The 72,089-nt window shown below is 40.4% G+C and overlaps 5 protein-coding genes across 6 annotated transcripts in view; 3 read left to right on the top strand and 2 right to left on the bottom strand.

Annotated features, from left to right (window-relative positions):
• Positions 1 to 4,460: 4,460 nt before the first annotated feature.
• Positions 4,461 to 6,599, top strand: LOC310963992 (uncharacterized protein; the record flags this gene model as incomplete). The annotated part of the gene is made up of 4 exons (XM_083936949.1): positions 4,461 to 4,493; positions 4,628 to 5,329; positions 5,448 to 5,573; positions 6,595 to 6,599. Exons 1-4 carry the CDS (start codon positions 4,490 to 4,492, stop codon positions 6,597 to 6,599), a joined length of 837 nt encoding a protein of 278 aa, XP_083793075.1. The 5' UTR covers positions 4,461 to 4,489.
• A 3,481-nt stretch (positions 6,600 to 10,080) lies between these two features.
• On the top strand, positions 10,081 to 10,973 carry LOC310963993 (Ig heavy chain Mem5-like; the record flags this gene model as incomplete). Its single annotated transcript, XM_083936950.1, has 2 exons — positions 10,081 to 10,135; positions 10,267 to 10,973. 2 exons carry the CDS (start codon positions 10,081 to 10,083, stop codon positions 10,971 to 10,973), a joined length of 762 nt encoding a protein of 253 aa, XP_083793076.1.
• A 3,643-nt stretch (positions 10,974 to 14,616) lies between these two features.
• LOC310963994 (signal-regulatory protein beta-2-like) lies at positions 14,617 to 40,837 on the top strand (the record flags this gene model as incomplete). Its single annotated transcript, XM_083936951.1, has 7 exons — positions 14,617 to 14,650; positions 14,850 to 15,182; positions 15,271 to 15,606; positions 17,327 to 17,458; positions 33,568 to 33,765; positions 40,244 to 40,420; positions 40,824 to 40,837. 7 exons carry the CDS (start codon positions 14,617 to 14,619, stop codon positions 40,835 to 40,837), a joined length of 1,224 nt encoding a protein of 407 aa, XP_083793077.1.
• A 16,435-nt stretch (positions 40,838 to 57,272) lies between these two features.
• Positions 57,273 to 65,847, bottom strand: LOC310964283 (interleukin-13 receptor subunit alpha-1-like). The gene is made up of 10 exons (XM_083937352.1): positions 65,736 to 65,847; positions 64,113 to 64,243; positions 63,355 to 63,520; positions 63,150 to 63,243; positions 61,727 to 61,896; positions 61,497 to 61,633; positions 61,244 to 61,391; positions 60,300 to 60,399; positions 59,407 to 59,491; positions 57,273 to 59,315 (listed from the first exon to the last, which is right to left on the bottom strand). Exons 1-10 carry the CDS (start codon positions 65,806 to 65,808, stop codon positions 59,217 to 59,219), a joined length of 1,203 nt encoding a protein of 400 aa, XP_083793478.1. The 5' UTR covers positions 65,809 to 65,847; the 3' UTR covers positions 57,273 to 59,216.
• Positions 65,848 to 71,695: 5,848 nt separating this feature from the next.
• dock11 (dedicator of cytokinesis 11) overlaps positions 71,696 to 72,089 on the bottom strand; it is a 64,549-nt gene continuing 64,155 nt past the window's right edge. For both annotated transcript variants that reach the window (XM_083937124.1, XM_083937123.1), the window contains one exon: positions 71,696 to 72,089. This exon is cut by the window's right edge and continues 1,090 nt beyond it. The gene's annotated coding sequence lies outside the window, so the exon portion shown is untranslated.

Raw genomic sequence — 72,089 nt, forward strand, 5'->3', positions numbered from 1 at the left:
TAACTTTATAATCTCCTTTATGGTTATGTTCCAATAAAAAAATGTTTAACCAGGGATAACATTTGAAAGCTCTTTCTGATGTCCGTCTCTTTACAGCTGAGGTGGACTCTCTTGGCTTGGTGTATTTTTTGAGTGGAGCTTTAGCATTCACCACCATCACCAGTGTTTTACTGGCTTTCTCAGTGTGCAAGATGATCAGAAGAAACAACTGCAATTCAACAGGTAACTTGTACTGCTTGTTCATGATAGCTTATGTTCACTAAATATAACTTTTTAAATAAAGTAAATCTATCTTTCACAACCAGAGTGCAAGGCACGATTATCCGCTCCCTCCACAGCCGATCAAGAGGTGAAATGTGGTTTAATATCCCACTTCTTCAAATCGAACAATTTTTTGTTGATATTATTATTGCGATATCCTAATCCACTTTTACATATTTTGTTATCAGGGTTACAGAAACGCAGAAAACCTTCATTATGCTGCTATAAGTGTCCACCTGCCCAACAGATCAAGAAGACAGAGGAACAACACCAACGATGAATGTGTGTACTCCAGTGTAAAGCAGTAGAAGTGCGCGTTCATTTCTGCTTTTTCAATAAAGATGGATTTCTTTGTATTTCAACTGTGATGTAAAATCAGTGGTGATTGCTCTAAGTCTGCAAGGGAAGCTCAGCTTACCCTAAAATGTCTTCCAAAAAAAGAAAAAAAAAGTGGCGAAATATGTACTGCTGTGTGAACATTTCATTGACTAAATACGCAATAGAAAGCCTTCATCTTTTGTTCAGAATCAGCTACTTATCACAGGTAACCGGCGCTCGACTTCTACTGACTTCAATGGGGAAGCCTAGAGCGGGTTGTTCCACTGAAGAGAAACTAGACGCTCATTGGATAAATGATAGGCTTTGTCCCGCCCATCGGACACAGGGCAGTGGGCTTGCTGGAGGCTTGGCTTTTGCATGATGATTGGATGAGCTGTCTGAGGCGGAATCCTTTTTTGATTGACAGCTAAACGAGCAAATCAGCATTTTCCAAATTTTTCCTTCTGTTGTTCTGAACTGATCCGGAGACTTTACCGATCCCCAGTGACTTTGTCTTTGTTAAAAACGACTAGCGTTGTTTGGTGACTCTGTTCCGTCACTCTGCGGTTTCTTTTCCGAGCGAGCAGTGGCAGCTGCAGAGCTTCTCCCCCCCGTCACCATCACTCACACTAACAGGCGGTCAAACTTCACAGTAGCCTGGCGCAGCAGCTCCAGCTGGGCCAAGCAGCCTAGCTCTGCTGCCATTCAGAGGACACTGGTCAAGTCCTTGGAAAAGATGCCTAGTTGGTACGACAAGGTCACAGATCATTTTTTGGAAATGGAACAAAGGGTAGAATTTACATATAAATAAACAAACACATTTATGATGTTTCTGGAAAACATAGCTTCCCTTCCTTGAAAGACCAGCAGACTGATAGACTGATTTAGATGTAAATTGTAGTTGCTCAAATTTAAACCATCAGCTGTATGCCATTATTCAATACCAATGATGGAAGATGTTTGCACTTTATGTCATGAGGTAGGAAGTATGGTTGGGGTGGTGGCTGTGTGTACATGATCTTTCCTTTTTATTAATCATAGTCATAGTCAAATCATAGTGTTCATGCATATATATTGTTGACAGCAATATTTTTAAAACATTGCCATTGGATTTAACAATGTTATCTGGAGTCATGGAATTAGAGGATAAACTATGTTAAATTCAACCAAACCAAATCATGTATGGTATATGTTTTTGTATTTCCATTCGGGTCATTAATCATTAAATAAAGCTTTTATATGTATGGGACACTTTGATGTTTAGACAATCCATTTCCAAAATTCATACATACATATACAGTATGAACCAGTGTCAAGGACAAAATGTCAGGAGAATCCGGTCTAAGTTATAGTCGGAGTTTCTTTTTCACAGTTTTGGCAAATGCAATGGAGGGAATAAATGATGCAGATTACACTGCAAAGACTTAGATAGTTCACAGTTTCGTCCTAAAGAACCCAGTCTCTTGCTGTTCATGAATTTTTCCGATGACTCGGGCATCGCACCTCACAGACAGACATTTTTGAATGTTGTAATCTCTCTTGCCCTCTTTGTGTAAATGACTGTAGAGATTTTAAACATGGAGTGTTTATTTTTGTCACATTATAATTAATATGCTTTCACTGTGCTTGTATAGAAGTTAAATAAATATGATTTAGCGCTTCAAATTATTATCAATTTAACACAGAGGGCATAATTAAATGATGTTACAGATAAGCTCCAGGTTAAAAATAGGTGCTTTAAGATGAGAGGGGTCAGCCCCCGGAGTGGAAAATTACAGAGTAGGGAGTGTTCTTTCTACAGGAACTGGCTGTTCATTGGAGGAACCGTGTGCCCAGGGGGTGGAGGATTCACCTCCTGAACAAATGAGAGCTTGTCTGGGAGTGATGGATAGTCCAAAGTCTGGACCAGGGGCTGACTCAGCAACATTCTGAACCAATCACAACAACCCAATGAACTTTATTGCTGTACAATTATTTTGTGTAAGGGGGGCTCTGGGCTTTTTCTGGCTCATTGGTTGCAGCAACAGCTTGGCTGATTGCCAGGATGACTGCGATTGCTGACCCAAGAGCGACCCCTTGGCAAAGCAGATAGTTCTTTGCTGTTTATATAATAAAAGTTTTACCTTAAGTAGTATGGCTTTCCTTATAATAAAAAAAAGAACACATTATGACCCTTCTTCTTCACCCGGTGAGGTTTGTTTTTCTTCAGCTCTTTACTGCCGCAGCGTGATAGAAACATCATCAACACACCCATTTGCTCTCCATGAATACATCCGAGAATCAGCGGCTCTAATCAAATGCACACACACACACACATGATTAAACAGTCTTTGCTGGGGGAGTAAACGCTGTTTGATGTCCAGGGTGACAGAATCCAACAGTTGCGTTCTCGCATACAGCCCTATCGGGTAATGTCTAGATAATTTCAAGTTTGCAGTGCATGAGTCTAAGGCTTATGTGCATGTGTGTTCACTACCTGTTAGCAATCCCTCTGGCCTATTCATCCCTGAGTAGCAACAACAATGAGTGATTTAGTGGTGAACGTCAACTGTTTTGGCATTAGAGTAAAATGGCACAGGGACATGGTAGAACCAAAATAAGCTTTCCAGTGCTTGGTGGCTTGTTTGCACACACCGATCAGGTCTTAGAGGGCGTCTTGTTGAACTGATTATGTTACAGAGCAGGCTGAAGGGATCTCTCACAACTTTACAAGAGTGTAAACTTTCTTGTTCAACCGGTCGTAGGAAAGGACCCACGTGTGATTTATGAAACATTCGTATCGAACCTATCTCAGTGTACGAATGAGCGGGCCTTGATAAATGCTGCGGCTGAATTCAATCGTCATTAACATGTTACGCCCTTAAATATTCCTGGTTCGGAGGCCTCGCCCACTGAGGTCAAACACGGAGATGAGGAACGCAGGTTAGAAAAGAAACTTTTCCAAGGATGGTGAAAAGCTGAGGTTTTTTAATTATTTTTCAGCCAGGTTTTGCTGTGCTGCACCGCAAATACACAGGCTGAAATGTGCGTACACGATCTCAGACCAGATGTGAGATTTGATCGTAGCTCTCGCTCACGTCCAAATTGATAAATGCTGAAGTTTGCCAGGAAATGGTCGTACGCATGTTTTTCTGCCGTACATTTGTTTGATAAATAAGGGCCATTGTGAAACAATCATTATGCATGCTAAAAGGTTTTTTCCACTATAAACTATACTACTCTGTCAACATGCATAGAAAAAATGTTGACTCCCCATACTTTTTTTATGTATCTCTTTCAGTGTTTGTTCATTTTGTGGTTTTCAGCAGGATGTCAGGGTGTTTGTACTCTCGAAGGGATATCATTAAAATGACTTAAGCAGAGGTGTCCGGTGGCTTAGTGGTAAGAGCAGGCGTGCCATATACAGAGGCTAACGGGCTTCTCTGCTCCACAGCTGTACTATGAAAATAAAGCCATGAAAGGGCAAAACCAAATAGAAGTGGTTTTATTTGACTTGTGCTACTAGTCCAGTATAATGAGGTTAATGGAGTTGCATCAAATACTAGAAAAAAGATTAGAAAAAAAGCCAAAAATTACCTTTTTTACCTGTTTATATTGGATAAGAAGATCAGTTTTTTTGTTGGTTTCTAAATCTAAGGCCAAGGTGGGGGTATGTTATGTCCTTCATATGTCTCTTACATCACGTTAACCTTAAACTTAAAATTACCCAACAACTTGAGACACTGAGTGGCAGTGAACATGTGATGTTTCCTGAGTATGACACAGCATCACTTCAGGTTGGCCAATCAAACGCAGTCTCGTCTCTAAAAAGTGTAGAAAGGCTCGATGTTCTTTCCTTTCACGCAGCAAATTAAACATGATGACATCGTCAGTGCTTGCTCTTTTTCTCACATGTCATTTTTTATGGGAAATGGGTAAGTTGTTCTTTTGTTACTTGTATCTTTCAGTGAAGGATAACTCCTTATTCAAATGTTTTGAATATTTTTCGCATACTGATTACTCTGAATTGTGTCACTCTACATTTGCTCTGTCTCTTATTTCACTTCAGCTCAAACGGCTGATCTGTCCTCATCTGTTCATCAGGACAGTGGTTTTGTATCAGCTAAACCAATGGAGGACTTGACTTTGCAATGTTTCTATGAAGGTGCTGTTTCTGCAAGGCTCTACTGGTATAAACAAACTCTGGGGCAGAAACCAATACTCATCTCGTCTTTCTATATGTATGATAAAAAGTTTTATTTCTATGGAGAGTTTAAGAACAATTCACGCTTCACACTAGCTATTGACAAAGGTAAAAATCACTTGACCATCACAGATTTGCGAATTTCAGACTCAGCTACTTACTTCTGCATAAGTTGCTATCTATACACAATCGAAATTTCCGAGAGCATTTTAGTCCATGTAAAGGGTTCAGATTTAAACGTCCCAGCTTTGGTCCACCAGTCAGCATCTGAGAGCGTCCAGCCAGGAGGCTCAGTGACTCTGAACTGTACAGTACACACTGGGACCTGTGATGGAGAACACAGTGTTTACTGGTTCAAAACCTCTGAAGAATCTCAGCCAGGACTCATTTACACCCATGGAGGCAGGAATGATCAGTGTGAGAACAAACCCAACACACAAACACACACCTGTGACTACAACCTGCCAATGAAGAGCCTGGATCTTTCTCATGCTGGGACCTACTACTGTGCTGTTGCCTCATGTGGACACATACTGTTTGGAGACGGGACCAAGCTGGAGTTTGAAGGTTAGTTACTTTTCTAGCAAAGGTTGTTGCATCTGAGAAGTCTTCCTTGGTACTTTCTAGACAAACTTGGGATAAAAACCTGCTCAAAACTATGTGTCTGAAGTCGAGCTCTCTACAGATGAGGTGGACTCCCTCGTGTTGGTGGATTTCTGGCGTGGGGCTTCGACAGTCACCTCCATCCTGTGTGTTTTACTGGCGTTCTCAGTGTGTATGATGAACAAGACATACTGCTGCCAATATACAGGTAACTGGCACGGTTTGTATCTGACAGCTTGTATTCACTTCACATGGCTTTTGGATGAAATAGCTTTTTTCTATTTCACCAGCAGAGTCTCAAAGAAGATTTCCAGCACCCTCCTCTGTAGATGCAAAGGTGAATACAATTTGTTTACCGTAAATGGACAGCTGCAATAACACCTTTGTATTGCACAATAAATTGTTACCTAGATATTTTCATTTTTTATTTTCTGTCAAGGAAGAAAATAATAATCAACTGATGTATGTTTTGTTACCAGGATTACAAACACAGAGAAAACCTCTATTATGCTGCTTTAAGTGTCAACCTGCCCAACAGATCAAGGAGACAGACGGATCAGACCTGGAGTGAATGTGTTTACTGTGGAGTAAATCACATAACACATATGTAGTGGTATGTAGATTTATATCCAAGTTTGAAATGAATATGCTTTTATAGATTCTTTGTGGGGCGGCAGGGTGATGTGGTGTTTAGCACTGTCGCCTCACAGCAAGAGGGTTCCTGGTTTGAATCCCTGCTCTTTGGATTCCTCCCAACAATCCAAAGACATGCAGGTGTTAGGTTAATTGATGCCCATAGGTGTGAAGGGTTGTCTTTCTCTGTTTGTCTCTATGTGTCCTGTGATAGACTGGCGTCCTATCCGGCTGGATCCCGCCTCACGCCCGATGTCAGCTGGGATCAGCTCCAGTCTCCCTGTGACCCTGATAGGGACAAGCGGTTGAAGATGGATAGAGATTCTTTGTGATTTGCAACCGTTATTAAATCTTCTTTTTTTTCTGTGTGGTCTAAAGCAGGATATATCAACAATGCTCTTGTAAATAAATACAATTATAATTAATTTTTTATACATATAAATAAATGTTTTTTATGACCTATCCAGTACATTTAGAAGGTTCATTGATGCTGTAAAAATACATTCTCACTCCCAACTCATCATATACAGCCACTTGGTCAAAACCCCCTGGGGTGTCTTTTTAGTGCTCTTGGTACCACGCTTCTCAACTTGCAGGGTAGGGTTAAGAAATGTGGTTTGGGTTCAACTTAGTATGTGTGTTTCATGACTTACAAACGTGGGTCAAAGTCCTGTGTTTGTTTGACCCATCCATTCACCCCGACCTACTTCAAATGTGGACTTTGTTGCTCTTTATACTAAGTCATCTCACAGTGCCATGGTTGACCAGTTGAAAGCCCAGTGCGTCACAGACGCTGAAGGGTGTCTTGTGTGTCAGTTTCAGACGCTGAGGTCCCCCGACCAAGCTGCTGTAGCTGATGAGTTGAGAGTGAGAACGGGTTGATAAAAGTCATTCACATGCTTTTACAGGAATAAGTTCACCTTGAACTTTTTGTGTTTATCGTCATTGTTTTTTTTTAACCAAATCATGTGTTTTTTGTATGTTAAACTGATGTTGATAATAAAATAAACAATAAAAATTTTAAGCACTTCCAGCGTGTGCGTGTGTGCGTGCAGAATGCACAGAGTACAGAGTGCCGTATCTTGGTCTTAAAAATCATCTTTGGCTAAGTTCACATACGGTGGAGTCGACTCATATTTATTGGTTAACAATAAATGTTAATGCCGCACATACAACCTAAAACATGAGAGGCCTGATAACAGCTTTTATCCTATCCCTTGATTTAATGGGGGACACTCGGTGCATAAAGTTTAGTGAAATGACATTGTATATGTCATGGAGGTGTCACAGTGATATGCTCAGGTTCAAACCCCAAACATAAAATACATAAAAACAGCCAGTATTCTCACACCTGATGCCTTTTACCATCACACTTTTGGTGTTGCAATCGCTCTCAGTGTCACAGCTTTTTGTGGTTTTCAGCAGGATGTAAGGTGTTTGCACTCTCACACAAATGGCCCTTAATCCAAAGACCACTTGCAGTAAACATCCACTACAATAGAGTATTCATTAGGTCACATTTAACTATATGGCAACAACTAATACTAGGTTTTATAGTGAAGGTCAGAATACTTTAAAATTGGAATATTACTGACAACAATAGATAAATGTGACTCATATGTCTTTTCATATTTTTACCTCAATTGCTGTGCAAAGCTGACTGTTCGTGTATCCATGTAACATTGGATCATATGTGTGAAGGCGATGAGTAGCGTTTGTCCAGAGCCATATCTTTTGCTCACAATAGTTATTAAGGTAATAAGATTTTGCCTCTTTTTAAACGTTGCCATATTTTTTCATTAGTAGGAGGTGCTAAATATACTATGCTGTGACAGTATCAAAACACTCGATCTACAGAAATGCACACAGCCCGTATTCAGAACCTGTGCCTTCAAACTAACCGTTAGGACCTTTGTACTGTTGTGAAAGGGCCACTACAACTGCTGTTAGAGTCATTTCCTGTCTGCAATAACGGTGCAGAGCCCCCAAGAGCACAGATGCAAAAGATCAGGAGACGCTAACCAATCATTGACAGGACATCAGGTGGCACTTATGGATGCAGAATATATCTGTGGCCGATATTTATTTGGCTTATAAGTAAGACAGTTATTAGTTATTATTAATATTATAGTCAATTACAATTAATGAATCACAGAGGTGATCTGCTAACTCTCTAAACAGTGGAGTCAAAAAGCATTAGGTATATAAATTAGTCCAACAGTATGTAAAGTTATTTTGATATATTTATGTATTTCCTCTTCATGTTTTTTTCGCATTTGTACAGTTAGTAATATCAGTTACACTGTTTTGCAGAACTGGAGGTGATAACATTTATTTGATTATCACCCTTTTTAGATTTCCTGCAAAATATTTTTGTTGTTCCTTGTTTAATTTCCCTGCATTTTACTCTGCTGTTTAGACTTCTTCCTGTACACAGTCTGCCATGGAGTAACAAACACTTGCAGCTCAAGGTCACACAGAGGTCGGAATCAAGACTGTGATCTTATATCAATGAATAGTGCAAAGAAATGCCTCTTCACTATAGCATCCAGACAGTGGTGTCTCTGTTGTTTACACTAACCTGTGTATATATGCCATCAAGAGCATGCCAAACCTGTAGGTGGCAGTGTACAGAGAAGCTCAAGCCCACGTTAGCCAATGATCCATGCTCACCAGAGTCAAATAGAAATGTAAACATACTGTAGTTCGCACCTGTGATGCAGGCGCAAGTTCTGGCGCATACTGTGACATCAGCTGCCAGAAGGGTATTCTGAAATATTGTTATTTTTTTACTGTTCATAATTTGATAGAATATCCGCTGAGACTATACATCTGCTGTACTAGCATGTTTTTTTTAAAATAACCAATGTCAGGATCCCATCCTGGCACTCATTCCCGTTTCCTGTTGTTCTTGTGTTCGTCTCCCTCTGTCTGTGTTTCCCTGTATATGCCTCCCCTCTCAGTGTTTTTCTGTGTGAGACGGGAGGCGTGGTTTTCCAGACAAGCTGTTTCCAATTCCACTAATAAGCCTGTGAATGTTCTCATTTGTCCAGGTCGTCGTTATCCCCAAAGCAATTTCCGTCAAAAGCAACTGGACTTGGTTATTTGTCTAGGAAGACGTTTCACCTCTCATCCAAGAGGCTTCATCAGTTCATGTAGGCATCTGACTATTGCTTTGAGAATTCCACTAATCACCTCCTCACCAGTATAAGAAGCCGGATGTGAGACGCATTCGGTGCTAGATCGTTATATCATCTATGTGGTATCGTGTTTTGATGGTTGGCTCCCCTTTGTTCTTTGAGATTGCTACTCCGTTCCGTGTTTCGATGTTTATTTTTTCTTTGTTTCTTTTTGCTTTAGTTACCCGGGATCCTGTTCCCCTGTTTGCCTCCCAGTCTGCCTGCCTACCACCCACTTGTGTTTTTCCCGTAATCGTCTCGCTGTTGTTTGCTACCTCACCTACACTGGACACGCTCAGGAGAGCAGCATCTTCACTTGGTCCTCACTCCTTTTTCCCTTGCACACTGGACGCTGTCCCAGTTCTCCGTGTTTTTCCAGTTCCGTTCATAACAACCAAGGCACTACAACAAAACATTTTGTGAATAAAAAACAGTGAGCAAAATGAGAGAACAGTAACCATTGTGTCAGAAGAGAAGATTTCAACAATTTTTTTCTTCTCTAGGATTCAAAAATGAATAGGAAGTGTAGAGGCCATAGCTTTGAATGACTTCAGCACATCTGCGCCCACAGGACATCACTAGTTTCTCACACTGCTCTGGTTTGATCTGCGTCCATTTTTCTTCAGTCTCTTCCACAGTTCGGTAACTGTAGAGGGTTTCTAAGCCATTACTTTGTTGCCAAGGATTTTCCAGAAATTCTCTTCAAGGTTTATTCATTTCAATTCAGAGCCCACACCGTGAATGCTGAAAAATGTTTTTCTACAGAGGACAGTGGGCATGTGATCATGTTTCCTAAATAGGACTACAGTGTCACTTCTGGTTGGCCAATCAAACACAGTCTTGTCTCTAAAGAGTGGAGAAAGGATTGAGGTTCTTTTCATTCAGCATGACAATTCGATCACGATGACAACTCCAAAGTCGGTCTTCTATCTCACATGCTTGTTCTTCGGAAATGTTGGTGAGTTGTTTTTTTTTGTGACTGCTAGTTTTTCTTTTTAAGTAGCCACGACTCACAAAACGGCTTGTGATATTTCTTTATGTTTTTGATGTGTTCATTCAGTGCAGTTTCTTTGTCTCCTATCACTTCAGCTCAGTTGATTCGGAAGTCATCTGTTCGTCAAGAGAGTGGTTTTCTATCAGCTGAAACTGGAAACAACGTCACTCTACATTGTTTCTGTGAAGGTGAAGTTGCTACAAGATTTTACTGGTATAAGCAATCTCTGGGGCAAAGACCAAGACTCATCTCTAGCCTCTACAAGTTTGATACACATGGAATATTTTACAATGAATTCAGCAAGAATTCACGCTTCACATTGGATACTGAAAATAGTACATTTCACTTGAAGATAACAGATCTGGAGATTTCAGACTCAGCTACTTATTACTGCGCATATATCTATTTATACAACTTTGAATTTTTCGAGGGCACCACAGTCCATGTAAAGGGTCCAGGTGTCAACGTCCCAGCTTTGGTCCACCAGTCGGCATCTGAGAGCATCCAGCGAGGAGGCTCGGTGACTCTGAACTGTACAGTACACACTGGGACCTGTGATGGAGAACACAGTGTTTACTGGTTCAAAACCTCTGAAGAATCTCAGCCAGGACTCATTTACACCCATGGAGGCAGGAATGATCAGTGTGAGAGAAGACCCAACACACAAACACACACCTGTGTCTACAACCTGCCAATGAAGAGCCTGGATCTTTCTCATGCTGGGACCTACTACTGTGCTGTTGCCTCATGTGGACACATACTGTTTGGAGACGGGACCAAGCTGGACTTTAAAGGTAACTAACTTTATAATCTCCTTTATGGTTATGTTCCAATAAAAAATGTTTAACCAGGGATAACATTTGAAAGCTCTTTCTGATGTCTGTCTCTTTACAGCTGAGGTGGACTCTCTTGTCTTGGTGTATTTCTTGAGTGGAGCCTTAACATTCACTACCATCACCAGTCTTTTACTGGCTTTCTTAGTGCATAATATAAGTAAGAGAAGCAACTGCCACTGTAGAGGTAACTGTTGAATCTTTGGCTGTTTGTATTTACACTGTGTTGTTATTGAACATGCCATTATAGAGACGCAGCTTTACGTTCTTTTTCAGAATCGCATGCAAGATTTTCAGCTTCTTCGACAGTGAATGCAGAGGTATTGTCTGTCTATTATATCATCATGTTCAAACAGATTAACAACAGTATGAAATTTGCTAACAATGTCTGTTTGATTTGGTGTTCATTTCATTGCTAGGGTAACAGCAATGACGATTATCTCCATTATGCTGCTTTAAGGGTGAACACAGCCAGCAGATCAAGAGAGAGAGACGACACAGAGGATGGATGTTTGTACTCTAGTGTGAAGCAATGAGCTCATTATATAGAGTGTAATTTTTAATTTGGCTTAAAAGGAGCAAGTTGTCTACATTATTTCACCTTCATTTGTTGTATTGTAAAGCTTTAACTTGTAATAAACAAATTAACTAAAGGCGTTCTACAAATGACATGAAGTGCAATGATTCCCAGTATCTCTGTGAATGTGAATGACCCTAAATATTTGGATTCCAGCGCTTTTAGCTACTCACTCCCTATTAAGGGGGAATTAAGTTTTGAGTTTGTGATGATCTGAGTTCAATATTCACAGTGTATAAGTGCAACAGAGCATGCCATGTACTGCAGTGGAGGGCATGTAAAAAAATCACTGTGACTTTGCACTGTTGACTTATCAGTAATGTAGAGTTATGTCTGTGCTGAGGAAAAATGGACAGGCAATATATATCCATTCTATCTAAGAAAACTTTTCATGGGTCAAATGAAGCAGAAAAACAATGTTACAGTTTTGATTCATCCACACCCTGGACCTTGGCATTTCCATACTGTGAATTTTCAAAAAAGATTAATGAAATGGCTTACTAATTGAATATTTGTGTATACACCGGTGAACATTTGTTTAGCAGCGGTTAAGTGGGTACAAGTTCAACTAAGTAATTCTGAGAAAATGAAGGTACTTATTTATTATGAGAAGGATACCATTAACTGATGCCAGCAGCATATTCCTTTCTTCAAATACAACACATCCGACTTGTGTTACACTATGTTAATTACATGTACACCTTTAAGGAAGTGATTGCTCCAATATATTAGTTTCAGAATTAGTCTTTGAATTAGACTCATAGACCATCACCAGGGAACAAGAACAGTCAGAATACGAATCAGAAATACTTAAATAATCCCAGGGGGAAATTACATGACCAACACTGGATTATTGATCAGCTGTTGAAGTAATGTATTGAATGGGAATTTGCTATAGGACTCTATACTACTCATGTCTCTTATTTTCTTATGTGTGAGGGTGAACCCACAAACCACAATGGTTATTTTCCAGTGTGGTGAGGAAAGTATGAACCAATAAACAAGTAAGAGTGCCTCAGATCATTCTCAGAAAGCTTTTCAAAGTAAGTAACATTTTTCAGAGGCTTTTTGCAGAGGCCAGTGGCCGTATTCACAAAACATCCTAAGGCTAAGAGTAGGTCCTAACTTGCTGATTCCTAATTAAAGGACTCCTTACTGAAGATGAGTGTGATTCACAAAGCATTTTAGCGCTAAAAGTAGCTCCTAAGTCTATAAAAACATACGAGTCCTCTCGAGGTCACTAAGAGTAAATCAGCAAGGACTTATCACGGCTGCTGCAGTCAACATTTCGGAGAGATTAATTAAGATAGTGAGCTTTTAAAAAGATATGGCCTTAATGGAGATGGCATTATGAATGTGGTAGAGTTGGTCAGGGATACCATCACATCACAAACCAATAAAAAACACCCTATATCACCGCAGATTAAAGTTGGTACAACACTCCACTATTTGACCACGGGGAAAATGCAGCTGTTTGCTCAGACGATCTTGGCGTCTCTCAGCTGTTGTCAGGAGGATTTTGCTCTAGACGATAAATGTCCTATCCAGACCCCACATAGTGCTGCAGTTCAGTCACTTCCCCATTGAAGTGTTTCTGTCATAAATTCATTCTTAGGGACTCATTCCCTCTCAGCCAATCACTGCGGGCATAGAAGGTGTGAAGATGATGTTATCCATAGCAAGAAGGTTTAACCCTGCTCCTAGTCTTATCTCAGGAGTCCCTCCCAATCCTTAGTAAAAGTTGGTCTCAAAGACTTTGGGAATAGGTTTGAAGTCTCTTAACTAAGAACTTTTAGTGCTCCTTAGAATAACTCTTAGCACTAACAAAAAATGTCTGAAATTGTTGCCCCAGAAGTAATATAATAACTAATTGTGAAAATTGTGACACTAACTAATTCATTAACACTAAGTTAATGAGAATAACCCACTCACTCTGAACAGTTTTCAGTGAAACCCATTTCTACTGCCTGACAAAATACTTTTTTTTAGATTTATCAAGTGTGATGAAGTCACTGCTTCTTTACAGAGATGTTGTTTCTTTTAGCAGACTGGCTTCACAGTGTTTCATCAATGAATTGCATGATCTCGACTCACTCTCTTTTCAAAAGTGGAGATTAGTGCACTGTACCTTGTGCTGTACTTGTTTTGGTACCACCTCAGTCGAGGTTCCAAGTGAACTGAGCAGATAGAAATGTAGTTTTTATAACGGAGGTTCAGGAACAGGACCACACCCCTCCTCACCACTAATTCTACCACACACGCCTCAGAAAGCAAACCATCTGAATCTCATCAACATAATCACCTGTGCAACATATATAAATCCTCCCGTTCGCCTCAGCCTAACACAATCCAAAAAAACCTGTTCATCCACATCCCCCCCGACCCCCCTCATCCCTTCCCCTCGACCCCCCTCATCCCTCATACCTTCACCTCGACCCCTTCATCCCTCATCCCTCCCCCTCGACCCCCCTCATCCCTCATCCCTTCCCCTCAATCCCCTTCATCCCTCATCCCTCCCCCTCGACCTCCTTCATCCCTCATCCCTACCCTTCGACCCCATCAACCCCCCCCCCCCCCCCCTTTCCTGCATCCCTTAGTCATTTCAGTTCTACTACTGTACCATGGTGTGGTCTTGTTAGTGAAAGTGGAGTTAAAACACAGCAGAACACTAATTGGTCAGAAAAAAACTACCACCAGCACAACACAGGACATCCAGTAAATAGCAAAGCTACCTTCAGTAGGGACAACTTCTGCCATTTGGCTCACCTCAGCTGTTGATGCTGTTACATAGATATTTTCTGTCCCTTTGATAGTTCAACAAAAATCTACATCAAAGTATCAAGTATGCATCTAAACAGTAGTTTCCATTTTGCCAGCCTCATTGTGGTTTACATTTGGGTTGCCATTTAAAAAAAGAGGTACTGACTTATTGTTTCTATACACAAAGCAAGTACGACAACAAATCTTCAAACTATTTGAAACTCTGCTGTCACTGAAGTCAAAACAGGCCATGAAGATTCATGTTCTGTAAGGGAATGAATATATCAGACCTGACGGAAGTGGCTAAATGTAGGACAAGTGGAGAGACAAGTGTTTCTTCAGTAAGTTAGAAGTGTAGCAGAGAAGAAGCCCGACCAGTGAAGTAGACAAGATGATGTTGTACTTTTTGAATGCTGTCGTGCTCTGGTCTTCGTGTAAGTAACTAAAAATCCACTTTTGGAATCTTTTCAAGACACAAAGCTGAATATATCCTTTCTGTTTATTCCAGGTGTGGCAGATATATCTCAGCCTGTTCCTTTCCAAACAGTGAATCTCGGAGACTCAACTACTATTGAATGTCACATATGGAGTGAACTAAAAAGAAGAGTGTGGTACAAATTCACAACAGAGAAGAGACTGCAGCTTGTGGCAGCATTTAATTCTCACTATAAGCGGAGTATATTTGCTGATGAATCTCATCGTTATTCTGTAAAGTTAGACAGAATTAACAGTCATCTGAGCATTTCTGCAACAACATGGGAAGACGTTGGAACGTACTTCTGTGGAGTCATGCACTTAAACGACATTCAATTTGGATCAGGAACCTATTTGATGCTGAAAGGTATTGCTCTCTATAGTGTATATAGCCTAATTTCAACTGAATGTGAGCATAATGCTAATGATTATACTCATCTGATTTCTTCCCCAAGGTGAAAACATGATCACTGACTCTGTCGTCCAGCAGCTGGAGTCTAAATCAGTCCAACCAGGAGACTCTCTAACTCTCAGCTGTTCTGTTCACACTGGTCACTGTGCAGCAGAACACAATGGTGTCACATGGCTGAAAAACTCTCATCATTCTGCTCCAGGAATGATTTACACCTCTGGGAATAAGACCTGCCAGAGGACTGAGGGTGGAGAAACTACCTGTGTGTACAGCCTTCTGCTGAGGAACCTCAGCTCCCATGATGCTGGAACATACTACTGTGTTGTGACTTCATGTGGGCAGACTCTGTCTGGAAACGGGACCAGGATTAATATTCACAGTAAGACAGAAACTTTCACTTAACAAGTTTAAGTAACAACTTCTAATTCCTCGCAAACGCAATAAATTATAAAGAGAGAAAAATGACATCAATGTCTAACAATGCTGCAAAACCCGAGATTAAGTTTAAAGCCAGATAGAGCTGAATTGTCTCATTTCATAAGCAAAACACCTACACATTTGTCCCTTTATCCTGACATTTTATTGGCCAAATCATTACATGAGAAAATGATCGTAATCAGCAGATACATTTATAATCCCAAATAATTGTTATATGCAGCCCTAAAACCAATATTTTCAAGTTTTTGCATTCTACATTTATGCATGGTTATTACAGTATGGTTAAAGTTAAGGAGACATTGTGGCTAGGGCAAGTAAACTATGGCTGGTATTTTGTATTCCTAGAATAGTAGGATGCCATATCGGGTAGTGAGAGATGTCCTAAATAAACCAAACTATTTGCATGGTTAGAATGTGTATGCAGTGGGAAATGTTTTTTCTGTGTGAACTGATGGTTTCAATATAAACTACAGCATGACATTGTCAACATAACACGTCCTCATCCAAAACACCACCGAATTGTGATCGGGATTGTGCAAGCAGTTTAGAATGCCCGATATTTACTTTTGTTGTTAGGGGCGACAACCTCTAGTGGCCGTAGTTATTATTGCAGAAGCAAATTAGGTTGTCGTTATGAGGGCCGGAGGGTGGTCGATGGGTCAAAGACAGGACTTTCACCCAGGAGACTGGAGTTTGGTCTCTTGCGAACCAGAAGTCAACAGGGACATTGTTTTAGTTAACCAATTTCCGTCCATGATTTTAAACCAATCCATGATCTAACCGTAAACAAATATTTTTGTTGCATAAACTTGAGTATATCCATGTGATGGGAGATGTTTTGAAACTGTTTGGAAAAAGGGCAGTCACTTAATACTTGACGAGTGATTGAATGAACCATCTGTCTATCAAACTTGCTGAAGTCAGTTGGGAGAGGAGTAAAAATATCTTTTCCATAGAGAAAAGCCTTCAGTGCCGTTCTTCGCTCTTCTTTCATTGAAGAAACTCTCCAGTTATGCAATTTCAGCGTCTTTGCTAACCTCTTTAGAAGCCGCCAGTGTTGTTTTGAACAAACAGTCTAATCGAGCTTCACTGTGTTGTCACACACACCTAAACCAGGCTCGTAGCTCATCGATTCTCCTCACCAGGTACGAAATTGCAACCAGAAGTGAACCGCAAAGGTTAGGTTTAGGAAACAAAAGGTCTTGGTTAGGTTTAGGCAACAAAAGGTGACGATTACATTCAGGCTTCAAAAAAACTTGGTTAGGATTAGATAAAAGACTTGAAAAATGTGGATGGGACACAAACTCCAGTCACCCAGGTGAAAGTTCTGTTTTTTGGGACAATCCACCGCCCCATGCTACTATTACTTTTCGTATTTATGTAATTATAACAGTGAATGATACCAGCCTGCATAGCTAGTAAGTAACACCTCACAGGATGCTGATTGGTCTTAAGCACAGTGGTTTGGACACAATTGCATTACTTGAAGCCTGATAAGATTTCCATGTGATCATGTGATTTTGTGATCCTGCTAGAATGCAACTGTCATGCAAGGTAACTGTCAAGAATAAGTGGTAAACTGAGATGTGCTTGGAACTCACGCTGCTGTATTTGAATTAAAAAATCCAAGTTAATCACTGTTTGTGTATTTTGTTCCGCAGACAATGCTGTCGCCAAACCATTTGAACTGAGTCCAACTGTTATTGCTCTGATGCTGTCAAACATCCTTCTTGGGATTGTGATGCTCATCCTTATATGGACACTTTGCAGGAGTAGGAAGAAAGAGACCACAGGTATTTCAAACTTATTGATCAGCTGTATATCTGCAGCAGAATTAGAACCACATTCTGTTACATTGTGCAGTAACTGGAATTGACTAGTTTTTCTTTTCTTTAGAGGCAACTGGTGGATTTTCTGAAGGCCATCAGGTAAGAGTTTGTCTATGCACCTACAGTGTCATTTGTCAGCTGTATATGACCTTTCTGTTTGATTTGCACTATGTCTGAACAAGAATATATCCTTTTAATTTCCATTTCACACAGATTAGTGATGCTGTTACCTATGCAGCTGTGTGTTCAGCCCCTAGAAGCATCCGCCCCAGACAAGCTACAGTGAGAGACAGCGGAGACACCGTGGTTTATTCTGACATCAGATACTGTCAACAGAACAGAGAACTGTCATCTTAGGTCTGCGACAAACCATGCACAATGAAGACTGATGGGAGCAGGAAAGTTTAAAAAAGGATCAAACCCTCTTTATCTCTTAATTATGTATGTCTACTGCGGGAGCTTCTTATAACTGATTATATTGCTCAGTCTGAAGTTGTTTACCATGAATATTGAGTGAATGCTGTATTGTGAAAAAAGAGTTCCCATAAAAATGGACAAATAGATCCATGGACTAACAATAAAGTTAACAAAAATAAGTTACTGACCCTTTAATGTAGTATAGTGTGAACAGAAGTAGATTAAAGACAATAGAAGATAACCATTAGGATTATTCCAGCACCTCATATGTTTAACCTTTGTCCAGCTTTGTTGTTCTTGTTTTTAGCTGTATGTCTATTTCTATTTATATCTATTTATATATCTACTCTATAAGTACATTGAGAGCAAATTTACCAGTTTACCTAGTTACCAGAATAAAATTTGGCCATTGTGTGTTTCTGTAAACCACAATTATGTTAATTCATAGCATTCCTGTACCACTGAAACCCTTTTTTTCCCACTTTTTGACGCTCTGCTGCCGCAGTTTTAAATGCGTAGTTTATGTTGTGAATTCAAACAAAAACTCTTACTTAGGACCAGGCATCAAAACTACATAGGTTCTGGAAAAGATTGTGGTTTGGGTTAAAAGAAGTACATCTTTTATGTTATATGTTAAGTTCACTTTCACATGGTACAGAGATAAACCACTGTCTCTGGTGTGTTTGGCACAACCTTCCACCCCGACCTCTTCCCTAAGCGGAGTTTGAGGTTTGTTATACTACTGTACGTCACCTGACTTCCCGAGCACTGCTCTGAACATGTAACTGACACAGATGATTTAACATTGAGTCAGTTGCAAGCCTGGTGCGTCTCATACAGACATAACAGGCTTTCAAAAACATTTCATAACATTTCTGGTTTGCAGAAACGTTACAATACCAATATTATTTTCTGGCGACTGGGCTTCAAATTCCTTCTATGTTGCACATACTGCTAAAGCTGCTGCCCCCGCGACCCGAACCCGGATAAGCGGATGAAGATGAGATGAGATGATGATGAGTTGCACATACTTGACCGATAGAGATTATTGTGAAAGCTTTATAAATATCATTGCTTTTCTGACTTACTTAGTTAGTTAGTTAGTTAGTTAGTTAGTTAGTTAGTTAGTTAGTTAGTTAGTTAGTTGGTAGGCTAGTTTATTGCAAAGATTAAGATGCAAAGTGACAAGGCTCAACACTGCAAATAAAAAAATAATATTTTATTCACCCACTGGAAGCCAGAAGCTTCACAAAGGACCAGAAGCAGAAATAGCTACCTTTAAAAATGTGTCATATATACAGCACTGGATGCAGACAGACAGAACATGCTCAAGAAATCCCCTCTGGTCTATTAATACCTACTTGTAACTAGAAATGTAAGCAGAGGGTGCAGCTCTCAGCATTTGACTGTTGTTCTGACACCTGTGGTGAATAAGATGCGAACTACTGTGTAATGTTTCCGCTGGTGGAAACTAAGCTCGAACACAGGAAGACCAGCCTGTGGCCTCCAGGCCGCAGGCTTTAGTGGCTCAGTCAGAAGCCAAGATGAGAAGTCTTTTTAAGAAGGCAACTGTGTAAAATGAGGGTCATGTCTTTAATGCAGTTAAGATATTGTGTAAACGGTAAATAAAATCTTAGAAGGAAAAGACTGAATGGCTAACGCTGTAATAATCATATATCATATATCATATATCGTTGTATGTTTACTAGTAATCCCCTCAGAGTGAAGCTAACTCAATTCACTCGCATCACCAGATTTAGCAGAAAAGAGGCACATGAGGACATTTACTGTTAACAAATAAGCATTTCTGGTTTTTAAATCAAAGAGGAAGATATTGCAAGTGACAAATGTGCTACCTCTATGTTCCTTTGCAAGATTATTGCAAAAAGCCATTACTGTGGATCAAACAGCAGAAAATCAAAGGAAAAACGTATGAAATTGACAGACAGAAGTAAAATATATTTTATATTAAGAATATTTTCACTGCTTTTCTGTTCTGTGAATCGCCCTGCAAGGAAATCAGTCACACTATTTTTGAATGTTGTATCCCTATGCTGGTGGTCATACTATAGGCCTTATAGTAGGGTGTATGTACACACAGTGTATGTGATATCTATTTGAGTGATTATCAGGTTCAAGAATCGTAACTGTTACTGTAATTATGGATGAGAGGCTTCTCAGGGATGGACATTGCCAAAGTAGAGGCCAATGAACATGTACAGTGTTTCCAAAACAGGACACACAGTCTGATTGGCCAATCAAACCCAGTCTTCTCTGTGAAGAGTGGAGAATGCACAGAGATGCAATTCATTCATCACAAATCTTATAATTATGTTTTACTATTTTATATGTTTTTAGGCCTACTAGTTATATGAAGACGCAGAGAACCTTCATCACGCTGCTTTAAGGGCTCACAGTGAGAACCGATCCAGAATACAGTGAGCGCTTGTGTTATATAAATATATAAATGTGTATAAATTAAGCTCTTCCACTGGAAAAAAAGGTCTGTTGTCACAGATTTGAACCGACATTATACAATTTGATGACAAATTTTAAAGAAGTTCACTACAATGCTGGTGGGGTTAACTGGCTTTTTCCATAATTCTAATCAGCACTGCATCATTGACATCACATGTATAATTTATACATAAGGCCAAAGTAGAGTGGATTTTGACTACCGTCCCGTTCCCTAAAAAAATCCCGCTCCTGTCTGTTCCAGTTACAAAATATAAGAATGACAACTTTTCCCTCCCCGTCCCAGAAAAAAATCTCAACTTTTCAGTTTGACTATGAGGCAAAACATGGAGTAGAGGATGCATGTTTCACCCTTCTGGACACTGTCACAAAACAACTGGACTCTGCACACCCCCACACCAGGGTTGCATTCATGGACTTCTCTTCTGCTGTTAATACTGTGCACAGGGACCTTACTGCACCAGCTCTCACACCTTCAGGTTCACGCCATCCTGATTTTATGGATTCAGAATTCTTTACATGACAGGCCACAGCAGGTGTCCTTAAATGGTTTGAAATCCATCAAGTGATTTTAAACTTTTTGTTCTCTATGTACACTAATAACATCTCTTGCGAAAGTGAGGGAATGACACTTTCTAAATATGCAGACGCCCTGGGAGCTCAGCTGCCGGGCAGCACAGCACTGACCAGCACTACCAGCAGTCTGTCAGGGAGTTGTGCTGTGGGGGCAGAGGTAACTCTCCTACACCTCTCTTTACACCCCTCACCATCCAGGGTGAGTCTGTCCAGCAGGTAGAGGTTTTTAAATACTTGGGTAAAGAGATCAAAACCAGCCTGTTGTTTGAAAACCACGCTGATTTCATTTATAAAAAAGCACGACAACGTCTTTACCTGCTGAGGAAACTCAGGACTTTCAATGTCAGCAGACGCATTTTAACTCTGGTTTACACATCACTTATGGAATCCATCATTACATTTACTCCTCCTGGTATGGTTCTCTCTCCATGTAACACAAAACAAAACTCTCCCGTATTGTCAAACAGGCCAGCAAGATCATTGGTTCACCACAAACACCAATCCCTGAACTGTACCACCGCTCAGGATCAGGAAAGCCACCCTGATCTCAGAGGACTCCTCTCACCCCCTCCATCACTCCTTCCAACTACTCCCATTAGGTAGAAGCTTCAAAATTCTCCTCCTCCGGCGTTATGGTATCGTTATGGTAGCGTTAACTCCTCCAGGTTAGAAAGATCCTCTGCTGAAGCTGCAGTGTCACCCGAAGCGGCTGTGGGTTCCACGGCTGAAAAAGTGTTGTTTGATGGTGTTTTCTTTTAATTTCTCATCATTCAAAAATAAATTTGTTGCTGTTGTCGTCACAGGCAACGGAAGCCTCAGAGGTCCAAAAATCACTTGAACAAAGACTGGGTTAATTTAATAAATAAATCAATGTGTGAAGACAGTCACTGGATAATGGTCAGTATGCTCACGCGTCAAGTGGATATATGGGATGAAAAAAAATCTAGAGTATAGCGCATACTGGCTTATCACGCAGACTAAACCACTGAGTATACGCAAATCACAGACCTTTTCCAGTGGGTTTATGGCGTAGACCTGCGTATCACGTAGACTACACCACTGGTTCTGTTGTTATTTAAGTGGAAGAAGAGTTTTATTTATTATACAGTCTCATGATGTCAAAACTAACCATGACAGCTTAATAATGTTAACACATGAAGCTAAGTATTTTCTTTAGATATGAGAATGAGGTCTGCTATAACATATTCATGACAAGGTATGTTGTCTAAGTCAAGTTGTCATTACACAGACATCTCAAACAATGTCAGTGTCATGGTTATGACGGTGTCATGTCAGTCTCATGCACACCCCTTCAAGTAAAGTGTTACGGAAAATGATTTGGTTGTTTCTTGTAAATGTCAAAAAGCTCTTTGCAGTGAACAGTGAAGAGAGGGGGCCTCAGAGCCTGTTGTGTCTTTGTGTCTCCAGTTTCAGACAGGATGTCTCTTCATTATGTCATTGTGTTTTATCTCGCCATGCCCGTAAAGTATCCCCCTGAGTGTGTGTAAGTGTTGTGACGACCACCACTCGCTCATCACAAAGAACATACATTTTCATTTTTTTAAATATATCGACCCACACCCTTGTTTTCTCCCGCTGTATATGTGTTTTGAAGTACAGTATCAACCGTATCTACATTGACTCATCAGCTCACTCTGTGTGTGTGTCACAGGCTTTCACTCACTCTACTGCACTGAGCGGGGAAATAAAGTCAATGAATCGGTTAAACAATGTTGATTTCTTACCATGGAGCCGACATGAAAACTATTTTGGTTTGGTATATTTCTTTGAGTCAGCTGGTGAAGGCAGGTTATCCAGCCGCTGTCTCTCGGATCAGGAACTGCAGAGACCAAACCGTTCTCCCAACTCGTCCCATACAGAGGCTTTGGGTTTGTTAGGTTGGATGGCCGACACTGTAACTATAACTGGTAGCCTGACGTTAATGAATTTTGTTTTGCGTTTAAAGGTTTAAATGATGCCGATCCTCACCTCTTTACTTTTAATGATCTACCTTAAACGGGGGCCCATTAAGTTTTTTTTTTGTTGTTGTTGTTCTGTGGGGGGACACCCACATGTTTGCTTTTTGGTGCTGTATCTCATCTTGACATGATTAAGATGCAAAAAGACTCTAGTCAGATAAAAAGCTTTGAATCTGAGCTGTCGATCATATGCAGATCTTTGGCATCTCTCACTGAGAAATCAATATGACCTTTAAATATTTTCTAAACTCATTTTTATTGCATGATCGTTTCACTACTTAAATGCATACATGAAGCAAATGACTAATTTTGGTATTTTTAAATTAAATGAAATTCTTAAATGTCTGTGTTCACCCATATGCTGTAGTTTAACCTCATAAAATAAACTATCAAAGCCGAGTGCATTTTATATAAATAGTATTCTTATGTGTTACTTGTGTTTACCATTTTTTATAGTTCAATTTGTTCACCAGAACAGCTCCTTGTGATGCAGACCAATTATTTATGTAAATATTGCAAAAGAATAGACCCAACCAAGACAAGCCTAGTTATGTGTGTTTATGTCAAATAAAACCATAAATATGTACTATTTTTTCAGTTTATTACAAATCAAATCAACAGTAGACAAAAAATAGACATAGACAGTTCAATATTTTCAACTCGCACATTGGACGCGTTGGGCGCGAATATCGATAGATTTTTGTTCCGGTTCGAATGCGGTGGAAGACTTTTAGTGGAACACAGGCACTTGTTTTTTGTCATCAAACAATTATCATCATTTAGAAGCAGATGATCATTAATGTTCCACAACACAGTGTATTTCTCTGTGTTTAACCACACACAGCTCGGGAGGACAAAAAATCACAGAGGTTGTGTTGAGCTGTGGCTAGAAACAAACAGAACTTAGAACCAATAGATTCAAAGTATTCTCACTGCTTTATCACTTTCATTCATTTTTTATTTTGTTTGTTTTTGTTCACACATGCATTGTATGCATCTACAAACAAGAATTCTAATACAGCCAAACAGCAAAATGATGTGTAATCCCACATTTATTGTTTTGTGATAAAATACTTTAACTTTAACAAGAGATTCTAAAACATTTTGTGCCAAACTTTGCATTAAAGACTTTTCTTGCTCTTACGGATATAAACCCAGAAACAAATCATTACAAAGAAGGAGATAACCCCGATTCTAATGATGGAGAGCCAGACTAAGATTCTCATCTGTGCCATTTGGTCTTCAGCATCACCGTGGACGAGCAGCTTGCTTCCATTACCGAACAGCACCTGCCCACAGGAGGCCACGGCACAGTAGTAGGTCCCAGCATCAGAGGAGCTCAGGTTCACCTTCTGAAGGTGGTAGACACATGAAGGAGACCCTGGCGTGGAGACCTGTTTACAGCGATCCCCGTGTGTGTGAAGGATTCCTTGGCGAGAGCCGTGTCTGAACCAGAAAACACTGTGTTCTCCATCACAGGTCCCACTGTGTACTGTACAGTTCAGAGTCACCGAGCCTCCTGGCTGGATTCTCTCAGATGCTGGCCCCTGGACTATTCCCTTGAGTTTAGCTCCTACAATCCACAGGAATAACAAACAAGAGACAGTTGTTTAATAATAGGTTCTGTTTCTATTTTTCTGCTGAAATATATAAAAACTCATGAACAGTATATTTCAAATTGGCGGGTGATGAATTGGAGAGTGCATATGCATAAAACTATAAAATATGAGGTAATCTCTGGTGCATATTTCCTAGCTTAAATACTAAAATCCCTCTAAGCAGATGAACACTGGCGATTTTGCAAATACTTCAGGTGATTGAAAATTATTCATAATTATATACTGCAAAGAAAAATCCTCTTTCCTGTCACTTCTGCATTTCAGCCAAGATTGAAGCCAATGGAAAAAAAACGCAATACCTTTGACACTTAGAAAGACCCCCTCTCCAAACTCCACTATGTTGGAGTGTGAGCTCCCACAGAAGTACGTAGCAGAATCTGAGAAGTGTATGTCAGAGATGTGTAAATGGTTCATCCCTGCCATCCTTTGCACAGAGAAACGAGGGTTCTTCTTCATCCAGGGGAACACTTTGGATGCTGGATCATACTTATAAACAGCTGACAGTAGCTCAGGTCCACTTCCTAAAGTTTGTCGGTACCAGGAGAAGTGCATCGCCACTTGGCTGTCGTAAAAGCAATGTAAAGTCACATTGTCTCCCACACTGGCAGTTAAAACCCCGGTGACCTGTTTGACTGCTGCCGACTGGATCTTTGCCAACAGAAGAACTAGGTCAAGAAGAGAGAATGTTATAGAAACAACAAAGTTGGCCTGACAGTATTTTAGCCTTAGTTAATATAATATACTGAAAATGAATCTTATTAAGTGACTTACATACTCCACAGAGGATCATAAACAGACGCATCGTCTCAGACGTCTCAAGAAGTGAAAGATTGAGCAAAAGAGCAGGCACTGGCTTAAAAATGGGTTACATTTGATTGGTTGCTAAGAGGGTCAAACTGCGGGACGCTTTTACATCCGCCACGGCTTCAGGGGAAAATAAATAAACATAACAGTTATTGTCAAGTCTGAAAAGCACATTGTTTGTTATAGAAATATGGAACAAACGTTAGCAAAACATTACAATGTTAATTTTCTGCCATGTGGTATCAAAAAGTGTCATTATTAACTTGTTTACCTTCCTTAATGGGGCCTAAAGAGTTTAAAAGAGGTGGGGAGAAAATAAATCTTAGAGATTATTGCACTATAACTACCTCTGAATCCGTATGAACTGATATTGAGAGCAGTGTAGGTCATTTAAGTACGGTCAGAGATGTTTATGTGAACTTGCATGCATTTCAAAAGTTCTACGGAAACCTTTGGGTTCACTTGTTATACAGTAATGAAAGCCGGGCACACAAAAAGCATAACTTAAGATGTTCCCTTCTTTCTGTAAGGAAAATATTATCATTTGCGTAAAGAAAGGGGAAAAAAGGCAAATATTTAGGATTTTTTTTGTTTGTTTTTTACAGTAAGTCGGTTCCATTACAATAATTATACTTAATTATTGTTATTCATTCATTTATTGTGATTCTTGTGTTTTTTTCCACTAAAGATCCCCTTCAGACATGTTTTCACTAAAATGATCTGTTATAGAATCTATGAAGATGCACATATGTTACATTTTTAAAGTTTAACTGCTGCCCACATGATGTTGCCTGCTTCACTGAAAACTCCCTTCTTAATGTATTAAGTGCCCAGAGGTTTCAAGTCCTGCATACGATTGGCTTCTAAACTGGCTGTGAATTCACCAAATCCTGGTGATTTGTTTTTTATCTTTTTGCTGTTTTTTTTGCTGGCTGTACACCAAATGGCCCCTCTGGGATAATAAAGATAACTTGAACCTTAAACCATGGTACATACACATCTTAAATTAAACTGAGATTTAATCTTGTGTGTTAAACATCGAAGGTAAAAACAACCAAAAAAACGTTTTCTACAGCCTGATAGTGAATCTCACTTCACAACTTCAGTAAATCATTAACATTTACTTAATCTAAAGAGTCAAGAGAAAAGAAGACATTTGCCCAAGTAACACACTTCAGAAACCAGGCGTATTGCTAGATTAGAGAAGTTGAGACAGTTTGAGTGTGCCCTAATTACAGAGCAGGATATTTTGGTAGACAGAGATCTCAAGTGCCTCCTAGAGGAGACAAATTGAATATATGAGAGCAGGGGTCAACTGATAGGAGAATGGTGGTGTGCTGACCACTGGTGTCTACCAGGGCTACATGCTCGGCCCAGTGTGATGAAACCTTTGAGCTTCCTTGCATGAACTATTCAATACCCCGCCTCTTACTGATAAAAGTTCTGTTACAGTGATATACAGTGTCATTGCTATTGCCCCGTTATACGTACAATGGAGAGCTTCATGTTGATAACACCTCTGCTTCTCTGCAGCCTCAGTAAGTATACTGGTATTCAATTATTCTGAGCAGAGAATACAATTCTGCAGTTATATTCAGTAACCCGTCATTCGTTAACATTTAAATGACTTAGTATTGAAAACATTTAGATGCAGGAAGAGGATTAAATCTCTTGTTGTCTCTGCTGTTTGTTTCAGGCTGAATCTCTGTTTCAGGTTTTGAGTCTCACGTTATGGAGGTCCAGCCTGGTGAGGAAGTCAGCCTGACATGCTCAAACATTTCCAAGAGTCCAGCTCAGAGTGGAACTGATGCTCTATCATATTAAACTGAGGTTGTTGTTTATGCGTTTGGAGCTTGTGTGTGTAAAGAGTCATTGGGAAAAATACAATAATAATGTATTTTGTGACTCGTGATTCTTTCTGTTCCATTCTCTTTCTTTGTCAAAGTGTCTGTCTTTCTTCTTTTGTCTTCTTTATTTCTTTCTTTTGTGACGGAGGAAGAGTGAGAAACAACACTGAAGTTAAACCTACTTATAGGGAGAGTGAAATGGTCTATGTAAGGGGAAACGAGTGATGTTCGGCAGGAAGAGACACCACAGTCAACTGAGGTGAATATCATGAGGTCTGAACTCAAAGCTTTGTGGAAAGTATAAAAGGAACCAGTGAAACCTGTTTATGGTCAATTCAAAGAGCTGCTGTATTCAAAGAATTGTGAAGAACAAACATGCTATTTTCATCACACACTTGCAGAAGCTCTTATTTAAAGTCATTTTAATTATGCTGCCATCTCCTGGTGTACCAGGTTGCCAAAATGCTGCAAAAGAGAGCTGCAAAAGGCTCAAAATAAATTGGTACGGGTTATTTTTTAAAGTTAACTGGTTGGTGATGGAAAAGGGCAATTCATGTAAAGATGCTGCTCACTTAGAAGAATGTGGAAAAACATTGTACCAACCATGCTAAATGCTAACACCAGCATGCTAATATGGTCAAAGTATTTATCTTATAGAAGAAAAAAATAAATAGCAATTAATAGTTCCTGAGACATTGGGATTCATCCTCTGGGGACCATGATAGTAGTAACAGATTCAACAGTTGACATATTTCAGTCTTGACCAAAGAGGAGGGGTAAACATAAACATTGTGATAAACAGCTGGGTGCCATTAAATCACTGCACATGATGCGATTAAGAGAATGAAAGTCAAATATCAAACAATACAGAGAACATGAAAAATTGTATTTGTAATTCATGTATTCATTTGAGGAAGACTATAGTGTCATTTGTCAACACATACTGTATCTGATGTTTTCATCTTCCTCCATTTTTGGGGAACAACGTGGGGAACCGGTGATCCAGTGGTGTAGCCTAGTTTATGTAATACGCAGGTATACGGCGTACATCCACTTACAAAGCCCGAGGATAAATTCTCCCCGTCTGTGTTGTGAAGCACTGACTTTATCATGGCCTGTGACCTGGCTCTGACCTCACCTACCATGGAACAACAACACAGTTGCTTGGCGGTCATTCTCTCAGTTTGAAATTAACTAATATGAATCACTAAAGAAGATATGAAACCAAAGCAGTCTCAAACTACACTCTTTTAATGTGTTCATAAGCCTGCACCTGAAGCTGCTGCTACTTCAAGTGACACTGCAGCCACAGCAGGTGACACCAGCGTTACATTACAGAAACTACAGAAAATTACTTACCTACAGTTGGTACAGAAAACAAGCCTGATGCTATCATAACTTTACCTGGTAAGCGACAGTAGCATACATATATAATTGTAACAGCAGAGGAATGTTGGTATATTGAATTGTACCTGGATCTAACTTAACTAACGTTAGTGTGGCAGATCAATGAATGCGGGAGAAGTGGAGCTAAAGTGTGTGTGTGTGTGTGTGTACAGTAGTAAACAGATAATGAGAGAGATGAGAACTCCTGACCAGTCTTGTGGACTGAAAATCCTTGTTTAGAGTGAAGGCACAGCACAGATAGTTAGGTAAATACCAGCAGGCATGCAAAGCAGATATAGACAATTGAAATTCATAAAGGCAATGTCTATGCAAATGATAGTTAATTTATGGTCATCTTAAATGTGCATTACTTTACACCATTACTTACTGTGTGGCAATGCTAGTTATCAATAGTTGTCAGAAAAGAAGAACATTTTTCATTTTTGTTAATAATTGTTGCACTCTTATATGTGCACTGAAAATTACTGATAAATTGCAGATCAAACCTGTGCTCCAGGAACCATATTCATATAACATCTCAGGCTAAATGCACTGTAGCTCCTAACTGTCTGAGTTACAGTAGATGATGGTGATTAACACTATGCAGTAGAAAATCAGTCCATGTTGATACACAGAAACTATCAATTACATTTTGATGCAGATACTGTAAGCATTAGTGAGTGTGTTGGTGCTGGTGGGGTGCTGTTCTGGGACGGGCAAGTATGAGGCTGCCAAAAATCACAGTATACTCACTGGTGATAGACCGACACATCGGCCGATGCGAGCTGCTGCGTTTACCGATATATATATATATATATATATATATATATATATATATATATATATATCATTTTTTTCCTGCATTATTTACAGACAGGCGTCCACAGGCTGCTCCGTGTTGCTGGAGATGCCTTTTTATTATTTGTTATGGGCCTTTTCATGCCTTTATTGGATAGGACAGCTTGGAGAATGACAGGAAAATGGAGTGAGAGCGAGGGGGACGACATGCAGCAAAGGGCCACAGGAGGGAATCGAGCCTGTGCCGCTTTTAACCTCAGTACATGGGGCGCCCGCTCTAACCACTGAGCCACCAGGCGCCCCAAGACGCCTTTTTTAAGTTCAATTAATGTTCCTTTTCTTTAAATTTAAGCTCGTAACATTTGTTAGCATCTTTGTGTAATTTTTATTATGTAAATTGAGGGAGCAAAAGTAGTATCGGCTCAAGAAAATCGGCAGTCCGCATCGGTCATCGGCTAAGGAGCTTCATCTTGACAACAATTCCCCTTCTCTGCAGCCTCAGTAAGTACTGGCACTTCATTATTCTCAGCACCAAATTATAAAGCCAGTAACATCTAAATGTGCTAATTAGAACGGGATTTGTTATTATTGTTGGTGGTGGTGGTGCTAACGGAGAGCTGCATCCTAAGGAAACAAGGTAGTATTAGTTGTTCTTTAATGGTGGTTTGAACTAATATTCCCCTTTGGTTCAAATCAATCCTGTAAAGATTTAATGCTGGCTTCTGATAATGTAGTGTACAAGATTACTGTATGTGACCCTTCACATTTACTTGATTTACAGAATCTGGGCTCTGATTACCTGAACTCTGCAGCACTGAGTTTCCTCCCTAAGACAATCAGAAGCCGGAGGCCTGCATCAGAGAGAGAAGTGGAGACAAACGTTGTTTATGCTGCCTGCAGATAGACTCAGGGAGACACTGTAGCTGTTATTCAGAGTAAAACTGCTGCTTTACCATATTATCTTTTGCCAGAGTCAAAGGCAACATTTCTTTTAATAGAATACCTATATTCATGGTCAGTTTGCATTTTCCTTTTTGTGTTTCTGACAAGTACCCTAACGCACGGGGCGCGGTGCAGAAGGACAGTGTGAGTGCGCCCTTAGTCTAAGTGTCTGTCTTTCATATTTCGTCTGCTTCCGACCTTCATTTTAGAGGAACAACAACATATTTGATATTTGTTTAGGAGGAGCCAAAAAAGACACATCTCATATGGAGAGTCAAATTGTCTGTCAGGGGGGAGGGGGAGTGAGTGAAATATGCATCGCTTCACAGGAAAAGACAGCCGAGTGTGGTCTGAGCACAACTAACAAAAACATCGCAAGGCCTCTAAAGTCAGAGCATTATAGCAAGTATGAAACAGTGCAAACTGACCTACTTGCTTTTAAAAAAATAATATCAGCGTCTGAATTTGTACAGACTGGAAATCTAGTGAAGAAAATAACAATAGAATAGAAAACAGCACGCTGCAGTGACAAACACTGTCTGTATGATGAAGTCTCCACCACAGGAAGACTTCAGCCATGACCACAGAGATCAAATGGTTTCCTTTTTTGTATTTAACAGTATTGCTACTAAAATTGTCATCACTTTTGCCCATTTTTTAGGTGGACAGCTTATTTTTTCGTTGGACAGTATATTGTTTATGATGTTTAGGGGTAAAAACTGTATTCTTTGCCAACTTAATGGTTGTTGCTCCAGATCTAAAATCTTATTTTGTGAAAATGGTTCAATATTAAAGTAAATATATTATTTTCTTCTTCTGGTTGGTTTTATGTCTTATATGCTAATTTTTTTCAGTCTCTGTCCTTGTTCGGACTCTAAAGATGCAAAAAAAAACATTTCTTATGTTTGATGGAGGAGGAGCCATCAAAGGACACTGATCACGGTCAAATGTCCTTGTAGGGACAGTCTGCAGAGAAGGAGGAGTGTAAGGAGGCATACCTATCTGCCCCAGCCCGGTTTGCATGCACATGTGGGTAACAACAAATGCGTGCGCCCTCCCCTGTCATTTTCCACTGTGGTTGAAAACACTTTGTGTATCGGCTAAAGTGAAAGCCACAGGAAGACTGGCCTTCAGCTCTCTACAATAAAACCACAAGCAACAAAAGCTGCATAACTTTCACACAAAAGCTTAACTACTTGAAGATATCTTTGTATGAAGAAATGCAATTAGTTAGAATCCCATTGGTAGTATCTCCATTTCCTTTCAAACTGTCACCTTCTTTGCAGATGACACTGACCAATTTCCTCACAGTCATTTCACAGTTTTAACTTTGTGCATCAGCACCCTGTCTGCAGGAAAAATGCCTTGTGCAAGCTGAGGTATCTAAACTCACAGTAGGGGAGAGTGAGGTGGGTTGTGTTACTTTTTATTCGAGCTGTCTTTAAAGTGAGGAAATCAACACTTTGAATCTAAAATAAACATTTTTTAAAATATTACTTTCATATTCTCTTGGCCCAACTAGACCCCAGTGAGGTGTGAGAGAAAGTAGTTTGAGGTTGCTGATTTAGTCACTCTTAGGCCTAGTCATTTGTAGGCACTTCTCTATATGTTAGCTGGAGCTTGGAGCTTCTCTCCAATCCACTTTGCATGAGTTTTCAGTCTAAAATTCAAAATTGTACATGTAATTTTGATGATAAAATGTAACACTGCTATGTAGAATTACAATAACATGATACTTTACTAATAATCATAAAATAATCAATTATACTATTGACTCTACTTCCCCAGGGCTTTTGTTTTTTTTTAAAAATCCAACCCCAGCCATTTTAATAAACATTATTAGTATTATCCAGCATTTTAGAGCTAACATCATGCTAGCAGTTTAGCCCTGTGCTGTAACTTCCTAAATAATGAGATGAGATTTTCATCAAAGCTGTCTGCAATTGTTCAGACACAAGAATCATGACTTCTTGAACATAAAAACAATGACTTTGAATGGGAAAAAAAAAAATTAACTTCAATTTGCTTACCGCATATTCTATGGGCCTCCCAGCATCACACAAAGGGATGACTCTCAAAAATGTGTGCAACTATAGACTATAGACTTATAACTGCTTCTATGGTACAAAGTTGTGATCAGATATGAAATACAATGTGTTGTATATTCTACAAGTGAAACAGTTACTGAGCCTCACTTCCAATGTAATACATGTGTAACACCTGTCACCTTGGTGAGCTGGCAAGACACTGGGATTTAACTGTAGAGGGATCCCATTCAAAACAAAACTCACATTCTTGAGGCCATTTATGTGTAGTCTGCAATGGCCTTCCAAACAAACAGTGGAACACAAATGACAGTTGTGAAATGCTGAATGAACCATCACAAAAAAGCACCATTCTGTTGCAGCCTATATGTGAGTTCAATAACATCAGTGTAACAGAATGTACAAAAATGGCAAATTACAACCAAGTGAAATGAATGTGTTGCTCTTAAAGCAAGAAAAAAAGAGTATCAACTTTCTTGTTGTACTGATAGAAATGTACTTTTTCAGTGTATCAACATTGATGATGATTTGAGTCATCAGCGAATCAAAACCAAAGCAAATTACCAAACAAGGAGAAGTTTTGCTAAAATGTGATCAAATCTAAAAGGGTATACAGGGGATATTCAAATAAAGGCCAGGTCCTCTCTGCAGTTTATAGGTCTGATGATTACTGAGTTCTTTGACCCTTCCTGTATTTTGGATATGCTTGTCTTACCAAACAATACTATGTACCTCAGGGTCAGCCGGCTCTTTGTGCTAATCTTTGTGCTGCCACTAAAATAGAGCACCATGTGTAAGTGGTTTTGTAGGTCATGGTGTGGTCAGTGATTGACAAGGTAAAAAAAAAGCCACCTTCCTCTTTAAACCTCCTTCCTGGAGCTCAGTGACTTTAGGCTCCATTGCAGTAAGACGAGCATAAGCACAGTGATGAGCTTTACAACAACAACTTTCCTTCTCTGCAGCCTCGGTAAGTATAGAGGCATTTTTTATTTTACTCCATGGTAAACTTGTGTTTTAGTTAAAAAAGTCACACAAAAAACTCAATTTAGTTAATAAAATGTGTTTGTTGCATTGGTGCGAAAATGACAACTGTGTCTGTTTGAAACTAGCAGTGGCAGTTGCGCTGGTTTCCGCTTTGCACCAGGTTCAAGATAAAGCCCTATATCTGTGTGCTGTTTGTTTCAGGCTGGATCTCAGTCTCAGTTTCTGAGTCCCAGACTGTGGAGGTTCAGCCTGGTGAAGAAGCCACACTGACGTGCTCCAACTTTTCCAGTTCTCCCACTCAGATTATCTGGTTCACGCTGGTCAACAGAACCGAGCCCCGCAGTATTTCCTCCATGTACAGTTCTATTGAGCCTGCTACATTCAGCAAAGGAGTTGAGAGTGGAAAATTTGAAATGACATCCAACATCTCGGATGTCTTTCTCAAAATCAACAACATGCATTTGTCTGACTCTGGGTTGTATTTTTGTGGATTTTACATAAACAGATACTCAGTAATTGTCACTGCAACATATTTAAAGGTTCAAGGTAAGAATATTTTAAAATATAATTTAGCTACTAACAAATGAAACAGATGTATGTTATTGCAATTAAGGAGAGACAAGTAAATGAAGAAAAAAATAGTTGTTTATTATAACAGAGGATGATGTGATAAGGAAGAATGGTCAGACAGTCTTTGGTGCAACAGGGAGACTGCTATTGAGGGGCTTCTGCCCTGAGCAGAAGCACTGACACTGGTGGTGGTGGCAGAGCATTCTTCTGAGGCTGATTGAGCTAATTCATTTGCAAAGAGTAATGTAGATGGGGTGGTGATGGTGGGGCATTAAAATGAGTGCTGACAGTAACAGAGAAGCGCAGATAACAGCAGCAAGAACGACCTGAAGGCAGAGAGAATCATATGCAAACAGAGGCAGCAGCAGGATGATGGGTGAGTCCCTGTTCTACTGGATAGACGTGATCAGCTGATGTGACAAGCTGATGAGAACAGCTGATGACATGACTGGCAGTAAATAATGATTGAGCATCCTGTGTGAGAGGAGTGAATGACAGTCATAAGCATGCAAAAGGATAGTCTTCCTGATTGAACTTCAATGATTGATAGCTTAATTTCAATATAGTAAAGAACAGACAAAATGAAATGTCAGAGTAAAAAGAATAATGTCAAGAATTTTGCCATCATCATCATCTGTAAGGAAGTAATGAACTTTATGGTCACATGGAAAGCAGGCTGTAACATTCTCCCTGCCTCTCATTAATATTTATTATGCAGATGAGAATTTAAGGTCATTCACCTGTTTTAATAGGATCAAGATCTTAAGCCAGTAAAGTATAGGTATAGTAGGTCCATGTTACATGATCACTAGGCATGGTTAAAAGGATTCAGTTCTAAGAATGCTCCTTTTTATTGTGTCTGCGCCGTGAGAGCTAGGAACAATCGTAGTTCTGGACTGTTTATGGCTCAGATTGGCAGTGGGGATTTAAAATGGAAAAATAGTTCTTAAAGATATGTAGTGGGCAGTTCCTCTCAGGGAGTCCCCAGAACTGTCTATTGTTCAAGAGAATCTAACTGAATCATCTTTCCTGTAGAAGAGCCTGGTGAAATAACAAGCCTGATGAGCGTGATCCTGAGCGCTGTGACTATTGTTCTCACTAAGATCATCATTTGCCTTGTTGTCAAAATGATGCAACGTCAGACAGGTGCAGTTTGAGGACTCTCCTCTCTTTGCTTTATATTGCTTTTGCACATCCTCTGGTCAGTATCAGGATTAAATAAGAAACATCCTGCTTATCTATTAAAATGTATTAACAGCTGATTTTATGACGAAGTAGCGGACTGATTGTTTCTGCTACTGTGAAAATGATCTGACTCTTATTTGCAGATTCTGGACTCTGAACGATGGGATTTGCCATCTAAAAACAAAAAAGAAGTGGAAACTCCTGAAAGGCCATCTCACCCTAATCCCATACATTTGAGTCCCTCAGGGGCTCAGCAGATTTGTAATAGGAATCTCTGCCCGGGAAATAAGACCACTGTTTTGTTACTTGTGTTCTTTTTTATAAGTAATAAAATCAAGGAAGCTAGTTTTAAATGTATCCATAAATTCTATCTCACCTATTTCACAAATTCTGAGCCACTATGCATACATGTACAGCATAAAATAAAGAGTACCTTTAGTATTTCATTACACGTATAGTGTGGCGAGCAATGACTTTGTACCATAGCGCACGTAGAGCACACTCTTTAAAAGGTATTAAAGGCCTGATAAAGGTATACACAGGGCGGTTACAAAAAATATGTAAATTCAAATTTATTTTTTTGTTTTTATTTTTTGTGTGTGTTTTCAAAGAATTATTCTTATTTAATTTCTTCTTATCTTATTTGGGATGGGGTTGGAGGGAAGTGTATGTCAAGTGACTGGTGATTACTGATTATTGTACACTCCCCTGAAATAAAAAGATGAAAAAAGACCACTGTTTTAGTCAGCAGTATTACTGCAATACAGCTTCTAGCCAGCAGTGGCAGTATTGAGCAGAGAACGACTGAGCAGCACTCCACTTGGTGAGTGGTGAGAATATCGATTGCATCTTTATTTTTTATTTGACATGGTTTGTAAACACCTTAATGGATAAGATCTTTCATGGTCAGCGGAGACTGTGTGTTTTTGTCACTTTACAGCCACTTGTGTTTTTTGCATCAGGGTAACTTCAAATGCATCTCAGTGTGCTGTTGTAGTATTTTCCTAGTATTTATGTGAAATGTAAAACTGCATAACTGTTAATTATATTCATTTTGTTGCTTCTTTATTTCTCCTTTCACCTGGCCAAATATGCCTATGACATTAACCTTTGACACTGTCTAGAGTTTGGAGTGAGTGAGGTACTTATCATTTGTTTGACAGGAAGAGACAGCAGTCAGAGGAGTTTACATAAACTGCAGTTTTGTGTGAGCACAAGTGAGGGGAAAGTACTGCTTCTAAAGTGTTAAAAAAAAAAGTGTAAGTCTCAAAAGAAAAGCAAACACTTACCTGGCCTTGGTCAGAAAGAAAAAAAACACTATCTGCGGCTAGATGTTTTGGAAAGAAAAAAGTGTAGACACTAACCAGCAAGCAACAAATAGCAACAGTAAAGTCTCAACCACAGGAAGACTGGTTTTCAGCCAAAACCACACACATCAAAGGTCTAGCAGTTTTTAAAGATCAAGACTGATGCTATTTAATAAGTTTCCAGTATATGGCAACCCCTCCTGACACTGCTTCACCACTCGTCACTTGACACAAACTGGGCTTTACAAGATGCATTAATATCTGCTTTCAAACTTGTGGAAAGGTACAAACTCACACTTTTTACAAGCAGGTATGAGAGCATTTGTTCTGCAAAAGACTTCTGCAAAGTGGCTGCACACTCCTTTCCTGCTCCCATGTGTTATTTTTGCAAAGCACCTGTAGTGTTGAGGGATGACCGTGAACCGTTTTAAAGCATTATTAAACACAAATTGGTGTTTGGTTGTAGATGTCAGCTGTAAAAAGTTTCATTTTGGCAACCTGAAAGGTACATAATGACTCAACCTTTCAACAACATCTGTTATGTTGGAGTTGGTCCTTGGAGGATGACTGTAGCACAGGTGTAATAGATGGGTGATAAATCATCACAAGTCCATGCAACAGTAATGAAGAGCACAATAAAATGTGGGGGGCAACCACAATACATCATTTCTCAGTCTTGATTGTATTTGGCATAACAGCAGTTGTCGTCATGGGGAATCACTTGTATACCTTAACATCAAGACTACAGAAGGTTTATCCATCCATGGTCAAAGAAGTACTCCAGACAATGTTGTAGTCACTGTTTTAGTACATTTATGTAAGAAAGAGGCGATACAGTAACAGAATATCAAGTCATATTTGATCAGTGCTGCCTAGTTTGACAGTTTGTTCAGAGTCTGCAAACTGGAAGCTGTCAGTCATCATCTAAAACCAGCCCCAAACAGTGGTGATTGCTCCGCCTAGGGCTGAATATCTGTCTGAATGGGAAAGGTTCCAGAAGTATGTCCATCCATCATCTTCAACCGCTTGTCCCTAACGGAGTCGTGTGGGGCTGGAGACGATACCAGCTGACATTGGGCGTGAGGCGGGGTCCACCCTGGACAGGACGCCAGTCTATCACAGGGCACGTAGAGACAAACAGAGACAGACAACCATTCACACTCACAGTCACACCTACAGTAAATTTAGAGTCATCAATTAACCTAACACCTGCATGCCTTTGGACTGTGGGAGAAAGCTGTAGAACCCACGCAGACACGGGGAGAACATGCAAACTCCACACACACGGATTCTAACCAGGAACCCTCTTGCTGTGAGGCGACAGTGCTAACCACTACACCAAACCAAACCAAACCAAACCAAACCAAACCACACCACACCACCAGAAGTATGTGCCAGAACAAATTCAACATGAGTTTGGCAGATTCATCTGGTTTCCAGGCTATTTGTTATCAACGGACACAGACCACCTGCATCTTGACGCAATTACGTTACAGCCAGGGACTGGAAGGAGTTTATTCGTTCTGTGTGTTTCAGTCTACCGATGTTTTTGCATACTACTGGACCCATCAGCCAAATATTTCATACGTACATTCATGGCTGATGCTCAAGGATGTCTTGAGGTTGCAGTGCTTCACAATTTTTGAAAAACCTGTTTTAATGTCTGTTTGATGCCACTGTTGATTGCTGACTCCTCACTCCTCTTAACCAGCTGATCGGGACTACAAGTGATGAAAAAACTGCTTCGATCACATAACAAAAGGCAGGCCACCTGGTAGAGCGTGTGCCTCATTTATAAAGACGGAGTCCTTAGCGGCCTGAGTTTGAATCTAAAAACACAAATATCACTAAAACCAACGGGGGACATAAGCCTTAGCCCTCATCTCATCTCATCTCATCTTCATCCGCTTATCCGGGGTCGGGTCGCGGGGGCAGCAGCTTTAGCAGGGGACCCCAAACTTCCCTTTTCCAGGTCACATTAACCAGCTCTAACTGGGGGATCCTGAGGCGTTCCCAATTCTTCAACATCCCTTTTAAGTTGTTCCGATGCCAAGCCAACTCATCTGCCCCAATATGGGGTGGTGACGCCACTGGGCTGATAAGTAACAAGAAACTGCAGCACATTAATGCTATAATCACATTTGATGTACCTCAGAAACAGAGTCTCCTTTTTAGAGTTTGTCCTGCACCAGCAAATGTATTCATCACCTGTAAAATGTCCTGTTCAGTAAATATATTTGACTCAACCCTTCAAAGAACACATTTAAGGATCCTTCTAAAATACAAAAAGGGGAATTAAAATCATGTCAAGTTACCACACTGAGACTATAATTACTCTTTTCACAGAATTGCCAATTTTTTTGCAGTACAGAGTTGATGTTCATTAATTTGCATCTTGATATGCTTGGTGTCTGATGGAGGACGACTCTTTCCAGAGTTTCTTATTGTGACGGTTAGATGGAGGTCACTGTGGTCTGAGCAAAATAGTGAGGCCTGTCAGATCATCAGTATTTAAGAAGCGTAAAATACTGGCTGAGAAAATTCTAATGCTGTGCATTATGTCAAAACTGAATATTTGAACTCATTTGTGACTGACTTTGTAAAACAATATGTCAAATAGTATTTTTTTTTTTGGGGGGGGGGGGGTATAAATTCTTCTGCTGTGACATGCCTTTACCCAACAGACCCCTTTTTGATGGGCCGTCCCAGAAAATGGAATCCTGAATTTCCTCCATTTGCTCTGACGTCTCCACATACTGTTTATCAAAGCCTCCCGTGTGGCTGGTGATTCGTGCTCATGCCCCCACAGTTTGATCAGAGTTCATCAGCAGTCATTTACGCTGCGTCAGAGACTTCTCTGCTCTGACTGGTTGTCTGTCAGGCGCAGTGAATCTAGTAGATGACATTAGGGGCACACAGAGAGAGGTAGAGATACATTACTGTTTCACAGATTGTCTGTCTCATTGTGCCCATATAGTGACCGGTTCCTCAAATGAGAAAAAAATGTTTGACAGAAAGTTACCAACTAAAGTTATCTGTTACCTTTTTTAGCAGAAACCCAACCATCAGAGTTTTACAGTATTACAAAGAACTTCATACTGCATAAGTTAGATATCAAACGAGTTGTTGTACATACGCTTTGGTAAGATATACAAATGTGTTGCTCTACATGTTACGAGCAGAAGATTTGATTAAACAGTGTTTGGAAAAAAATTTCCATCTACAGTAGATTCAATGCGCAATGAAAAGCATTTTTTTCAGTCTCACCAAAAGCACATTGACTATTAATCTCAACATTTGTAACATGCTGTCTGATGATTTTTATGGTCAAGTCAAATAAAAGTTCTGTGTATCTTTCTATTGGATGAGTAGGTGAGATTTAACAATCTGACATAAAGGGTTTGAAATGTCATTTGTAAATCATAAAGTCAATACCATGGTCTGAAGAAGGATATCATATTAAAAAAAATAACGTTGTGCAACAGCACTTGTTTTCCTGAAAGCATTAATGTCATCAGTTTCCGCAACAGGATGGGCAACTTAGAAAAGACCCCACCTCTTTACGTTGAAAGCCCTCTTACTTGAGCACAGTTCAGTTGCGGACGTTGCAGAGCTTCAGTCACACGCACCATGAAGAACTTCTTGATAACAGCTTTAAGTCTCTGCAGCTATAGTGAGTACCGGCTCTGATTTACTGTCAACTGCATTTATGATGTTGGTCACTTTAACCCATCTGAACTGAAACCTTTTACTTATTTAAAGGTTTTTGTTCATGCTCATTTTGTAAAATGTCTATTTGTCTCTGTTTGTTTCAGGCTGGATCTCTGTGTCAAGTTCTGAGACTGTGGAGGTCCAGTCTGGTGAGGAAGTCACACTGCTGTCTACCAACATGTCCAAGTATGCGTCTGCAACATTCTGGTTCAGATTTGTCCGGAGAACTGAGGTTGAATGTATCTCTGTAATGATCAACGCTGATGACAATATTTCGTACTGTGAGGGATTTCAAAATGGAACATTTAAAATGACGTCCAACATCTCCAATGTCTTTATCACAATCAACCAAGTGGATGTATCTGACTCTGGACTGTATTTCTGTGGATTTTACACAGAAGAACATCCAACTTTCACTGTGATACGTTTAAATGTTGAAGGTAAGGTCATTCCGAAGTCTTTCTTTTGGTACCAATTCCTCCATCTTTGATGTTAATACATTTAAAAAGCTGCATTTTCATGATTGTCTTTTAACAGCACAGAGGCTCTTTATGTGATTAGGATGCAGATCTGTGAAAAAGAAATGAAGACTGAATTTATCATTCCTTATAAGGCAGGCCACATGATTACGTGGAAAACCAGTGTGAAAGTAAGATTCTCTTTGAGATTTCTTTCATTGTGCAGATTATCAGATGTGAGAAGGTAAACTAGAGTTTGACTACATCTGTTATGTAGCAGTGTCTGAAGAAAAAGCAGAGCTGACGAGTGCAATCCTGGGCGGTGTGACTGCTTTCCTTGTAATGGTCATCATCGGTCTGGTTGTTCAAAACAGGAAGCTTCAGAAGGGTCATTTTTAGTTTATATATCAGGCTACGACCTTTTCTCAAGATTCTCAAGAGTTATTCTTGAAATCTCAGATTATTATTTTTTCAGTGACCTTGCTCTTTTGGTACATCTCATTCTCTCACTGATTTGCAGCTGTATTAAAGCAGCCTTTGCCCTCTTTACTGCACTCGTCCCCCAGTATTCCTCCTGCAGCATCTGTCAGGGCAAAGCCTCAACGTCACTTCCTCTTCTTTCCCTTATGGCAGATTGCAACCGCTGCTTTTGAGGTATACTGCCTTCTACTTTATCTATGAGTCTCACTAGCCATTTTTGTCAGATGCTGGTACAAATCTATCCCCATAAGAAAGTTACATATGATCAGCACAGATCATATCCAAGTCCGACAGCATTTTTATGGTCTGCGTTATCGTATATGAATTTTCAAAAGGAGCATGGTTTGTCTGTTTGTTTTTTATTTGATTGTTTTTTGTCTTCTTTTTTTTCTCTCTGATTGATTGCGCTGTGCTTACCTTATTAATTTAACATCATCCTGCCAAAGGGACTAAACATGGAAATGAGCTACTGGCTATAATCTTGCATATTAACATGTAAACGTTTATTCATATGCACTGTGCCTGTTTTTAAAAAAATAAATAAATCTGAAATCTGAATCTTATTTTGTATAAGATGATAATATGTGACAGTCTTACATAAAAGGTCTTGAAGTGCCGATCTGATGTAAACTTTATTCATCTGGTTTGCACATTACTTTGCGTAATAGGAAATGATCTCAAGAATAACTTGTACTATCTTCTGAGGCGATCATTTTTTCATCAAAGACCCCGCCTCTTAAGTTTAGAGCAATCTTCCCGCAGCACAGTTTAGTTACAGAGCTTGGGGAGCTGAAATCACACGCACCATGGTGAACTGTACCTGGATAACAGCTTTAATTATCTGCAGCATCAGTAAGTACCGTCAATACTGTTCTCTTAACTTTATTGCAGTTCAAACTTATTTGCCTGTTATGCAAAGTATTAAGAGGATTTGTTTAATTCCTTTAACACGTCCTGTTTGTCCCAGGCTGGATCTCTGTCTCAGGTTCTGAGTCTCACACTGTGATGGTCCAGCCTGGTGAAGACACCACACTCACATGCACATCCAAAGGTGACATAAAATTCTGGTTCAGAGTGGTCAACAGAACCAAGGCCCACAGCATCTCCACTCTAATGAGCTCTAACAGCGTTCCTTATTACTGGGAAGGATTTAGTAATGGAAAATTTGAAATTAATTCCAACACCTCGACTGTCTCTCTCAAAATCAGAGAAGTGGGTTTATCTGATGCTGGTCTGTATTTCTGTGGATGGTACAAAGAGCGAAAGATCATTTTCAGCGTTGTGCATTTAAATGTTGAAGGTAAGATTATTATACTTGTATCCTTTATGTCTTTCTGTATTTGTATTCATTTAATAATTGTCCTAAAAGAACACATGTGGGTGTTTTATCATTTTCAAAAAAAGAGTGATACATTCTTTTCAAAATAAAATCAAGACAAATGTATCTTCATTTTTGTTAAAAGGAAGTGATGAACCTCCTGAGGACAATGAGAGCAAGTCTAAAAGCAAGTTCCTCTTTACCATTTCTTTCACTGTGCTGATTCATTGTTAGTCGCTTTAAGATAATAAAAAAAACCCAACATGGCTAACTTTAGTTTTGTTAATTAAATGTTAGCAGGTCTCAAGACAGTAAAGGCAGAGTGTGATGGAATAACAAAGCTGATGAGTGTGATCCTGGGCTGTCTGACTGGTTTTCTCATAATGGTCATCATCGTTCTGGTTGTTGAAATCAGGAAACTTAAAAGAGGTACTTTCTGAAGATTGCGGTTTTTGCATCTTTAAAATAGTGTGAATGTATCACGATTGCTAGAACAGAATAAGAGCAAAGTAATGGTGAAGTAGCTCAGTCCATAGGTGACTTGGCTGGGAACCGTAGGGTCGCTGGTTCAAGTCTCCGTGTGGACCATGTATGGAGCGTGGACTGGTGGCTGGAGAGGTGCCAGTTCATCTCCTGGGCGCTTCCGAGGTGCTGTTGAGCAAGGCACTGAACCCCCAACTGCTCGGGGCGCTGGTCACTGGCAGCCCCCTCGCTCTGACATCTCTCCTCAATTGCATGTATAGGCCCTGTTTGTGCATGTGTGTATTTCGGGTCTGTGTGTGTAGCATGTATAATAATAACAGTAAAAAAAAAAAATCCAATTTCCCCGTGTGGGATTAATAAAGTAATTCTTCTTCTTCTTCTTCTTCTTCTTCAATACCTGATTTAACGTGTTGTTTCTGTCATTCAGCTGCCAATGAAGGACAAACTCCACAACAGCACGAGGTGAATAAAGTTATAATTGTAGCGGTTTTATATTTATAATTATATCTAGTCATTATTTATAAGATAAGTGACTGTAAAGATTCTTTATTACAGAATGTGTGCTCTGAGGACCTGAACTATGCAGCAGTGGAATTTCGAACAGCAAAAGCAAAAAGAAGAGAGCAGGAGCCGAATGTTGTTTATGCTGCAACCAGATAGACTGTAGTGTGTTCTTCAACTAGATAGATTAGGACGCAACAAGAACCGCTTTTCAGAGTAAATCTGGTGCTTCATCATTTTAATCTGCAGTTCTATATGGGGGGGGGGGGGGGGGCATTTTCATTGTATGGCCGAGAAATCTTTTGAAACTGAACAGCTAAAATGACCATTTTAAACCATTTTGAAAAGATCCTATGATTTAAGTAATGTTACATGATTTTGTTATGTTTGGCCTTACAAGGAAGTCTCAAGTGCTTCTTGGTCAGTGTAAAACAACAACCATTTATGTCTAATGCTATTGAGGAAAACTATCTGCTAAGTCTTATAACCCATCAGCCTACTGAAAATACCTGTGCCTTGATAAAAAAAACATTCAGAATTCTTAATGTGTTCCTAAGCAATATTGGTTTCACCGACCAACAGCAGGCAAGCTTCTGTTTGGGTAAATTTCACTTGGACAAACCACATGCAGAAATGCAGTAAAACCATGAGCCGCTAGTGATAATAATGGCAATTTGTGTGTGGTTGCCTGTCGTAGAAAAAAAATATATTTGTTTATATGTTTCAGCAATATATTGAGGGGAGACATTTTGAGGTTTTTTTTAGATATTGGGTGTGATTTACATGTAACAAATCTGCTGTGGTAAGGCAGACTGGCCTTCAGGGCTCTATTTTCTCCAGTGTGTCACATAGAAGCAACAGCCACAAACAGACCACATCAGAATATCACTGCAGCTTACTATCTATGCTGATGATGTGAGAGACTTCATTAGTAATATCTACACAGTTCATGATGGTAGTTTAGTGCAGTCATGGCCATGCACTATACAGTATACTGTGTAAAGGTGGCTGACAAATCTTCACGTCCTCTCAAAAAAACACAGGGAACAGAGCAATTACAACTTCTAAAAACGCATTTCCCATCCACTTAAACTGCAAACGAGACATCTGTTAATCAGTTTAAAGCGTTAAGAGTTTTAACATCACAACACCATGCAAAATGACTTGTTTTACTATTAGAATGTGGTCCATTCGGTCTGATAGCAAATAAGTGAATCACCATTTAGCGCCAGAGTGGACATAAACTGGACGCAGCGGAAGTCGTTAGTGTGCCTGCTCTATGGGCCACACCATGTGGAAGCAGTGCTGATCACCATGCTTTGTTTTCATGTCCCATTTAATGGGCAGTGTTCAGGGCTGTAAACTAGCGGTCACCGCTCTCCAAATGGCACTAAAATATTCCCCTGGCGACTTAATTTTGGAGGGCTACATGCCAAGGGGCGGGTAGATGTTTGACGCAATCGTTGTGCTTGTGCAATAAATTATGCATGATATAGCAAAACATTGTATTCGCTATAAAATGATAAATTATGATGGTAGCAACAATTAGCGCTAAACCGTGATTTGTTTTGTGACCCACTGAAGTAGCTCCCCTGACGTCATCGCTGTAGAAAATAGTTCCCCTCAGAAACAACGTAGTGTACCACGCTTTAAAAGTTTGGTGCTGTGACTTTGATCTGAGCACAGTTATGATGCTGTGGCACGAGAGCTCAGTTTGAAACAGACGGCATACTTTAGTCGGCGGGTGAGTAGCATGCTCCAGTTGTCTGCTCTGTTCACCTGCAGTGAAACACACACCCTGTAACTCAAAACTCAAATAAACACTTTATTTCCAGATGTCAAAATGTTCCAGTGAAGTGTGATGAAGTGAAAACAATGAGAGAGAGTCAAAGGGGCATGAAGAAACATTCTGTAATGAAGACGACTTGAAACTAGAGATTGAGACCATAAACTGTATAAGTGAAGGTTTACAGCACACACTCAGACCCGGAAACATCTAAGTCCACTAATACCGTCTATGGTCATAACACATAACATGTCCATTATGTAATTAAGAATCTGTAATGTTGTGGGCTTTTGTATAGACAGGAAAACCATGAGAACGACTTAGGAGCACTGCCAACAACATCTAAACATCTAATTTTGTAATAAAGTTCATGCAAATTATGTAATCTATGCTACAACTCTAATTCTACTTTATAGCCAAAGTATATGTTTTTGCTAATTATTTGTCTTGGAAATTAATTTGAGAACAAAGATTGTGACTGATGGAGGAGGAGCTTGTAAGGACATTGACAACTGTCCGGAGTCTTTTATACTTGGTCAGGGATGTGCATAAGGCCGGGCAAAAGTTGACCGAGAAACAGTTTATTTGCCCTCTTTGGCTAAGCTGCCCCCTCTGGAGGAAAAAAAGTTTTATTTTTGCTGTTGTTGCGGAAATATCAGAGGCCATAATTGTCAAAGTTAGACCAAATACATTTTTATTACTTTTTATTAGGCATGCCTCCACAGGACACAAATAAGGGACGACCAAGATCAGGTCCCCTATCATGTGACACTAGCATCCGAACTTGGCATTGTTGTTGTTCTACGACCCCAGGTGATCCGAAAAACACTTAGCTTGTCATGTTTGCATTACATCAAGCAATATTGCCTTATAATATACTATTTCATGAACCAATCTAAGCTAACATTAAGGCGGCATGCTTAAGACAAAATAACTCTTCACTTGTGACCATGAGCCTACATTTAGCGTTTGGCCTTTTGCACGTCCCTGCTGAGTGTTAGATGGAGGCCTGCAGCAGTATTGGCGAATGAGCAACGCATCACTTGTTTGACAGGAAGAGATAGCCCACTGCGGTGTGACCACAACTGAGGCAATAATCATTAGGTCTGTTGAACTCTGAAAATCGTCTAGAGAGGCAGAAACTGTTCATATATTGACAACCCAGCTTCTTTTTTGAATCTGTGGTAAGTGTCCATGAGCACGATAACACGCTCAGACGTGAAAAGATGTACAACATTTTGGAGTACGCAGAGAACAGAGTGGTTGCCTTGCATCATAGCAAAGATAATGATAATGACCAAACCAGTAGTGATCTGTGACATCCATTTTCCAGAAAGCATTTTTGTTGTGAGCAGCTGGATAGAGAAAAGAAACAGCAGCTTTTTGACACTGAGACAACTCTTACTGGAGCACAGTTCACAGCTGCAGTCCTGCACACATGAAGATGGACATTACCCTGATTTTAGCTGTATTCTGTAAGTATGCTTACCATTTTATTAATTTTAAGAATGTGTTAACATCTCTTCAAACAGCACTGAAATGTAAAAAATAGTATTATAATCTACCTGCTCTGTTTGGATCAAAAGTTCACGTATAAAATGTATGTTGTTTGTTTCAGGTTTGATCTCTGTTTCTGAGTTCCACACTGTGGCGATCCTGCCTGGTCCAGAACTATCTCCTCTATGTTGATCTCTGATGCCAAATCCTGGACAGAGAGAACAGATGGTTTGAAAGAGGAGTAAAAGAAGCCATCTTTAGAAAAATAGAGAAACCATCGCTAAACAGAGGAGGAGGTCTGAGACAACACTTATCTCCAATTTACAATGCTGCCCTTTCATCCCTTCAGGACATTCAACAATCTAACCTTAAAGAACAACTGTTCACAAATGGCCTCCTTTGACTCCAACGACTGTCGTTAAGACTCAATAGAGCACTAACGAAACCAACTTCCCACCAACAACTGTCACTCTAAAGACGGTCGTTGGCACTTGGAGCACAAAGGGTTCCAGTGACATCATCGGCCTTGTGAGAGGTTAAATACCTGGATTTCCACACCAGTTAGTTGGACCAGTCCCAGCCTGGTCCTGGTCCTGACCCTGGTCCAGGACCAGTCCCAGCCTGGTCAGATGCGTACATGAACTGATGAAGCCTCTTGGATGAGAGGTGAAACGTTTTCCTAGACAAATAACCAAGTCCAGTTTCTTTTGACTGAAATTGCTTTGAGGATAACTATAACCTGGACAAATGAGAACATTCACAGCCCCTTTGATGCCTCTCCATTAGCAGGCACACACCCAGAGACCATTGTCTCATTAAGAGCCTATGCAGTGTATGGGAGCGCTCAGTATCTCGTTATGCATTTTGGTCCAGTGTGGCGAGGGAGCAGGTTCTTCTCCTGGAAGTTATGTGCCAAGGCTGACTCTTTTGTAAGTATGAACACTTTTAAAGGCTTTTTATCGATCACTGTTATTGATTTTACAGGCAATTGAAGGCACCAGTTTGCCAGAAAAAAAATGAGTGAGAAGGGTCATAAGGCTGAAGTTAAACATCACAAAATTGAACTTGCAGTACCCTTAGCAGCACTCGCAGTTGACAAAAACATTGACAAAGCTTATCCACCTGTAGTGGTGTCTTGTAGATCCATGTAAAAAAAAAAAAAAAAAAAAGGGCAGTTTATCAGGCCGATGAAACACAAGTATGTGTGTGTATGGAGGTGTCTTTTCCTTTAGCATCCCTGGCACTGTTAACATTAGCATCTTGATGTTTTATTTATCATCGCTTGAGTTTCAGTTTATGGTATTTATGGTATTTTTAAAATCAAAAGGCAAAGTCAAATGCACAACAGAGCAACACAAATCACATTTTAACATGGAATTAAGATTCATGTCAAATGTTATGCTTTTATGTTTTGTGGTTTAGAAATCCCTTCAGGTAATTGATCAGTGAGTGGTTTTGTTCTTCTCCACTGTGTATACTTTTATTTAGAGAATCTGGACTCTGACGACCTGAAAGATGCAGCACTCAGTCTTCAATAAGAATATGTTTGGTGTTTGACAGGGAAAGATCGCACTGTGTGGTCTGAGCACAACTATGGTCCGTCCTTCTATTTTCTATGTCCGAACAGGCGCACATAAATTACGTCAGAACCGTCGTAGGCCTCGTGCTCGTACTCGTACACGTGCGCACGTTCGTGCTCGTACATGTGCAAACCCGCTTTACAAAAGCCCACCTCTCTCAGGCGGGCCGAGGGCGGCCCGCATGCCGCAGTTATGCACGGAGCGGGTGCACTCACACTGGTCAAACGCTCTAGGCTTTAGCCGAAAAAACGGTTTTGGCCCGGTGCGGAAGGACAGTGTGAGTGCGCCCTAAGGTGAAATTCAAGAGGCCTGTTTACTCAAAGTGTGAGAACCAAGTCTGTTTACTGTATGTATCACTGATGAGGTCTCAACCAGAGGAAGCTTGGCCTTCAGCTCTCTGCATCATAACCACATACAACAAAGGTGTTCTCAGAGAATATAGAAAGTATATATACATATATATTTGTATTAGCATCCTGTTAGTGGGAAACCAATCTCAAATGGTCTCACTGCTTTCCTTATCACACATAATAAAATACTCTAATTCAAATCACTACTCTCTTGTTGTTTCAAGTTGACACTGTTTCAAGGTGACACTAATCATTCTCATATAAAGGCTACACATGTTTGACACACGATTCACTGCACAAGGATTTTGCAGCAGTTTATAAATGCCAAACAAAATGCAGAATTAATAGCATACTAATGAAAACTGTAGGAACTATGACATCTGATTTGTAAAAGTCCCCCTCCTACGTGCAGGATTTGTGACATCACAAATAGTTGCCTTTTTAAGGATTTAAATGTGGAAATCAAACTTTTTTGATGAAAAAAAAAATATCAGACATGCAATATTCTTCCAAGCAGACTTTTTGCCTGAATACATAATGTCTAGAGGGGAGTTTTTATGGTTTACAAAGACTGCAAAAATGTCGCCTTTGATATATTTATGAGATCAAATCACATGGACAAACAAATACCTTTGTGTTGAAACGTGAACTTCTCAACATTATCATCACATGTTTCTGAATGGAGAGTCTGTTTATAGTGTATAATAGGACACAATAAACATGGTTCATTAAGGTAAATAAAACTGTAGATCACAATGGTCCCATGAAAACTTGTAACCTTGTTACAAAGTTACTAAAGTCGTCTAAGCAACCGAAGAAACAAAGAACACCCCCTGCCCTTATATCGCGACCACACTTACTGGAGCATAGTTCAGTTACGCAGTGGTGCAGCCATACTGTACACACCATGATGAACTTCTTCTTGATAACAGCGCTGCTCCGTACCTTCAGTAAGTACAAAGTGTTACTCAATAGAATAATTGCTAGTTTTCCATCGGTACAATAATCTGCCAAGATCTAAAACATGTCGAATTATAAGTATATAATAATAAATCTCATGTTTGTTTCAGGCTTGATCTCCGCCTGTGTTTCGGACTTCCTCCCCGTGGAGGCTCAGGCAGGTGGAGATGTCACACTGATGTGCCATAACTTTTCCGATTTTCCCAGTCACATACATTGGTTCAGACTGGCCGATAGACCCATCATCAGCTGTATCTCGTCCATGTCCAGCTCTGATAGCAATGCTTCATTCTGTGATGGATTTCAAAATGGCAAATTTAATATGACTTCCAACACCACTACCCTCTTTCTCAACATCAAACAAGTGGATTTATGCGACTCTGGACTGTATTTCTGTGGATTTTTCTCAAATGGAAACTCTGTAATTGTCAGTGCAACATATTTAAAGGTTCAAGGTAAGATTGTGGCCTTCTTAGTCACTGTCAAATAAGGACTGATTTCAACACACAAGCGGTAGAAGTAGACGAAAATACACTGAATACATGAATACATTGATCTTACCTGCAGGCATGTTTTTTGGAACAACAAACCTGTCAAGTGTGATCCTGGGTGCTCTGATTATTTTCCTCGTTACGATCATCATGGGTCTGGTTGTCAAAATCAGGAAACTTCATCCAGGTAATTATGTGTTTTTATTTCAGTTGCAAAAACAGAACTTTGTGTTTGCCTAAAAATATAAACAGGAATGTTTTTAACACTTAACTGAGCAGATGTTCTGTTTTTGGTCATTTAGCTCATGAAGAGGGACGGACTCCACAATGCAGAGAGGTAATCACATTTGAGCGTTATTATGAATAATCAAAGTCTGTTTTTCTATGTTGTCTGGTTCACTCATTGTTAAGTAGCTGCATATCTTACTATTTTGTATTGTTGGTTGTTGTTTATGAAGGATCCCCATTAGTTATCACCATAGTAAAGACTATTCTTCCTGGGGTCCAACACAAGACAAACATTAACAGGGATTATAACACCATACATATTGTTATATCAGAACAATGTAGTAGCAATGTAGCAATGCAGCAACTCATAGCAAAGCCAGTAGCATGTTTTTCTTGTTATAAAACTAAAAACTAAAAATAATAAAAAACCAAAGAAAACAACAAAAAGGAATAACAGAATCAAACATTGTTTTAACCTGGGGCCTGTTTTACAAAGCAGGTTTAGTGAAAACTCTGAGTATGTTAACCCTGAAATGAGGGAAACTCTGAGTTTTCCGTTTCACAAAGGGAGGTAACTCAAACCAGAGAGAGAGGGGTAACTCTAGCCTGTTTCACAGAGAGAGGTAACTTAACCTCTCGGTCAGTTACCATGGTAACATGCTCTCTGAAACTAACCTGGTCGGGACCAGTTTTTTCTCAGAAAACCTTGAGCTTCTCTCTGTCTCCGCCCTCTTTCAGCCACACACGGTGTTTGATTTCCTCATTCATTCAGTCACCGGGCGAGTTTTGGCGAAGTATAGTTCTGCTATAGTTCCGTCTGTTTTTTCAGAAAATCACTGCAAAAATCAGTCAGTAGGCCTACATTAGAAGTTATAAAAGGTGGTGACTATTTTCACTACCATGGCGTGTCCTTTTGATAACGATCCCGTGGATGAAGCTGACGCATTACCGCAAAGAGAATTAAATATTCGTCGGGAGATGATTATCAGACCGCGCATAGACGTCCTTAATATACTGCAGCCATAATTACAAAATGAATGAAATGGATCTTTTCCGCAAGTTGAATGTATTTGACTTAGCGTTTCCTAAATATATCCCAGCTTTTCTTGCAATTCATAGGTTCAAAAGTGTGTGCTTTTAGTTGGGTTACCGGTATATAAACTACTCCTATAGGTCCAAACAACAGCTTTCTGATCCAGAATATCACCTTTAATGTGAGGGGGCTGAATACGCACAACACCCTTTCATGTCACAGTCCATCTCATCCCTCCTTACATTTCCAACATTAACAACCAGTCATGCTCTCATATCACAGCAGATATTGTGTGTTGCGCTGAATTTTTTTGCAAATGGGACTTTTTTATACAACATTTATATGATGTATAAAAAACAGCCACTTACGGTAATATTTACTGTACCATGTAAAACATGCACAAAATGAGGCGTCACCATGAGATTTTGCCGATGTTTTACCTGTTTGAAAAATGTTTTTATGTTTCATCTTAAGCTGCTGCCAAGTGCGCCTCCCCCCGCAGGGTTGCACTTAAATGAAATAAACCAATAGGCTCCCACTCAAGCAGTTTCCCCTGTGATATTACTGTGATTGCAAATGACTACATTTAAACTTACGCACTGACCCGAGCCGCAATGTTCTCCCGCACCGCCTCCCTCTCTTTTGCTGCTGCAGCGGTGTAAACCTGCTCAAACTCACCGTATGAGCGCATTAATATTTCCAATTCCAGTTGTAGCGTAGCCCTTCGCTTCCCCGTTGCCATGGTGACTCGTTGAATCAGGGCTCCATTGATGCTGTCTTTTTTTACTTGTGGTGCACGCGCTTAACTCCAAGTCAAACTACTCTGAGTTGATCAACCTTACGCAAATCTGCTGTTCTGGAACCGAAAACTCAGAGTTTCCTATCTCAGAGTAGATCAACTCAGAGTTCAGGGTTAGACTCAGAGTTTTTTTAACCTGCTTTGTGAAACGGACGCCTGGTCTCTTTACTGATAACAGCATTTATTTGGTTTAGTTTTTTAAGGGCATTAGTGCTAGGGCCACCCTGGTATCATAACCATGTCTATAAATGGTAGGTAATAGCAGCGAGAACAGGTTGGTGAGTTTGTTTCATCCACTGACATCCATGATGATGTGGGGCGGCAGAGAGTGGGACGTGCTGCTCTGTTTTGAGTAAGCTGTACTTTCACATACTCTTGTTTTCGACGCACTAGACCAGATCATGGGCATTAGTCTAGTTGGGAGAAGACTAGAGACTAGTGAGGGTTACTAACTTAATTTTGAGTCTGTCAACGGACAAGCATTTCTTCTGATGATGGAGATGTTTCTACTCATTTTTGTCACTACAATGTTAATATGAGTGGTCCTAAGTAGTAATAACTGACTGCATGTACAGCGGAGATCAAAATTATTGAACAAATTATAAATACGTGGTTTATTCTGAAATACTGTTATTTTCCATTCTTCAGAATTTGTTAGAATATCCGCTGTGGCTACACCACTGCTGTACTAGCATTTTTTTTTAAATAACCATGACACTTAAAACAAAAACCTTTATTTTGTGAAAGTTAGAAAACAGTAACCACTGCGTCAGAAGAGAAGGTTTCAACAATGTTTTTCTTCTCTAGGATTCAAAAATGAACAGGAAGAGTAGAGGCCACAGCTTTGAATGACTTCAGCACATTTTATTGTTTCTTTCTATTGATGCATCTTCTATGTTTGCTATCCACTTTGCTGCTGTAATGAGGAAATTTCCCCTTTGTTGGACTAAAAAGGGGATATCTTATCTTACATCTGCGCCCACAGGACAGCACTAGTTTCTCACACCGCTCTGGATTCATCTTAGTCCATTCTGACTCAGTCTCTTTCACAGTTCGGTAACTGTAGTGGGTTTCTAAGCCATTACTTTGTTGTTAAGGATTTTCCAGAGATTCTCTATAAGGTTAGATCTGGACTCTGGCCATTTCATTGTTTCAGTAATCTTTGTGCCTTTGTAAAGGACTTGGAACGCCCAGCCTGTCTCTGATGGCTGAGAGGGTCATCCCTTTGGCCTTCACCTTGACAACCTGCTGTCTCAGGGTTTCAGTCACCTTTGCCATCTTGCAAAGTAACCAGGAGGGCTGCCAGATAAACAGGGTGTGTCCAACAATGAAGTCAATTGTCACCAGGTGCAGATTAGCACCAATAACTGGGAGGGATCTGAGAGCGTTTTCTCTAATTTTGCTCACGTTTTTTTTTTTCACAAAATAAAGGTTTTTGTTGAAGTGCCATGGTTATTCAAAAAAGCATGCTAGGACAGCAGTGGTATAGCCACAGCTGAAATTTTATCAAATTCTGACACAATAAAAAATAACAATATTTCAGAATAAATCAAGTATTAATAGTTTGTTCTCTAATTTTGATCTCCACTGTATGTTTACTTACAGATCCTTGGCTCTGATGACCTGAACTATGCAGCACCGAGGTTCCATCCAGAAGCAAAAAGAAGCAGAAGGCCTGCATTACAGAAGAAGCAGGAGACAGTCGTTGTGTATGCTGCCACCAGATAGACTCAGGAAACATATGGAACTGCAGCTCAGAGTGAAATTGATGCTATATCATATTAAACTGCTTTAGAATAAAGATTATATTCAAAAGTATGACATTTCTGATACAAGTTTAATTCTACTTTCCAGCCAAAGTATCTTTCTTAATTATTGTGTTTGTGTCAGATCTTAATCTCAGATTGTGTTTGATGGAGGACAAGTCTGTCCAGAGTCTCTAGTTAGAGTTAGATGGAGGTTGCAGCGGTGGAGGAGTGAGGGAGGTACAGTATATATGCAGTATCACTTGTTTGACAGGAAGAGGCAGCACAGGTTGGTCTGGGATGAAAATTATATGGGCTGTCAAATCAAAACTGTGTGGGAAAGTGAGCAGTGCACACCTGAGTACTGCTTTATGCCAAGTAGATAAAATAAAAAGATGTTTTTGAAAAATTGGTGTTGAATACTAATAGTATAAAACTTTACTTTAACTGCTATCTTTCATGTGTGTGAAGGTATGCTAAATGTGAGAATTAAAACTGATTCTGTCAGTCAGGACCCCCCTTTCACCCATAGACACTGAATTTGGTTAATTGATCGATGGAATCAGCATTATGACATACGTTATATTGGTGCACACCGACATGTGTTTTTCATTTGTTCTAAGAATTCCAATAGTGTCTGCCTGCAGAGCTCCAGGCTAGGCACTACACTAGGCACCTCATAGAACCCCACTTCAAAATATCGGAACTATCCCTTTAAGTCACACCTTAAAGCACTGGGGTTGGGGTGGGCTCAGTGATGTAAAGTGCCTTTGCAGTGCAACAATCAAACGCACAATGAGGAACTTGTCCTTGAAAACAGTTTTACTTCTCTGCAGCTTCAGTAAGTACTTTCACCTAATACCGTAGACGACCACAGACTGCATTGCTTACTGTTAAAAAAAACCATATAAAGGCACTGAGTACATTTTGTTCCGTCAGCAAAATGATTCCTAATTCTGTTTGTTTCAGGCTGGATCTCTGTCTCAGGTTCTGAGTCTCCGACTGTGGAGGCCCAGCCTGGTGAAGAGGTCACGCTGCTGTGCTCCAACTTTTCAAGTCGTCTCACTCAGATAATCTGGTTCAGAGCGGTGAAGAGATCCCAGCCCCGCTGTGTCTCCTTTATGTATGAGCCTTTGACGCATAAATTATGTGATGGATTTCACAGTGGAAAATATGAAATGACATCCAACATCTCTACTGTTTTTCTCAAAATCAAACAAGTGAACTCGTCTGAGTCTGGAGTGTATTTCTGTGGATATTACATCAGCAAAAAGCCGCTTATGTTTGATGCAACATATTTAGACGTTCAAGGTAAGATTACTGTAAAGTTGGGTCTGTCTTCGATTGATGCAGCATTTTAATGGATTAACTTGATATTCAATTTTGGTGATGGTCTCACAATGTGGACCAAAGTGTACATTTAGTTCTTCTACAAATTCTTCTTGCTTCACAAAATCATGAAATCATGTTGTCAGTTATTTTTGTCCATTCAAACAGGTTCAAAGTACAGAGTCTAATTTAACAACCTTTCTCATAGACGAGGTTGATGGAATAACAAAGCTGACGAGTGTGCTCCTGGGCAGTTTGGTTATTTTCCTCGTCATGGTCATCACTAGTCTGGTTGTCAAAATCCGAAAGCTTCAGAAAGGTAGTTGTACTTAATCTTATTTTAATTTTATATTGAATTGATCTTGTCGATTGACGTATTCTTTCTGTTAATTAGCTGATGTTGAAGAACAGAATCCACAACGGAGAGAGGTGAAGTCTATTAAGTTTCATTTGAAGACGGTCACTTCATGTCATTTGTCAGTTAATATTGTCTCATACTCAGCCACTCAACTCAGCTTGTATTCACAGAGTCAGGCCTCAGATGAGCTGAACTATGCAGCGGTGACATTTCTTCCTAAAAAAAAGAGAGAGAGCAGCGACCTGCATCTGAGAGGACAGTGGAGCCAAACACCATGTATTCAGCCGTCAGATGATGAGGCAGCACCTGCAGTGCAGAGTGGAACTGATGTGTAGCTATTAATACACTGTGAAAGACAATTCACATGTGCACCTCTAGGACCACTTTCAGAATAAGGTTATTTTGGGCCTCTGCATCTATTTTGGTTCTGACGCACAATGCCACAGTTATTCCTTTGACTCTGGTCATGTGACATGTTTACTATATGATAAAATAAAACCTTACTATAGCCTACTTATAGAGAATTACATTTTAGTCAAGCAAGTCAAGGGGTATATTTTAGATGGCTGTATGAATTTAAATAATCATGCGTTTATGACAGAAACATCTCAATGAAACAAGTCTGTGGGACCGTTAAAACCACTAAAACCACTGATGACAGTGAAAGATTTTCCATTATGAGTTTGGTGAGATTTACAGTAGATGGAGGTCTGCAGTGCAACAGTGCAGTTTCAAATGTAGCTGTCATTTCATCATAAAAAGTCAGTTGATTGAAACACCTCTCATACAGAAAACAGCAACACCTTAGTTGTTTGACAGGAAGAGACAGCACAGTTTGGTTGGAACACAGCTTAGGTGAAAATCACAGTATGTGGCTTTAAAGCTTTGAAAGAATAAAATAAAACCCAGGCCGGGCTTTCGCCTCTTCCAGAGCAAGGAGTTGCTGATCCGGCCGGGAGGCAAGGACAAGAGGCACACTGACAGGTCTCTTGTTGTTTCATGCTTAGCCCAATAACATATCTATCGTTTGTTGTGTAAAACTGTGTATACTGCTGGCACAGAAAAAAAGAAAAGAAAAACAATCAGCAATTGAGCAGGAGACGGATGGATGACAAATTAACCAGCAAAACATTCTATATTTCTTTTCTCCCATTCCAAGTTCATTAAATCTTTCCTCTAATTGCATTGGTTTAATCAGGATGATCTGGTTTACTCCTACTGCAAGAAACCATCGTAATTTCCCTCTATATTGATAAAATTAAATTAAAGGTTCTGTCTGTAAGTGTAATTACATGTATTAGTTGTTTTTTAGGGCGAATGGGTTGTAAAATTGTAAAGAAAAATAATAATAATAATAAAAATAAAAAATTCCTTTACCTTTTTTGTCCATTGACTTATATGTGCAGAACTCAATTGTTGAGGAAAATCAGGATCTCATTCAACCATTCACGTGAACATTCACACACTAATGACACAGCCTTTGGGAGCAATTTCATGGTTTAGTATCTTGCCTAAGGACACTTGGACATGCAGACTGGAGGCACCAGGGATCGAACAGCCGATCTTGAGATTAGTGAGCTCTACGTCCTGAGCCACAGCCAGTATTCTCTTTGTCACACACCTTCAAATCCAAATCACTGGGTGACATTTGCATTGACATTCACCATTTCTGTTAATTATCTTGGAATAAAGCTTTTCAGCATTTTTTTCCTCTACATCAGGACAAAGCATAATAACCAATAGTGAGCATATGTATTTTCTGTCACAAACATAAAATCACATAAATAGCAACAATCATAACAGAATTATTACTCGTCAAACATCAGCACCAGGGTGGTCTTTGTCTTCCGGTGTAACGCTTGTAGAAACAATTTAACATCGCATACAGAATATACACAGTTAGACATACAGTATCTGTTTTAGAATATCTGTGTATTTGGGTAGAGGGGGGTCTCCTTGTCATAAAAAATAAAAATAAATAAAACTAAAACACCAACTTATCATGGGTGCCTCTGGTATTCCTTTGCACATGATCCTTCCGCCTAATGCCCCCCATGACATTTTAATGATTGTAATGTATGAGCAATAATGTAATATAATATATTATAATAAGTTTGTCAGTTGGGGAAAAATCATTGTGAAGGTGTCGCTTTGAGCTCTGATAATTGTGACACCATTCTAGCTATTTTTTTACAAACCGAACAATTATTTAAGGGATAAAATAATCCAGATTGCAGTCCAAATATTAAAAAGTTCAAAATGATCAAAATATCAAACAACCCAACCCATAAAAATCAATCCATTTGCTTATACAAATGCTAATAGAAATAATGGTGACAGTCACATTGGAGTACATTTCTCTTCTATGTGTACTTTTACTATATTACATATAACAATTATCCAGATAATACTATTATCTTTTTTACTTAATTAACATTTAAATGTGTGGTCTTTTAGTAACATATTTTTATATTGCAGCATTACTAAATTTAGGTTACTTCCTGCAGGACCCAAGCACCGTGACACCGTCCTGACCTTGAAAGCTCCATTGTATTTCACTTGCAGATCAGCCTGGTAATGTGCAACAGTGATATTAAGAGCAAAGGTCCAATCAGCATTTTTTTTTTAGGCGAGTCTAAGTGTGACACGCATGCAAATCCGACCTGATTTAGACACATTTTCACAGCGGTAGCCCTAATTCTGTTAGCCGCTCGCTAACTCTTTTTTCTCTTGGCTCCTTGTGTTGGAATATGGACCGGGCACCTGAAATTGTGCTTTTTAATCCGTAAATTTGCGTTATACAAACGACAAAAATCCTTAACCGACATGTGGTGTAATTTCTAAGCTTTGCATCGATGCTGTAAGTACGTCATAGGCTTTGTTGATGTGATTAGTTGATTCGTTCCGATAGACAGATGGTTTATCCAATCAGAAACTCTTTTTTTTCGGCCCTTCCCCAAAGATCTCCAAACGAGAGTTCCCAGATGGATATGTTGAGCAGATGAGAATCGTGCGAATCGAATCATCTGGCGGAGTCAGGTTAGCACGACCCGTTCTCATCCCAACTCGTCACGTTTTGTAAGGACCCATTTGTGTCACTTTTCAGTGCCCTGCACTTCAAAAATACAGTGCTCCTGGTCGCTGATTTAAACACGGGGAACATTTTGTTTACGTTGTGAACTCATAAGAACCTAACCCTAACCACATGGTGTTTGTGGTAAGGAAAAGATGTTGGGTGGGTTAGAACCACAGTGGCACACAGGACATGATGGGGACATGATGGGGACACATATTGTGGCCTCCTGGGTGAAAGTCGGGTGTTTGTTGTCCAGTGTGTGTGCTCTTAATCCTGGAGCACTTGCTCTGAGTGTATAAGATCACCGCAGACAGGTTTACAAGCCCAACACACAAGGAATTTCCTCCCTCCAACCCTCTCCTCCACCTAACCACCAACACACACGACTCACCTAACACCCCCTACCTCAGATGACCGCCACTTCTCATGACACACACACATATCACGTGATACAGAGGGACTTCTTTTCGGCAAATATCGTGTACTCTCAAGCACACGACGTGCATGCCAAAGAACTTCAGTGGAACAAAAAGTTACTTTCTAAATGTTCCTGATGAATTGGCTCAGAGTGGCAGTCCAGCTGCGCTGACGTGTACATGGACATGTCAGGAGTTCTGCTGAAGGACCCTGTTTTCTGTTACAAGGGTAATTCTGCAGGGTTCCACAGGTTCTGGCACTGGTGTGTACAGACTGTTCACACCGGTCTGAAAAACAGAAGAGTGTTATGAGTGTTTGTGGAGACAGACAGAGCAGCAGAGTAGAGCTCAAACATATTTAGTTTTTAATGTAATGTACCTTCATTTCTTTGTTTCCATTCATCATCATTTCCTTGAATATTGCTGAAGGATCTGGTATGACGGGGCAAATAATGGAGCGGTGCCTAAAAACACACACAATGACAGAAATCAACAACGAGCACACTGAGGTCAAATTTACAATATGTCGACAGACAGATGTGATTTTTCTTAAACATAAACAGATACTGAACTTTTATGTGGAAAAAAGACTCAAAGCAGTGTTAAAACACGTCTGCATGTACAGTAGATTTAAGTTCAAACTAAAATGACTTGGTGCACAGTGAAAATCCCTTTCCTATGGATGTTCCTGGGGTGGGTTGGGTTTGTGAGTCATCCGCCCACACACACTCTGACTCTGTCCACTAATTAAACCTGAAAGCATTCTAGTGGAAAGTGCAGTAAAAAAGTTAAGTTTCAGAGTTTGCCTGCTGGTGGCAGGCAAGGGCCACCAGGATGATCAGGTTTCTCCGTGTTGAAGAGCCTTCATACGCACAATGTCTTTACTGACTATCTGTTCAAACCTGATGAGCCTGTGTTCATTTACATATGAATCAAATCAAAATAAAACTGAAACTTGGACGAGAAATGATTTCCCAGGACCTCACTTGGTCACAAAGGCTCATATCATTTACTGATTGTATTGCTTATATGATTATATTATAATTTCTTATGTGATGGCTGTTAATGTAAAAGCAGTCTGAGTGAAGGGCTGTAATACAATGAAACATTTCCAGGAAATCAAAGATTAGTTCCTGGATATTTAGTCGTTTTAATCCATTTCCTGGTGTTTCCATGACTGGACCACCCGTCTCTACATTTCCAGGACGTGTGTGAACCCTGCTGAACTGGAAACTCTGCACCACTGTCCCACTGTTCTGTTTCCAGACATACCTCCTGAAGCAGTAGCAGGACAGGATGATGCAGACGGACAGAATGATAGGGAGGACGACGGCTACCACAGTCAGCTTCTGGTCTGGACGCTCATTAGAACCTGCGATGAAGAAAAACACAAAGATGACTAATGAAATATGAAAAGCTGACACAGCAGGTACTGTACGTGCTGTCAGACATGATGGGGAAATACTGATGACTAAGACCGGCTAATTGTTGAGTGAAAACACAAATGTCATTTTTCTGACAAGATACGTTCATACAAATGTACACAGTGAAGGATATGATGTACAGCAATGAAGTGTGTTAATCAGAGGTAGTGTTGCTTTCGTCAATGAAAATGATGACGAAATATTGTCGCCAACGAACCTCTATCACGTGATGAAAACTAGACGAGACGAAGCGTAAATGCTGGGCACGTGACGATGACTAAGACTAAATATATAATGCAATTTTCGTTGACGAAAACGAGACGAAATAACTTTGTTTCGTCTTGTTTAGTCACGTTATTATTATTATTTTGAAGTTCTTCCCAGTCTCCCGTCTGGGCGACGTCACTTCCTCAATCCCCACACGCGCATTATTTAGATTCTGAAGCTGCCGCTGCTGTGGGTTAGCGTTAGTGTTAGAGTTAGGGTTAGCGACAACTATAGAAACATGATAAAGTGGGTCGTGTTTGAGAGAAAAAGAAGAAACACTTTTATTACATAGACGTGGAAAGCAAAACGGAATGTGTCTTTTAGTCGACTAAAACTAGACTAAAATGCTCCGAGTTTTCGTGGGCTAAAACTAGACTAGACTAAAAGTAAATCAGGTCGCCAAAAACAACCCTAATCAAAGGATACTGTGACAAATACTGTCCACCTAAATGTGTCTTTTGGTGTTGACTGACTGGATATAAATATTGTTGAAGTGCACTTAAGTATAGTAGGTTAGACAGTTACCATAAGACACAACGTCCCCGAAGTCACTGGAAAAAGCCCCGCACTGGTCTCTGGTCCGGACTTTGGATCTGAACTCGTACAGGCAGCTTTTATCGTAGGCCACCTGCATATCAGTGTGACCCGCCGCTGTATTGAGGTTCAGGCATTTCTAAAATACAACAATAAGAAAGTAAACACACACAGTGTTGCACTTTGTCGGGTATAGAGAAACTATGTGACATTTTAAGGGAAGCAGTAACATGTGGCTGCTTACTTGGGGCTCGTTGCATTTACTGTAGCAGACATGGTATATCCAACAACCAGCTCCGAACTCTGGAGGCGTCCAGCTCAGTTTGAGCTTATCCTCCTCTTCTTGGACGCTCAGCTTTGGTGAAGGTATCACTCGACTCACTGGTGACCAACAGGTTTTAACAGTAGATGTTTTACATGTACTTTAACACTTTGTGATAAACTACAAGATAAGACATAAGAGGTGACACCAACCCAAGTTAGGTCTAAAGGTGATCATTCCAGCTTCACTTTCCAACAGCATGCAGATTTTCTTGTTGACAGCATCAACTTCCAGGTAGCAGCCGTTCCTTGTGGCGCTGCTGTAAGGCTGATCACACTCTTTTAAACCCTTCAGGTATTGCCCGGACTGATGTCCACAAATCCTGTAATGACACGATGAATAAGACCGATGTGGAGCAGGGAAGGCTTCGTTAAGCTCACAGAGGATCTCTGCCCGTTAATATCTCAGTGGACTGATCCATGTAAATACAGCATTAACTCCCTGAGTGAAACATGAAAATCCCACCCACATGGAGGCTTTCACTCTGCACTGCTGATGACCACAGGAGATTTCCATGCAGAGATCTTAATCTAAAGACACCAAATTCCTCTTTTTCCTGACTTTGTGTGTGTACTAAAAAATGAGACAATATGAGGGGATATTTTTTCTGCTGTGATACCATGTTTTTCCTTCAGAATACTAATAACGTTACCTGACCTTGCGTTTCAGTCGATTCTGAGTACCGATCTGATACCAGTACTAACCCTAGGGATGAAACGCCCACTGGGTTAATAATTAAAAGAGGGTTAGCATTACAATTTTAATTATCTTTTAAACCCTGTTTGATTATCACGCTTTGAAAAACTCACATTAAAAACTGTCTAGCATCAACCAAAAGTTAGCAACAGCCAGGGGCTTGTCCAGACTTGCAGTGGCCCAAACTGGACACTGACTTATGCGGGGGGGGCATGTAGTGTGTGCACACACACATGGGATAACATTAACTCTTGATGTTCCAACTGGCCGCTGGCAGGCTCACCAAACTATTTGTCTTTCAGAGGCTGTAGTGAGCTCAGTGAGTAGGGATGTTTGTTGAATGCCCCAGGTCTCTAGTCTGTGAATGTAAAGTGTCATGAGGCTTTGATTATCCTAGAGGTCACAACCGCACATTTTATACAGTGACGTCCATTTTTTTTTTTTAAATACTTTCTCTTTTTGCACACTGGTATTGGGGCGGCCGGTGGCTGAGTATTTAGAGCAGTCGCCCCATGTAAAGAGACTGAAGGTCCTCGAGGCAGCAGCCGCGGGTTCGACTCCGACCTGCAGCCCTTTGCTGCATGTCTACCCCTCTCTCTCTCACCCCATTTCCTGTCTCATCTGTATAATAAAGGCTTGGAAAACTGCCTAAACTAATCTTAAAAAACCAAAACACTGGTATTGGTGTCAAAACAACTCTAACTTTTGTACAGGGAGGTCTCTTCCCATCCCATTTGGGGCTTCTGTCCTCCTGACACTAGTCAAGCCATAAATAAAAACAAACAGCTCCACGATGTCACTAAAGTTACTTGTGTCAACAACCATCATGAAAACTTCACCGCACATATTTGGAGACACACTGTGGCTCCTAGTTCTCACCTATAGAAGAGCTTAAAAGACTGGTTTCCTGGGATCCAGGAGCAGTTCATTCCTTTCCTGGAGCTGATGTCACATGTGATGTCCTTCACTTCAGCTGAGCAGCACAAAAACAAAGAGGTCACATACAGACATGTGGCAAGATTCAAATGTGTCTTTAAAGCAGCATCACAGACGCACTGGACAAGCTGATCTTTCTTCCTCTTACCTCGGGGCTTAGGGGTCTGAATGGTTATGGACCTGCGTGAGCTCTTATTGAACCTTTCACAGGATTTACTGCCAACGGTCCAAACGTGGTACGTCCACCGATCACAACCAATCTCTTCTGTGAGACAGCTGTCTGTGAAATTTCTCCACGGACTGCACACCATAGACTGGAGGGAAAACAACAAAGGCTTTAATGGAGCATATGCAAACACGGTGAAACACTCGGCCTCCATCCACCTCAGGGAGGAAGGAATAAACAATGTTGAGTGTCATGTTGCTTTTACCAGAAGTCACATCACAGTAGTGTGGTCATGCATCTGCAAACCCAATATTTCTGATTTTTTTCACACATTATTTATCTTCCTCACATCAAAACATAAATCATTGAGATTTCACAGTAATTCAGGGTTAATATACTGAAGTGTGGTTGTATTTGTAGTATCTTAGTGTACACATCACAGTGGTCTTTATGCAGGAACATGTTTGTATTCTTATCCTGCTATAAACCGCTCTCTGGTTTGAGCTGAAGTTGTTAATAACAGATGATACTTGACAGAGAGCAGCATAAGACCCTGAGGAAGCTGTCGGAGAACACTGACTATCTGTTACTGATGAAAGTGTGTGTGGTGTTTTCATAAGGATGGCCTCATAATCATCTAATCAACAGACATTCAACAGACTCATATCTGGGTACCAGAGAGTCATTGGATGCATCACTTAGAAACAAATACAAAAGACCAAGTTAATAATGTTTCCTACTTTCTCTTCTGCATTCTTCATCACACAGTATTCGTATCCGTCCCGCAGACCGCTGGGTTTCTGCCAGGACACGTTCACGGTAAATTGGTCCAGCCACTTATGTGACAGCCCTGTTGGTGGAGGAGGACAATCTGTAGGAGGAGAAACAAATTTAAAAAAGAGGAATTAATCCCACCGGAAGAATATTAGAGTGCTGATGACACAGAATATGTCAGGATCCCAGTTCTGGGAGCCCTTCCCTTTTCCTTTCGTGATTGTGTTTCCCTCCCTCTCTCTGTGTTTCCCTCTATGTGTCTCCCCTGTCTGTGTTTGTCTGTCTGGAGATGGGAGGCGTGGTTCTGAACCAGCTGTAAACAATTCCACTAATCACCTCCCCAGCAGTGTAAGAAGCCGGATGATGGACACGTCCGGGACCAGATCGTTTCATCATCTACTCTGTATCATGTCTCGTTCGTGGGTGAAAAGTTAGTTTGTTCCATGTTTTTTTTTGTTCATTGTTTCTTTGTTTCCTTTTGTTTTAGTTTCATGCGATCCTGTTTCCCTATCTGCATCCCCATCTGCTTGCCTACCACCCCTTCGTGTTTTTCCCGTGATTGCCTCGTTGTTGTTTGTTTCTCCACTGTCACTGGACTTGCTCTGGAGAGCTGCCCCCCCCCCCCCCCCCCCCCCGCACCGTGGACACTATTGTACATAGTTCTTTCATTAAAGGCTTGCTTAAACCTGACTCAGTTTCTGTGTCTGCATTTGAATCCCAGCTCTCTGTGTTGTTCTCAGAACCGTTCATGACAGAATAAAAAGGATCACAACAGAATAGACTATCATTACCCTGAATACACCAATCAATTGGGCTGCTGGTTTGAAGACAGTTCCAGGTAGGGTCCCATTATCATTATTATTATTATTATTATTATTATTATTATTATTATTACACAGGTCATGGTAACTTTAAACAATGTAAAACTAGTCAAAAACATTTTATGAATATAACAAGTGTCCTCATATCTCAAATTTCTCACTGTACTCCTGTGCCTCCACTGTTTGTTTTTTAAGAATATTCTCAAAGATTGTTCCGAAAAGGATTTGATATCCTTCAAAGAGACCCGGGGTCAAAAGAAGTTTCAGTTACTTTTTGTGAACCTACAAACTTGTCACAGACCTGTACCATATTAACAACATATTCCATTACAACAAGGCATAAACATACAGTATGTTGTCTCGTTACCAGGGAACAAAAGAGAAATCTCAAGACACTTCATAATGAAGATAAAAATATAATAATTGACTTTGTAAGGACATTTTCTACACCTCATCAGGAGGAGAAAGTATCCAATTCGTGACTCAGCCTATTTAACTATGGATAATCTTCACACAAAACGGAACCAAAGATCACAGAGTCATTAATAGTAAATCCTTTGTTTCCTCTCTCGCCTGTAATGGATCATTAACAACCCGTCCGTAATTCTAGGTTCAAACTTGTGTATGGTGCTCTGCCAGCACGGTAGTCCCGTCATTAGAGCCCGATCCTTACTGTGGCTTTACTGAAGCTGTGCGTCCACTCAGACTCTAACCAGCTCCTGCAGCTGTAATGATAGCGACGATAGTAAAGTAATGAGGCGTCTTTACCTGATTCACAGTGGTAAAGCATTACCACGGCGGAGCACGTGAACAAAGTCAAAGCATCCCGAGTTAGAGTCATGTTGTCCCCGGGCGGCTGACACAAGTCCCGTCTGGAAGAGTGTCAGCAGCGGTTAGGGCTGTGGGGGCGGGACTTACAGTTGCCCCAGCCCCACAGACATGTCACAACGAGGCTGTCGGCCAAACAGCAGAGGCTGGCACAACTGGAGGGAACCCCGCCCTGATACACCACCTTTCTATTATCACCACGCACACACACACACACACGCACGCACATACACACACGCACGCACAGACACGCACGCACATACACACACGCACATACACACACACACACACACACACACATATATACACACCCACGCACACACACCCACACACACGCACACACACACACGCACACTCACACACGCACACAAACACGCACTCTCACACACGCACATACACACACATATACAGAAACACGCACACACACGCACGCACACATATACATACACATACACTCAAACACACACGCACACGCACACACACGCACGCACTCAAATACACAAACACACATACACTCAAACACACACACACACGTGCACACACCCACACACGCACACACACAAATGCACACACTTCTGGCAGAAGGTTTCTGCACGCACTAGCAGCAATTGAACAGATAGAGGTACAAGTCTCAGTTGCAACCAGAATGGAGTTCATACAGATTTATAACCTACAGATGGATCAAAGGATCCAGAGAGCAGAGTCCTGCATGGGTCTGCACAACCTGACCTGACCCGTCAACACGAGATCCACGGCCCTTCCCAAAACCAGTTTGCAATGGTGTGCAGTTCAGGTGCTGGGTGTGTGATTACCCATGAGACCAGGACACAAGGAGGACCGTGGGTCAGCTACCAGGCAGAACCGCCTAGTGGTGTTAAATATTTATATTTATACCTAAATTATGACTTTGGTACGATACCTGCCTGAAATAACTCGATAACGATACTGAAACGATACCCCGGCAGAACACTAAAACATCATCAAAAGAATGGAATAAAGTATTAGATGACAGCATGTGAAACTTAAAATGATTTATTTATTTTTATAATTTAAAATACTTCAACGTAAAAAGTCATAATAAAATATATTTTTGTAAAGGCTGTAGAGCTTTATAGTTACTTAATTCAATTCAGTTTTATTTATAGTGTCAAATCATGACAAAAGTTATCTCAGGACACTTTACAGAGTAGGTAAAGACCACACTCTATGACTTATTTATGATTTACAGAGACCCAACAACTCCCCTGTAGAGTACGGTGGCAACGAAAACCTTCCCTATAACAGACAGGAACGTCAGACAGACCCAGCTCTATGGAGGACGGACATCTGTCTGCACCGGTTGGAGAGGAAGAAAAGGAGAGAGAAAGAGAGAAAAGACGGACAGATGGACAGAGAGAGACAAAGACAGAAACAAAGACAGAGACAGACACACTTCCAGAGATGCAAGCAACCAAAGAGTACAGTAACTAAAATAATATCTATAGTAATGTGAATATGACTTACATGTTATGGCAGTTAATACAGTAAAATAGTAGAAACAATAGTATAGTAGTAGAAAAATAGAATATGACAATGATAAAAATTATGGTGGCAAACATGATCAATGATGAGTAGCAGTAATGACAGCTGCGATACAGCGAGACATACCACTGATGGTGTTTTTATGGCTACAAATGTTATAGTTTATAAGACCAGTGACAGTATAAATGACTAATAGTTATAGCAGTTATAAATTACAACACAAATGACTCAGACGTGGTGGAGGTCTGTGCTCTAATCAGGCCATTCTGTAATAATATAAATTACAATAGATATTATTTACAAAAATGTACATGCTATGATTATAATACCAGTACTGTCTGACTTAAGATAGATCATTTATAACTGGTGTTGTTGATCAGCAGACTTGTCAACACCAGCGCATGTTCTGGTAAAGTTCATGTCACCAGTGACCCTGTTTACATGTGGCCCTGACTGGTCGGAGCTCTAACAGCAGACGGAAACACTCTCAGGACCCATTGAGAACGCATTGAGATCGGATGTCATAAACAACATCAGTCCACATGTGTCCACGTTCAGATAGTCGTGAGAACGGGTCTGTGACTCTGTCCACATTAAGGACCGCCTACTCAACTGAGCCCTGTGCATGGGAGGAAGCACGTCCTCATTCACTGGCTGTGTCCACGTGACCTGTGCCTGTAGCTCTGACTATTTTGGCTGTTTTTGTATTTTTAAACATTATTAGTGTGAAAGTATTTCTCGTATCACTGAAACAGGGGGAGTGGATCGTGTGTTTTGGATGTTATTATCTGTTGAGGATGTGCCCGTCTGTTCCTTCTTCAGCTGCAGAAAAGGCCGCCACAGGGTGGATAATAACCTTATTGTAATGGTAATAAAATGGACCTGCATTCACGAATATGTAGGATATATTGCTGCAGATCTTGCTGTGGTTTTGTTGTAACAGTCGTTGATATGACAAGTCGGAGCAGCTGTGAAATGGATGAACTCTTTGACCAAGACCTCTGGCAGCTCGATGTTTCTCAAAGATGGTCGTGTTGGCTTCTTTGGTGTGTATCGATTTAAAGCATCATCGAGCCACTATCAGCCATGTCTGTCTCGCTCTGTGCCCGTCTGTCACTGTGAAACCACGCCAGCTCTGGCTGCAGGTAGTGATGAAGCAGAGAGGAGCTGCACACAGACACGCTGCTACGCTGTTGCACACAGTTCATAAAGTACTAATAAACAGGAAATAGTATTGTGTGTAATACCGCCTCTCCCTGCCACCGGCCATATGGCTGCCTTTGCTATGTCAAAGACTGTCTTCACTATCGAGACTTGTTTCCTTTACCTGAACCTTACAATAAGCCCTAACCTTAACCTAGGAGGGGGTGCTTTCATTTAACAGGAGGGAAGGTTTATTCAACAGGGCAACACCCTTGTCCGTTCTATTTTCATATTCGATCACCTTAGCTGTGCTTGTTTCTACTATTCTGCTGTATTAACTGCCATAACATATGAGTCATATTCACATTACTACAGATATTATTATAGTTACTGTTACTCTTTAGTTGCTTGCATCTCTGGAAGTGTCTCTGTCTGTTTGTCTCTCTCTGTCCACCTGTCCGTCTTTGTCTCTCTCTGTCCATCTGTCCGTCTTGTCTCTCTCTGTCCATCTGTCCGTCTTCTCTCTCCTTTTCTTCCTCCCCAACCGGTGCAGACAGATGTCCGTCCTCCACAGAGCTGGCTCTGTCTGACGTTCCTGTCTGTTATAGTGAAGGTTTTCGTTGCCACCGTACTCTACAGAGGAATTGTTGGGTCTCTGTAAATCATAAATAAGTCATAGAGTGTGGTCTATACCTACTCTGTAAAGTGTCCTGAGATGACTTTTGTTATGATTTGGCACTATAAATAAAATTGAATTAAAGTGTTCTTGACACGCTAAAGAACACAAAAACTGTACAACGAACAGTCGGCTAGAAGGAAACTCCTAAACCAACAGAAGACTGGCCTGTAGCCTCTGGATTAAAAAGAACATAACATTTACAATTCTGAACCAGATTTATGATGTACATGGGGAAAAAAGGTTTATCTTGAGTTTGTGTTTTCTTCCAGAAAATACACAACTCCCCTGTTTACTCGGCAGGGCAGAACTTGGAAGGGGGCGTAACGAAGGGCCTTGCAGGTCCAGATGGACTCCCTTGTTTGAACGCCCTCGAGCCTCTGCTCCAAGTTAAAATCACCATTAAAAACACTCCCCAAAACACCTTGAGAGTCTCGGTCCGCGGTGCCTGCTCACTCTGCTGGGAACACCGGGGCAGAGTGGGAGCGAGTGTGGGAGGAAAGCTGTGATGACACCACGGAAATGACAGTGACCCAGGGGGAAAGTTCGTCTTCGTCCCAACACGGTCCAAAATAATAAAGCACCGAGCGGGAAAAAGGACTGTACACCTTCAGGGGATGCTGCCTGCGTAGGGCTCTAATGAGGGCACACTGCGCATGCGTGGGCTCTTAAGTGCCATATCCCCAAACCACAAGTGTCCATCCGTTCCTCCAGGAAGACGCCAGCCTTCAAATGAGTCTGTGGATCAATAAGTGAGTTAACTGAGTGATAATGGCTTTGTGCAGCAACAAACGGCACAGAGTGAACAAACTGACGGAGGCCAGGAAAACATACACAGGGAACATGTTGTACATTTGAGTTCAGCTGCATTGTTTTATGAAAACCTGAATGACAAGCTTCATGCACTGTAGGGGAGAACGGGGTCGGTTGGCCCACTGTCGAGACGTCTTACAATAGTCATTACTGCATTAGAGGGAAGCTTAATATGTTGGGTTGAAATGGGTATGCCTTTATATTTTTTTAATAACCCATTATAACAGCAAGTCGTTATTCATCACAGACAGACTTATCAATGAGGTTTCTGTGACAAAAAAGGTTTAAACAGACATTTATAACAGTTTAGTTTTTTAATCTAGGTACACCAAATAAGTATTAAAATGATAGAATAACCATGTCTATGGGCGCACTCACACTGTCCTTCCGCACCGGGCCAAAACCGGTTTTTCAGCTAAAGCCTAGTGCGTTTCAGCAGTGTGAGTGCACCCGCTCCGCGCATAACTGCGACCAGCGGGCCGTCCACGGCCCGTCTGAGAGAAGTGGGCTTTGTGTGCGCCTGTTCGGACATAGAAATTAGAAGGACGAACCATGTGCGGACATTTAACAACAATAACAATGGCGGCGAAAGGTTCACGTTGGTGTGATGCGGAGGTGGAGTGTTTACTGCAGATTTGGTCGATGAAAATATTCAAAAACAGTCGACAAGACGCACAAAAACTCCGAGGTCTGTGGAAAGATTTGTAAACAAAGCGACGCATCGCGATGACGTCAATCAATGCATGTGACGTGTTCAGGCGTGATGACGTATGGACAGCAAGAAGCATTTACGCGAGGCCCAGGCAGTGTGAGTACAAACAGGCCTGGGGCGTGGTGGGAGAGGGAGGGGGGACAAGTACCCTAAAGCCCGGGGCACGGTACAGAAGGACAGTGCGAGTGCGACCTATGATACTCATTAAGACCCTTTGTATTTTGACCTGCCTCACAGCCAAGACCATCAGGTCTGGTGGCGTGCTGTCCCTGACCATTCTGCCAGTAGTTAAGCAAAAAAGCTAAACAAAAAACATCAAAAACTACATATCCATACCTGAAAATAAACATTTCTGTGAGTATGTGTGACACGCGTGACAACCAACCAACAAAGTAGTGAGATAACCATCCCTATCTGACCTCTTGGGTTAATGCTCCATACCTAGTTAGCAACTAATTGCTGGCTAAAAGTAAAGCTATGATCTTCCTGTTTTAGTTTGATTATGAAAGGACTCAAAAACACACTAAAAATTACAACATTTCATTACGGCACAGGTTGGACATCAACATGACGAAACAGTGTCCTCTAGTTTGGCTGTAATAAGCACTGTGACATCCATCCTGTGAGACAACCAACCCTGGTCTCCCCTAGAAATGAGTCCAGCAATTTTGTAAACAATTTTTTTTTAAATGGTCAAAATCATAATGCAACTTTTTCACACATACCCTACCTTCCTCCTAAAGGCTCACTTTTTTGTGAGTGAATGGGAGCAAATCCCTGCAGCCAGGTTCCAAACACTGTGGAAAGTCTAAAGAGTGGAGGCTGGTACAGCAACAGATAAATGCCCATGGTTCCGGAGCTTTCTATCATATCACACAGTATGCAGATTTCATGGCAGTGTCGATGTTTTCTGAGCATTTTAAGGCTTTAACGTTGACACTGACTTCCCTGACGGAGTGGCAACATCTGCAGAGGAAGATCTTGTGAAAGGTAGAGGACAATAAGAGACTTTTTGTGAGAGAGAACTGTCTCAAACATTTTTCCGGTTTTTATTGGAAAATGGCTTTACAAAGTAAGTTTGACAAGCAGCTGCACTTCAGTATACAATGCAATTAAAAATGAAAAAAGGACAGATTTGGACTGAACAAGAGTCCAAAATGTAACAAATATAAATACATACATACAGTACGTACAAACATACATGGGTACATAATTCACTTTACAGCATGGCAACACATTATGTACATTTGCTTAAATATCATTCATCTATCTGCTAATTACAGTGTAGCACTTGTGAAATACTGTAAAATAACCAGCACATGATGGAGGTCTTATTACTTGAGAGATTAGGGAGTCTTTTCAGAAGGCAAAGCACAAAGGCACTGGATCTTAACCCAGATGTGAGGAACTCTTCACCTGCTCACTGTTC

This window comes from Echiichthys vipera, assembly GCF_963691815.1.
Source record: "Echiichthys vipera genome assembly, chromosome: 22".
Classification (NCBI taxonomy): Eukaryota; Metazoa; Chordata; class Actinopteri; order Perciformes; family Trachinidae; genus Echiichthys; species Echiichthys vipera.

What these genes read in the sequence shown, in the direction of transcription:
- LOC310964283 (XM_083937352.1), bottom strand. Translation starts at nt 65,808, where the DNA reads ATGACTCTAACTCGGGATGCTTTGACTTTGTTCACGTGCTCCGCCGTG. An exon ending in TCTTTTAAGCTCTTCTATAG is followed by an intron (nt 61,897 to 63,149) that starts GTGAGAACTAGG and finishes GTGTCATTACAG; the next exon opens with GATTTGTGGACATCAGTCCG. An exon ending in CACCTTTAGACCTAACTTGG is followed by an intron (nt 61,634 to 61,726) that starts GTTGGTGTCACC and finishes GTTGGTCACCAG; the next exon opens with TGAGTCGAGTGATACCTTCA.